Source organism: Sebastes fasciatus, chromosome 15 (assembly GCF_043250625.1).
Source record: "Sebastes fasciatus isolate fSebFas1 chromosome 15, fSebFas1.pri, whole genome shotgun sequence".
NCBI lineage: Eukaryota > Metazoa > Chordata > Actinopteri > Perciformes > Sebastidae > Sebastes > Sebastes fasciatus.
This window is the reverse complement of record NC_133809.1, coordinates 23,811,483-23,883,571: the sequence shown is the minus strand read 5'-3', so window position 1 is coordinate 23,883,571 and position 72,089 is coordinate 23,811,483. Positions and strand designations below refer to the sequence as shown.

General features: G+C 39.4%; 1 protein-coding gene across 1 annotated transcript; it reads left to right on the top strand.

Moving 5' to 3' along the window:
* Positions 1 to 39,454: 39,454 nt before the first annotated feature.
* Positions 39,455 to 71,691, top strand: LOC141783113 (serine palmitoyltransferase 2-like). The gene is made up of 12 exons (XM_074660128.1): positions 39,455 to 39,872; positions 44,581 to 44,775; positions 46,856 to 47,010; positions 48,105 to 48,253; positions 49,697 to 49,821; positions 50,543 to 50,636; positions 52,665 to 52,770; positions 54,778 to 54,997; positions 56,628 to 56,754; positions 59,040 to 59,175; positions 60,937 to 61,066; positions 66,128 to 71,691. The coding sequence occupies exons 1-12, from the start codon at positions 39,705 to 39,707 to the stop codon at positions 66,245 to 66,247; spliced, it is 1,725 nt and encodes a 574-aa protein (XP_074516229.1). The 5' UTR covers positions 39,455 to 39,704; the 3' UTR covers positions 66,248 to 71,691.
* Positions 71,692 to 72,089: the final 398 nt, after the last annotated feature.

The following is a 72,089-nucleotide window of genomic DNA, read 5'->3' as shown; positions in this document are numbered from 1 at the left end:
GATCTGTAGGCTTGAGCTTCGATCTTTGTCTTTTGACATCCTGATATATCCTCCAAAACGCATATTGTACATCTTTCTGTCTGCTTCTTTCTGAAATCACTTTTTCATTTTTCCAAATATTCGCTATATAGTTGTTAAGGGTGTGCAGTTAGTGACCGTGTGGCTCTATGGTAGCTCTGACAGCTTGACGGAGTAGCAGCAGGGGGCAGGGTTTAGCAAAGGGTCAATCAAGACTTCGTTCTCTGTGCATCAAGGACAAAAGATCAAAATTTCATGTCAATCCATCCAAAAGCGGTCGAGATATTTCAGTCTTGCATCATAGACCAACATAGACCAACACTGACATCCCTAAAGCCATGCATATACTAGCATGCTAGTATGGATAAAAAACAACCAAGAGTAAACGTCTAGAGGTATATGCTTGTGGCTCTATAGGTTCTACTTAGTATGTTAACATGCTCAGAATGGCAACACTAGCATACAAATGTTTACCATCTCAGCATGTTTGCATGCTAAGATTTTAAAATTAGCAATTAAAACACAGAGCACCATTAAGGATGATGGAAATGTCATCAGTTATGCAGGTATCAGATCATCCAATAGTTGATATTTCAGTCTGGACCAAAGTGGTCAACAGACCAACTGATGAAAAGACTGACACTGCCATAGCTGCTTGCATTGGTTCAAAAATGCATATTAGTCACTTTGAGTTTCTTTGCACATTCCCAAAGCTAAAGTGTGTTCTCCATGACTGAAAGCCCCAGGCAAGTTTACAAATTACTGGAGCTAAAACAATTAATTGATGAATCAATTAAGAGAATAGTAATCAACAATTTTGATAATTAAAACTGCTAAAGGATTCAAGCTTGTTAAATGTCAAGGCTACTTTCTTTATCTTAGATGATTCAAACTGAATATATCTGAGTTTTGTACTGTTGATTGGACTAAACATGCAAATTGAAGACGTCACTTTGGGCGTTTGAAATGCTAATTATCAAACAAGTAATTTTAGCCATTAAGTTATCAAAACTTTTAGATTGAACAAGGCGAGAAGTTGCAACCACATCAAGTTGGCAAAAATGACAACCCTGGCAGGACTTCCCTCCCTCATCTCAGCCTCACACCATCTCCCTCCCTCTGCAGTATCTTGCCGTCTCTTTCTAAAGTCTTGTTAATTTCAGAGACATGAAAGGTTCTCGGCAGAACAAAGTCACTCTTTTGTTTCCTGACATCAAAGGTTCAAAATCTCCTTTTAAGTTGTCTGATGACCGACTTTTAAAAAGCGAGAGAAAGGTGGGCTCAGCTGAAGAACAAGAGCGGAGAGTTGACACGGGGAATAGATCAGAAACAACGCTCCCTCTACTCGCCGCCTCTTTTCCCCTTTTCCTTTCCACTTCCCATCATAAAGAATGTAATGTCAACTTTAAATTAACAGAAGAAGTTAGAAAGAGAGAAAGAGATCTAAAGGGAGACAGATGGAGGGGAAGATATACCCTAGAGGAACTGTTCATGCCAATGTCATGTACATAAAACATGCAGTATTATCATGTTAGCTCTACCAAGTCTACGATGTGGTTCCGCACGGAGCCAGTTTACTTCTGGAGCTTTGCTTATAACCATCTGGAGTTTTGCTATCTTTTGATTGTGTGATATTTTTAAGAACAAATGCTTTCTTTACCTACGTAATTACCTAGTGTGTTTGCTCAGTGATGCAGTTTATAGCTATAAGGATGATTATCGAGAATCGGTTCCCGTATAAACAAACATATAGAGTACACACCATTTTTAATGCACACTCAACACACGCACACTGCAATTAATGTAAATAAGCCGGTCCAATTATGAATGTTTTTCCATGTTGCCAACAAATTGGTCGGCTTTCTAATTACAGATTGCACATTGATTACACACACACACACACATTCTCAGATAAAGACACTCCAGGTGGTAGAATTAAAAAGTTCCACTGTGGAAAGTTTCATCCTCTGGACCTCTCTCTCTCTCTCTCTCTCTCTCTCTCTCTCTCTCTCTCTCTCTCTCTCTCTCTCTCTCTCTCTCTCTCTCTGTCTCTGTCTCTGTCTCTCTCTCTCTCTCTCTCTCTCTCTCTCTCTCTCTCAGATTAGAGTTGACTGAAATGAGATTCCCCTGGAAATCCAATCCAGCCGCCCTCATCCCATTCCAACAAATTTCGACTGTCCATTAATGTTCACCTGTGTGGCTGACCGGGATGTGTGTGTGTGTGTGAGAGAGAAATCAAGTGAGTCGGTCACAGAGAGACCATCACCCCTAATTCCAACTGGTTTAAGCCGAAACCTCTTGAAGCACGATGTGCTTGATTGGTACATTTATTTCTGTTCCAATTTGTTTGTAAAATAATTATTGAGTTTCTCAACCACAAAAACACTATACCTGTTGTGCTGAATAGGCCAGAGCTTTCAGGAGTTCTTTGATTGTGTACAACATAGAAGAGGAGATGGCGAACCTCTGTAACATCAACCCGGTCTCACGGGAAGGTTTATAAATACTACGACATTACACGGACTTTACACATGTCACGATTGCACATTTTAGCGCTTTCGTGTGTCATTTGTATGCCATTTTTCATGTGGCATTTGTGCGCCACGCAAACGTCTGCAGTTTTAGGTGTGTTAGGTTTGGGCAAGAAAACCACTAACTTAGATTCAGGCAAGAAAACCATTTAGTTAGGGTAAGGGAGATTATCATGGTTGGGCTTAAAATAAGTAATTAAACAAAGTCAAACGCGTACGAAAACAACTACGGAAAACACGTCACAAACATCAACAAAAAACGTGACAATCGCTACGTGACAAACGTCACTATCGTAACTTACAAAATAAAACACCGGTCAACAACAGTCTCAAACACGATCCACCTCCCTACCCGCCCACCATAAGTGGTCTTTCTTGCTTTTTATACTACGCCACTATCTCTTGCCGTAGCATTTATACGCGGATGCGTTTACATTGCAGTCTGTACAGGATACATGGCGTACAAAAGACACGCTGAAATCAAGAAAGCCTTGTGCATTATCGTGGCATTTTTATACGCCTTATCACACGAATGAGCTGGTAACATAGAAGGCTTTATTTAGTGATATGTGTTCTTTGGTTAAAAGGAAGTGAGGAGCAGGTTTTATTATATATATTGTATATAAGATTGCATTTTCCTTGATCTCAACAACTCATAACTTTAACTTCTTTCACTAAATGCCGACCTTAAACTCAAATTAACCTTTGCGTCTAGCCGTCATGTCCTCTGCTCCGGGGGAACATAGTGAGCATACAGCGCTCAGATGTTATGTGATTGCTCAAATGAAAGGAAATCGAAAAGGAGAATGAAATCCAATTGAATACAGTAGATGGATAGAAAACCTGAGAGGTTATATTGGAGGTTGCATTTAACCAAAACGGACACATATGCATGTACATGAGAGTGCTATATTATAAGGGTGGGTGAAGACATAAGAATCGGGATTCTTATACGATTCTAAATCAAAAAATCTATTTTGGTGATAACAGAATAACAGTGCACCTAGAGGGCACAGTGCAGCACCTGGTTGTTCAAGCATTTGGGAACATTTTGGATTTAATTACACACTAAAAGGTGCTGGGTTGAGAACAACCATACAGCTCGGTAAATATAGGACAGAAGAACATTCGCTAAATGAATCTAACCCAACAAGATGGGTTGATCATTCAACCCAAACATTGGTTTATATTGACTACAATGTTTGGTTAATGTTACTTCATATTTTCATGTTTCCTTACAGCAAAATCTGTAAAACATTTTATTTAAATAGAGTACAAATAAAATAACTTGGATATGTAGGCCTAATCCAAAATGTATTTGGTAAAGCAAATCATAAATACTTTGTTTTATAAGTATTTTCTTTTTCAGAACTTTCAAACTTTTAGCCTTTTAGCCTGAGGCCAATTTTAGGGATTAGTTAATGGAAAGTTAATGGCCCCCTCATCTAAAATTAGGAGACTCTTCTGATGAGCTGATGCACTTCATTAAAGGAACATTTCAGGGGATCTATTGGCAGAAATGGAATAAAATATTCATAACTATGTTTTTATTAGTGTATAATCACCTGAAACTAAAGATTGTTGTGTTTTCGTTTATTTTCGTTTAGAATGAGCCCTTCATATATCTACATAGGGAGCGGGTCCTCTTCATGGAGTGCACCATGTTGCTCCGCCATGTTTCTACAATAGCCCAGAGCAGACAAACCAAACACTGGCTCTAGAGAGAGAGACTTTGTCTTTTTACGTAATCTGAAGGCCACCGTAGTTCCCCGGCACGCTGCCGTCTGATCCTAAAGTAGTCCTTATTATGGTAAGGATGGCCTCTCAGCGAGGTGAATGGCGTTACCACGGTTTTGCGCTCGGCGGCTCACCTTAGCGCAGTCTTGGAAAGGGAGGAGTGAGCTGAGTGGTACTCAGTTGGTTGCAATCTGGAACCACACCATTGCATGCCGCCAAATCCTACACACTGTCCCTTTAAGGTTAGCTTTAAAAATAAATCATATACATTTATGTCTTTCGTTGACTAAACAAAGCTTTTAGCCGCAGATAATACAGCAGCTGCGAGTTGAAGTGACCCAGCTGCTGGGTAGGCACCAGGGGCTACATGGTGGTAGTGGAAGAGAAGAGGATGACGGTTTTATCTGCATTGTTTCAACTGAGAATGACCCAGCCTCAAACCCAATGCCTGGGCTGCACAAAAACTACCCAGCATCGTGGAAATAACCCAACAAAATGACCCAGCAGGCTCAGCCCAGCATTTGGGTAGATAAAATTACCCATTAACTCTCAGTGTGGACTTCATAATTTGCTTTCCAAAGACTGCCAACGATTCCCACCTCCACAATATTATTACCAAGCTTGAAGAGAGAGAAGGTGAATGATGACAAAAAAAAGGTGGAAACCATGAAAGAAAGAAGAGAGTTGTGGAAGTGATTCCTAAGCCTTTCTGTCTCAGAGGATTCAAAATATCGCCCTTGGTTTGCCAGTGAAAGTAAACGAAAAGTATTAGAATTGCTTCTATTTTTTGCTTGTTAAATCCTTTTTGCTCCCAGTATAGCGGTCAATCCATTTCCATTCTCTCCTTATTTTGTCATTTCATTAAGTTTCACTCTGGTCACATTCCTTTAAAAACAGCTGTGTACTGTAGAAGTGATATGGGGTAAATGTCTAAAGGCAATTAAGGATGTTTGACACATTGTGCAAGGGAAATTGCTGACGTGGAAAACAGAGCAACATTAAAACATTTCTTCATCTCTGACTATCAACATTTCGGCACCGAATTCACCCACATTTTGCACATTTGAACACATTTGAATTACCGCTCTCCAGTTTATTGAGGCAAGTATGCAAATGCAATCTTTTGACGACTGGTGAGGAATAAAGACAGACTGTAACAACCCCCAAAATACACAATGATGCATTTTAAATTTCAGACAAAATAATATGTACAGACAAGCTGAAAATGAGTGACCTGTCTGTCTAATTGAAGTGATAATTAAATTATTTTCTTACAGAAACTGTAGTCTGTTTTAAATGCATTTTGAGTTTAACAAACAAACACATTACTGTCAGTTACCAGAGGATTATAGATTAAAGAATATAACCTTAAGATTGGATGAGAAGGTCGTATTCATTGGTGTGACGCATTCTTCATTTGCAGTGTCTAAAACATGTGAACACTGATGTCCTTCCACACTGATGCAAGTGGAAGAAAGCTGGTGACACACACATGTTCAATGGGATCATTCTCTCGTGCACATCGACTATGACGAAGACTGTGTAACTAAAACGGCCACCTCTTCAATAATACAAAAGGATTCGTCCCACTTTGAAACAGAACATTTGAAGTGCACCATTTATGTTGTGTGTGTGTGTGTGTGTGTGTGTGTGTGTGTGTGTGTGTGTGTGTGTGTGTGTGTGTGTCTATGTTAAGCCATTGAATCAAAGAGATTCAAAAGAATTTGATCACATGTGGTACTCTGTATGCCAACAACGTGTAAAAGAATATGTCAGTGGATCAGTGAGTTTCTTTTCACGTGTGTGTGTGTGTGTGTGTGTGTGCACACATGCAACTGTGTGTGTGTGTGTGTGTGTGTGTGTGTGTGTACATGTTCATCTATTTTTGTGAGGGCCAATTTGAGTTTTAGACCTTCAGTGTGAACATTTTTGGAAAGTGAGGACATTTCGGTCGGTCCTCACTTCTTCAAAGGCCTGTTTGAGGGTTCAGAGTTGGTTCAGGTCAGAATTCGGTTGGAGTATTTAGGCATTTAGTTGTGATGGTTAAGGTTACAAACATAAGGGGCTAGGGAATGCATTATGTCAATGTTTTTTGTGTCATGGTTATACTGGGCAATCATGTTCCAAACACAGGTTAGTCAGTGTCACCTATAACAGAATGGTGATGTTTCTGCTTTATGCAAATATAGTTCCAAATTAAACTATTGTGAAAATCAGTTATCTATGTAGATGGTAGGGCTGGGAGGATACGCGTATCTTCCGACTCGATACTGTCACGATACTTGGGTGCCAATTCTAAATGTATTGCGATTTTTTAAGTATTGCGATTCGATATTATGATTTATTGCTCACTAATTTTTGTTCACTTTTTTTTACACTGGACCATGGGAAAAGTTGAATCACACACTTCTAGGGACTTTTACCTCGGAAAACATCTAAATCAATACGGTAAAAAGTTAGATTTTCAGCATGTATGTAGTCAGAGATGTTTTGAAGTCAAGTATATCAGTCATTGTCAGACATTATTTATAAAAAAAATTCCAGCAACCGAAAAATCAAAGAATAAAGACATTTCCTAAGACGTACATGTATACTTCCGCTAACTTCGCCAAGTCCGTCTATAGCTCTCCCATCAGCTCCGTTTTCTTTATACATCCATGGTCAGCTCCATCAGGAACTACATTTAGTTCCTACTAGGGCTGACCCGAATGCTTCGAAGCTACAAAGCTTCGATCGTTGCCATGGTAATCGACCTCTAAATCAGTATTCGAATGCTTTGTTTTTTGTTTTGTTTTTATATATATATATAAGTATGTAATAATAATGTATAAATCCAAAAATAGCCCATGAAATAAGGAATAATCCCACAACATTATTCATTATTAATATTCAATATTACTTATTAGTTATTCTCAGACATATATCACTGTGTGTACAGTAGTGTGGCAGTGGCACTGTCCCGAAGCTTCGAATACCTTCGAATATCTCTCACCAACGCTTCGATGCCTAAAAAATTATATTCGGGACAGTCCTACTTCCTACTTCCTCTAAAAACTAGGTAAGGTAAAGTTTCTCAAAAGATGTGATGGAAAAACCCTAAAAGTGTCCATGAGCGAGTCATGATCACTTTGCTCAAAGGTTGAAAGTTTGTCATTGTAATTGTACTACTACATCTTACATACAAACTTCTGAAACATGTTTTAGTGTTTGTTCAGTCTTAGTTTGAGGTCAATTTATCAGCCAACAAACACAAAACGCTGCACGTCCCTTTATTCTGTTGCCGACTTTGGATTTTTATCAGCTTATGTCCAGAGAGATAAGTGTTGTTCTAACAGCTTTATTTAAAACGTTGTAAAGTTGTGCCTTTGTGTTTTTCCAGGCAGCACGACATCAAAACACCCCCTACCAGAGGAACACAAACTAAAGCCAACGAGCAAAGAGATGAAAATGCTGCTTTATTGCCAAATACAACCCCTTGATTTGTGCTGATTGGATTTGAGGAGCAAAGAAATAGAAATTTGGAGGTCGAGGGGGGAAAAGAGAGAAGTGGGGGGAAAAAAGTGAAGCACAAGAAAGCTCTCACATCTTTGTAGTTGTTGGATGAAAAAGGATTTAAAAAAAACAAAAGTACAGAGGAGGGAGTAGTACATGGAAAGAGTGAGAGAGAGAGAGAGAGAGAGAGGCAAGGAGGGAGAGTGGTTGAGCGATAGAAAGCTATAAAAGTCCCATTAAGCTCTCAGCCTTGATTGCTCGACAATTAAATGTCCATTTTCTTTGACTACATAGACAAGGTTGACAACTTCACTTCAGCAGTTGGTTTACTGTGTGCGTGTGTGTGCGTGTGTGTGTGTGTGTGTGTGTGTGTGTGTGTGTGTGTGTGTGTGTGTGTGTGTGTGTGTGTGTACGTGCCCGGGTGTAAAAGCCAACCATTAGTTGTTGTGGCTGAGTGGTGTTGCTAGACATTCACACTTACACATCAGGGAGCCAAAGTTCCAGTAGCCTGCCAAATTGATTTCAGGTCAAAATCAGTTAATTAAATAAAGACTCAAACAGCTCCAGAGTCCAAAGCCCAGTCTTTGTAATCATAGTGTGTTTAGCCAGGAAGTGTGTGAGAGAGAGAGAGCTGTTAAACAATCTTTTTTGTATGACGGGGTCAGAAATAAATCACCAGGAAAGCTTTCACACAGCACTATTAAGTAATGTACTGGAGTCCAAATATATGCTGTTTAGAGGAGTCTGTGTTTTCAATGTTCATGCCATATTCAAGAGTTCATGGCAGCGGTGAAGGCATCAAATCCTTTATGTCAGTAAAAGTACAGAGTTAGTACTCAATCTTAGATTTTGTTTGACTGTGTCTGTCCTATAGTCAAACTCAGGAGACGACTGGCTGGCTAGGTATAGGGTCATCATATGTAGCTCTTACGTCACAAGATTGTTCAAGGGATGGGAAAGACAAAAATGGTTTGTAGTGATGCACCGATACCGATACCGGATCGAATATTGGGACGATACTGACTCAAATAGCTGGATCAGATATCGGTGACATTGGGGCCGATCTATTCTATGTTAATATACTATATACATTAGGTTTTGACCAATTTGTTGCTGCATTAAAAAGGTTTACATCTGAATTGTAATTCCTGTTAATTTTAAAAAAAATTTTTGCCAAGTTGTTGGAGTATGATTCATTATTTTAATAATAAATAACAACTCGCTAAATTTAGATCTATGTATTTATTTATTTAAGTAAGGAAAGCGATGCTTATGTCAAGCCTGATGTTGCCTTACACATACAAAGAGATGATCCCAGTCATGTCCACACAGTGAGGCATACAGCTTATTAATTAAACACTGGTATCGGATCGGTACTCGGTGTCGGCCGATACCCAAAGCCCAGGTATCGCTAACGACATCGGGACTGAAAAATTGGATCAGTGCATCCCTAATGGTTTGCTACAACAAATTCTCTATGTGTATATTTTACTTGCTTGAGGAAATACTGGATAGTTTTACCATGTCTAGTCACAATTATGAAAACTAGTCAATGTAAGAAATTTAAGGGGAAAAATCATGAAACTGGTGAACTGCTCACAGCTCTACAGTATATAATATTTATTACATTATATTGTATTTCACACACACAGCTTTCATTGCTGATCTCCACACCCTACTATTTATTTTTGTTAAACTTGCAACTACCAGGAACTAGGGCTGTCAATCGATTAAAAGATTTAATCAATCAATCGCATGATTGTCCATAGTTAATCGTGATTAATCGCAAATGAATCACACATTTTTGTATCTTTTCAAAAAGTACCTTAAAGGGAGATTTGTCAAGTATTTAATACTGCCATCAACATGGGAGTGGGCAAATATGCTTGCTTTTATTGCTGATATTAGCATAATTTTTTCTGCTTTTATGGTAACAAGCAACACCAACTATCATCTAAAAATCCCTTTGTGCGCAGGCATCAGACTTGTCAAATTAATTAGTGAATGAATTAATAGTGATAAACAGTCACCATATAACTAAAATTTCAGAAAAACTTTAAAATGTCCCATATGATGCTCATTTTCAGGATCATACTTGTATTTTGTGTTTCTACTAGAACATGTTTACATGCTGTAATGTTAAAAAAAAACTTTATTTTCCTCATACTGTCTGCCTGAATATGCCTGTATTCACCCTCTGTCTTAAACGCTCCGTTTTAGCGCATTTTGACGGAATTGCGACGAAATTGCAACAGAATTGCGTTGCTAGGCAACAGCTTGGGTCCATGTGTACTTCCTGTCAGCTGATGACATCATCACATACACTGCAACCAGGAATAAACTGGGAAAGATTTAGAATGTTTATGTTTAAATCTGTGTATAGGGTCTAAATATTGTATATTGGTGGCATCACAAATGGACAGAAATCCTGACAGCTTGTTTCAAATGCAGAGTTTCTGAATACGGGTTGTGTGTATTTCCTTGTGGATTGAGTGTTTCGATACTTTCACAGTATTTATATAGGACTTAAACCTGCTTTATAATAAAACAAAAACATGAAAATCTCACTTTTTTATAATATGGGACCTTTAAAGTTTACAGTGTTGCATTCCCTCTTTGTTTTTGGAACAGTTGAAAATATGCATGTATGATGTATGATCAAGAGTATTCTGTTCAGTATCTCAATACACCCGTCTTATAGCATAGTACCAAAAATGCACATGCATAGGCACTATTAAACATTTTGTAGGCACTACTGCAAGTGGAATGCAGTATTTCCAAAGGAAAAAAAAAATGCCTTCAAAAGTCCTTTACGGTCTACTGAGAGCCTTTGTCTGTATAAGCCTTCATACTGCGGGAATCCCCGCCGCTCAATCCTGCATCTGTCTCAGCATGACACATTCACCGGGGAGAGAGAGAAGAACAAGTGCAGCAGCACAGACAAAAAGGGCAAATAATTCACGCAAGTTGTTTTGGGATCTACTCAGGTGGAGTGTGTGTCTCTCTTCTCCTCAAACAGGACACCTCTGACCCACGGCCCATCACTGCCAGTCTGGTTCTGTACATCTAAAGCCCGGGCCACACAGCGCGCATCATGCTCGCGTGACGGCAACGTCGCGTGTTGTTTTTTATTTCGGCGTCCATGTTAACAGGTTAGAGTGGACACACTGCCCGCATGAGACGCACGTCAGACGCGCGTCAGACGCACGTCAGACGTGCGTCTATTTTATAGAATAGAAGGCTCGCCTATTTTTCACGCTTGCCGCTTACCTCTCGGCTGCGTCTCCCAGCAGCAACAGACAGTGAAGGTGATCTATTGACAGTATATGAGCAAGATTACTACAGTTTCCATGTCTAGACATCTGTAGAATATGTCACTGACCATCAATATTTTACACTTCCTATCTAGATTTCAAAATAAAAGTCCTCTAGCGTTTTTAGTGCACAGAATCATTCATTCATTAACACAATGCTTTTATTCTGAAATACTCTAAATAAAGCAGTTGTCTACTTGCAGGTTTCCATCAAGTTAAAATAGTACAGGCTTTTAATTATGTAAACACTGTAGTAGTCATAGCAGAAACCCTACATATGCTATACATATAATAGACTGGGTTAATAGGTTATAAGAACATCAGGTGATAGTTGGCAGTATTTTTCCGATGCTCTCTCTCTCTCTCTCTCTCTCTCTCTCTCTCTCTCTCTCTCTCTCTCTCTCTCTCTCTCTCAACAAACACCACGTAACTTTATTGTTCTTTCTTTTAGAGGTGTTATTTAATTTTTTTAAAGATATTTAATAATAATTTTCGTTTTCTAAAGGTTAACAAATAACGAAACTGTTTATTTTGCTTTGTTTTATAATAATAAAAAAAAAAACACTTTACTTATATTTATCATTCTGAAATACTTCAGGTGTTTTTCTCCATCAAGGCGCAGTTCAGCAACACGGTGGTGAAAAGCTCCAAGTTGCCTGAGATGTCGGAACATCAGCATTTATAATGTAAATTGCTGTCCCGCCCCAGATGTAAATTAAGTCGTTTTCGATAAAAGCCGCAACCTGGAATGCTGTAGAACAGGAACCCGAAACCCCCTGGAAATGTTGTTTAAAACTGTGCCAGTCAAAGTGAAGAGGGATTGCTGTAGGCTCTCTCTTACTACTAATGTATTTATTTATTTTTTTGTATTAATATATAGCCCACAGAAATCCCTCTTCACTGTCAATGAAGAGGGATTTATATATATATATATATATATATATATAGCCCATAGAAATCCCTCCTCATTGTCAGTGAAGAGGGATTTATATATATATAAATCCCTCTTCACTGACAGAAAAGAGGGATTTATATGGGCTATATATTAATATTTATGTATGAATTTATTTGCTTGTTTTTAATAATATTTACAAATTACCACACAGTTCTTACCCTTTTTTGTCTTAAATAAATATAAATCACATTTATTATGAAGTTAAATGGCCATTAAAAGGCAAACTCTATGTAGAAAGAAAGGGCTGTCAGCAACAGCAAAAACACAGCTGACAGGTAGCTCCGGGACGCTCCCGAGACGTGGGTAACTCGCGTCTAGTGTGAACACCCTAGGTGGGCATGACGCGGCCACGACGTGACGCTGCCGTCACGCGAGCATGATGCGCGCTGTGTGGCCCCGGCGTAAGAAGACTGATATCTGCCAGTTGTCTCAGTTTTCCCCTCATCTTGTCCGACAGGTACCCTGCGGAAAAAAAGTGAGTACACCTCTCTACTACTTCGGAGTGCACCAAACACAAACCCCCACCAACATTTGTCTGCCGCAGTGAAGCCATGCTACAAATGTTTGGCTTGTTAAATTAGCTTGTTAAATGAGCTTGTTGGCAAAAGCTTGTAAATGGCTTTAGCTTGTAATGAAGTTCAAGTCGATATTTTGTGCCAAAAGACTGATGTTTTTGGTAAGTAACTGTGTAATAAGTAGGATGATGTACAGGCTGCTGCTCAGGGTGATGAGGTCCACTTTGCATCAATTGATTCGCCCAGTTGGGCTCAATTTTGGGATAATGACCGTCTAGCTCGCTGCACAATATTGCTCAGCCGCTAAAATTAAACATTTATTCTTCTTTTCCTTGTATTGTTATTTGGCCTACATTCTCTTTGTATAATATATATATATATATATATATATATATATATATATATATATATATTCCTTATACATGCTTGTTGTGCAAATATATTATATTTTAATCCAGGTCATATGTTTTACTTTATGACCATATCCAATTTGCTATACTCGTATTTATATTTTATAGATTTCCTTTGTTGTAGCCCTTTTTATTTTACTGTTGTAATAACTCAATCACCCCATGGGGAACATTAAAACTGCATTTGTTCTTATGTCATTTATTTATGCTAACTATTCACATAGTTGTGCAGCAGCAATTAAAGCTACAGGAAAGCCAAACACTTGTGTGGGTGTTTGTTGTGCTGATTGTTTCTTCTCTGTTTTACTTCTTTTTATTCTTGTGTCATGTTTGTAGAGCTAAAGGATTATCATGGGAAGTCAGTTATATATATCATAATATGGTAATATTTCCAAATGTAGACTAGTGCCGGATAGGGGATGGGTATCATTAGGATTTTAATGATACTACTACTCTTTTCAATACTACTTATTGTTTTTGTTTTTTAATTACTAAATAATTGCTTTTTTAATATATTATTTAAAAAAAGAATAAATTCAGAACAAGACTAGAATTAATTTATATTTTAAATATAACTAAATGTTTCGAGAGCAGCATCGGTAATGTTTACAATAGCAAATCATTATATAAACTAAATTACATTTCACTGGAAACTAATCTAAAATGTTGATCAAATAAATAATATTCCTGAGTGAAGTTTATAAAGACTGAAGAACACAGACATCAGTCAGTATCAGTCCTTCCTCCTGTCCTCTGTCCTCCTCCCTCTGATGATGTGATTCACTGCTGCAGGTACCGCTGGTAGAGAAAGGAGGGGCTGATTTGTCTCAACCAACAGATAAATTAGTTTACAAGAATTTTAAGATACATGGCAAACTAAGCTAAACAGTTAGACTACATACAGGCTGCTTTTTATTTTTAGCTTGTTTGCAACAATTCACTACCAGTCGAGCTAGCGCGCTGTGCTTGTGTAAAACATAGCGGCGGTGGATGAGAGACTGCAGACAGAGCAGATGGAAATATCGCTAAGGATTTAGAGTGTAGTTGCCCTAGCTATCTTCACTTCACTTGGCTTACTTCACTGTCTCAACCGCCGCCTCTCTGCTCTATTCGCTCAGCCCCGACACAGAAAGCAGAGGAGATGTGCGTTGCGGTGTAATAATAAATTGCCCCAAAACGTTAAAATAAAGTACTGATATAAGAACCGATAACGTCGGAGCTTTTCAATTCTCCGGTTTTTAATAATCTTGCACCGGTCCCCATTTAATACCGGGTCCCGGTACCCATCCCTACCATTTACAGACTGACAGGCTTATTCAATACAGTGAGCTAGATTTGAGAGAGAACGGTACTTGCGTCAGAGTATTGAATGGTACTATAGGTTTTGTTTTATTCGATGCCGGGGCTGAATCCTCTCACAACAACATTTCCAGCAGCCTTTAATCAAAACTTATAAAGATTCAAGCTTGTTAAGAAAACAAAATGTTTATTTAATGTGTATGCAACACATTGCTTTGCTAGGAAACCACAGAGAACCACATCACACACACAAGATAATTAAGGGAAGCAGTCCCATCATTGGCATTCTGGCAAAATAAGCAGCAAATGATGAGTGACCTGGCACACATACTCAACAACATAGTGTTATGAAGTTATTATGAGTAAGAAAAGATGTGAAATGTTATTGAGAAAAAATAAACCAGAACCATTCCACAAAGCTGCTAGGTAGTAATGTATTTAGTGCCAGATACAGTAACAGTAGCTGGGTTTCACACTGTATAAAGTAACAGGACTTGTTCACTCGCAAACTTTGTGAGCAGCCCGCTTTAGTGAAGTTGAGGCTCCTTTTTTCTGTTTGCCTAATGAAACCTGACAGCAGCACTAATGTGAGCTCGACATTTACTGCAGTCACATTCAAGCAGAACTCTTTAAGGTATTCTTAAATGTTTGCGAGCGTGAGGTAAAATCCAATATAACTATTTATTTCACCGCGTGCGCCTCAGTTTGAGCCTGTCTCAATATGTTAATTTGCTGAACGACTCAGGCACAATCAGTATTGACACTGACAGCTTCTGGAACACTGCATACCTTATTAAACAAGGTATTTCTGTTCTCCCAGGCATAAAGTCTTTGTAGAAAGTATAGCAAATATGATCAACATGTGTTTTTTTTTACAGTAATTTTTTTTCCCATGGTTACGGCATGGATTTAAGGCTAATATACAGTATATCAAGTGAGAAGTAGGCTCATTTTCTCATAGACTTCTATACAATCAGACTTCTGTTTGCAACCAGAGGAGTCGCCCCCCTGCACACAGATTTTGAGAACAATCTCAAACTTTTTCATGTCAAGGACCTCCAAAATCGATGTCCAATAGACCACGGATGTACAGTATAAGAGGTTGTGTCCTGTGATTTTGCCCTGCTTGTTAGTAAATAGCCTACATCTACATTTAATTCTGTTTATGTCATGCTGCTAGCACTACTAGCTACTGGCCGATAGCCTGTTGTTTGGGAACAGAGACGTTAATACATCCACCACGGTATAAGCTTACAGCATACAGCCCGTGGGTGGATTATAGGTAAGGCGGTCATAATTCTCCAAATCCACAATTCAATTTGACTTTTGATTTTAAGGTCACGATCCGATTTGATTTTCGATCTAAACATGCCATTGTTAGATTATGGAGTCTTGATTCATAAAGATCAACAAATCATTGAGGCTATCAAGTGTGATATTTTTTTTGGAATGTACCAAACTGAGGCCATATGGTCAAATTTAAATAATTTATTTAATATGTAATAACGATAACTTATTTCACCAGTTGAAACTATTGGTCAATTGGGAAACAAGCTGTTAAACAACAAAAAGAAGATCCACAAGATGGCGGATAGGAGGGTACAACAGCTAAAGTTTCCCAGTGTTTACGAGGCATACCTGAATGTACCATGACATCCCTGTCGGCGTCTACATGCTTCAATGTTTACACTGCAGCGAGCATAAACCCCGCTTTACTGTACAAAGCGATGTAGACACACATCGATTTTAAGTGGAGATAGCGAGACTGCGGCTGAAATCATGAAACAGTTCGCTGAGCGCTGTTTTCTTTGTTTTCTGCAGTCTCCACATCTTCTGCAGCCTACAAACTGTAGTTTTTTTGCCAACATGTGGTTGTGCACATAACTCACCAGGAAGGCAAAATGTCATATGAACGTGCAGAGCGGTGCAGTCCCGTGGTTCTGACGCACGTTCATTATGCCGAGGAATTTAGCTATTAGTGGGCAATGGATTCATTGGCGTTTTCATTCCAAAATGGCAAAACCGCTACCGCAGCGCCATCTGGCGGCTATTGTCAAAAAAGCACCGGAGTTTTGCCTCTTTGCTTCTATACTCTTTGCTACAACAACAAACTAGTGGAAAACAACTCAGTTAAGAAACAACTTCCCTTGCCTTGCTGTATCATATATGTTTTTTTACAGTGCTAGAGACAGGCAGGCTCACCATTGTGCCCATAATCACATTAAAAGACTACAGCGTTATGGCCGTAGTAACCATATGTTGTTGTCGGATGATTTAAATCTCCCGTCATCCCCTTTTCCCCTACCTCTCTATCTCCTCCCCTCTCTTTGCTTCTCTCTATCTTTCAGCCTCATGAATACTGAGTAGCGCATCAAATATTCATAGCACACGCACACAACACACACTCACCCATGCACAGTGATATAGTACACACAAACTTGCATACGGACTCTAACAAACGAATTGCGCGCACATGCGCTCGCCCTCACCCCCTCTCTGTCTTATGCACTTGAACGCACCCATACACACACATATACGTACGACGCTGCAATCATTCACATGCTGCAAGAGAAAGAACCAGCTCAAACCAAGCGTCCATGAAAGTTTAATACACCGGGTGTCCAACGGATTCACAAACAGACACACACACTCAGAGCGACGAGTGTGCGCAGACACAGACACACCACGTCTCTCAGTCTTTCACTCGCAGCCATTAAAGTTTAATCTACAGGATGTCAAGTGGATTCATTGTGTTGAGCCGTTTGTAGCACCTGTATTTTTACACTCTTTAAATATTTAAAACATATTCATACTCCAGGATACAGCCGACATCATCATCATCATCACCATCATAAGCTCACTGTAAGTTTGGGTTAGCCGTCAGGACTGTTGCATAGACTCATATTTATCAACAGGAGAAAAAAAAGTAATATATTTATCATGGTAGTGGTATCGTGGTGTCATGCTTTACTTCTTCAGAGGCCTGTAATTGGCCAGTATATTCACTATTAGGGCTGGGACGATACACCTATCTCCCAATTCGATGCTGTCACGATACTTGGGTGCCGATTCGATATGTATTGCGATTCCTAAGTATTGCGATTCTACAATAATAATAATCGCAAATTAATCACACATTTTTTTTTATCTGTTGAAAATGTACCTTTAAGGGAGATTTGTCAAGTATTTAATACTCTTATCAGCATAGGAGTGGGCAAATATGCTTGCTTTATGCAAATGTATGTATATATTTATTATGGAAATCAATTAACAACACAAAACAATGACAAATGTTGTCCAAAAAACCTCTCACTACATTTAGCATAAAAACGTATGCTCAAATCATGACATGGCAAACTCAACAACAGCTGTCAGTGGTCCTGTTCAGACCTGGTATTAACATGCGTCCTCAGTGACTGGATCACAAGTGGACAGCTCTAAGTACAGGTGTGAACGCACTCAAGATGCATTGAGGACGCATTGAGATTGGATCTTTCAGACCACATTCAGAGGTGGTCTGGGCCACATATGACCACATTCTTTTAGCAGTGTGTACGCGAATGTGTCCCGGGCCACATTAAGGACCTCTTACTCATCCGATGTCCCGCTGGGATCCCGCGAGCGCTCGTCTGCCTCGCAGCATGGAAACGACCTCTTTGCTTTACTGTATTCTTTTTTTTTTTTAAAGTTATTTTTTTGGGGGCATTTTCCATTTTTTTTATGACAGGACAGTGGATAGAGTCGTGAAAGGGGGGAGAGAGAGAGTGGATGCGGAAAGGGCCACAGGCCGGATTCGAACCCGGGCCGCCGCGGTCAGGACTAAGCCTTAATACATGGACGCCCGCTCTACCAACTGAGCTAACCCAGGCGCCCTGCTTTACTGTATTCTGTCGGTACATCTGTATTTTATTAAAATATACCTTACCTATAGGCTACATAGTCTACAGACTATCAGACTGGGAACAGGAAGTGTATTATTATAATACTGTCGGAGATGTGTCTGTGTTTTTGAGTTCCGCTGCTTTGTGCGGAGCTGACACCCGCCCGCCAAACCGCCTGCTCGCTCTCTCTCCTTCCCGCTCTCTGAAGCTCTGTACTCCGCTGTAGTCTGGCAAAGGCAGCGGTGCCAGTGGCTCGGAGGTCCCCTAGGACCGCCGGTCCAATAACCTTATATGTTGATGTTATAAAAATGTTCATAAAATGTATCCGAATTCAAGATACTACTACTGACATTCCTGTAGTATTACGTCACAACGTCTGCTGTATTAGCCGTGTGTTTACTGAGTGTTTATTTGCATATAGAGCGGGGAAGTGAGATCGGATCACAAGTGGCCGCTCAAGATGCATGTGGAGACGCATTCTAATACCAGGTGTGAACAGACGTGCTTAATGCTGTCCACTTGTGATCCGATCACTGAGGACGCATGTTAATACCAGGTCTGAACAGGGCTAGTGTGTCAGTGTGCTGACTTGACTATGACCTGCCCCAAAACTGCATGTGATTATCATAAAGTGGGCATGTCTGTAAAGGGGAGACTCCTGGGTACCCACAGAACCCATTTTCATTCACATATCTTGAGGTCAGAGATCAAGGGACCTCCTTTGAAAATGGCCATGCCAGTTTTTGCCAGCCAAAGTTTGGAGCGTAATTACTCAGGTTTTTCATATGATGCCAGTATCTTCACTCTAGCATATAATATGAATCATTATCATATGATGTCATCATTGAGTGTTGCGTAGCTGTAATCTATCAAAGAAAAGCAATGCATTGTGGGGTGTTTAGTAAGAAAGAACTGTACATGACATGGGGTTTGGGGGCACTACATAGTGAATATATTCCACACTGATATTTCGGACACTCAAATAAAATGGCAGACAGTAAATATATACTAGGTAGCAAATGGGAGTGATCCAGGACATAGCCCAACTCTATATTGCAAGAAATCTGCCTGGAACAAGTACACATGCAATTTCTAGGAGATAACCTGCAGTTACAGCATTGTCAACATTGTCTAATGCCGGGTACACACTACAAGAGAATCAAGACGATTTTGGGCCCGATTCCCCCCTCCCAACAATCGTCAGCAAAGCCCCGATTTTTGGATGGTTCTAAAGAATATCTTGCCAGATATTCCTGTGGTGTGAGGAATGTTGAGAGTGTTTTTTACATCCCTCGATCGGCTCAGAAGTCCATCCTGGCTGCACCGATTTCAAATTGTAAATATTAAACGGTTCAATATTTACGATCGGACATCCTGTACTGTGTGGGAAACCCCAAGGACAGTCGATGACGCAGTTATGTGGGAACCAACGATAGCCAATAGAGAACCAAGCTGACTGAAGCAGAAAGACAACCACCGCCGTCATGGCAGCCCCAGCTAATGCATGAGCTAATGCAAAACGCAAAGCATAAAGTAGTAGTAAGATGGACCACAGAAATGGAGGACCAACTTGTTAATTTGTGGCAACAACGCAAGTGTTTATTTAACGTGTCTCCATGACTTCATCCATCCAAAACTAACATTGCTAATTCTTCCACCATGTTTGTTAAACTCACGTTTGATCGCAAGATATTTTGCCAGATTTCCGGGCCTCTTGTTGTTCATGAATGGAATGTGGGGGGTGCGGCGTTTTTGGCCAAATCAATGCTCTCCACACACTATAGGTACAAAACTGTTAAATTTAACACAACATGTCGTTATGTGTTGGGTCTCTCACATTTTCAACATCTGTTAAGGTTTGAAAAATCTTTTAGTGTGGGCCGGCCTTAAGCTTATATTATAAAGTTGCCATTTATTGGCAAGCATTAGTCTCATCTGTGGACTTTGGTATAGATTTTTAACTAATACAAGAATATTGATTGGTCTCAGTTTGTCATTCTGTCTGTGAAGACAAGTGGTCTCCAGCTATGCACATAGCGGCTTGCAGACAGCAACATGCAGATGTGGCAGCAGAAGAGACAGATTTCTTAAAACTTGGGGAATTAAAACCCAAACTATCTGCATGGTTATATATCTTAAAAGCTATATCTTTTTTTTGTAATTTGGGTGAGACAAACTCACATGACAACTTTTGAGGAAGAGTTTTTCACTTGTAGAAATGCAGCGTGGATTGTGTTGTATAATGGCCAAGGAGATATCATCCTTCAATTCCCAAGTTCAACCGCTAAAATGCAACCACTTATTTCCCCATGTTCAAGAGCCCTCGACAAAAACACAGAGTCCCTACCGTTTCTTGGGGAGCTGTTTGATGCAACTGTTGACCTTTCGAACTCCCGTTGGAGGGAGGTGAGCGCACGTTTTGCTTTGGGGAATTAAAGGTATCACTTAAAACGAGGCAGGTTTCAGAGAGCTGCTGGTTTTAAGTGGAAGAACAGAACTGCAAATGCAAGATCAAAGTCTTGGAGGATGTCTGTTTGAAAGAGAAAGAAAGTGGGACAGTGGGAGGGCAATGCAATCAAGGCGAGAGAGGGGGAAGGACGAGGCAAAGAAAGGAAAAATGAAATTAAGTGGACGCAAAGTGAGATTGTAACATTCAGTACATCCGTAGCTATAATTAGCGTACCGCTTTTGAAGTTCAAGAGTGTCTTCATAAATAAGTACAATATGGCCAAAAGTGTGTGGACATTTCAATATGCAGGGATTTTCTCCCATTCAGACACAAGAGAATTAGTGAGTGAGTCAGCCACTGATGTTGGGTGAGAAGGCCTGGGGGTGTTCTGGTTAATCCCAAAGGTGTTGGAAGAGGTAAAAGTCAAGTTATTCCATGCAAAACAGGCAAAATCATTTCTTAATCGACTTTGCTTCGTGCACAGGGGCATTGTTATATTGAAAGAGCAAAGAGCCTTCCCCAAACTGTTGTTACACAGTTGGAAGCACACTTTTGTCTAATAAAATATCATCATAGCAATAAGATTTCCCTTAACTGGAATTAAGGGCCCTAACCCAAACTATAAAAACCAGCATATGGAAAGGGCTGTCTGCATACTTTAGGTCATATAGTGTAGAAATGAACTCTAAAGAATGACATGTACATTCTTGAAAATGTTACTGTAAACCAAAAAAGGACAAAGTATAGAAATATGGAAATTAGGGCTGTCAAAGTTAACACAATAATAACGCGTTAACGCAAATTCATTTTAACGCCACTAATTTATTTAACGTTTACAGTTTACAGTTTTAAAGATAGAGTGAAGATACTGATATCATATGAAACTAGAAGCTAATGAATCCATTGGTACCAACCATGTCATACTCGCTTGTTGCGAAGGAAGTTAAATTACTCTAAATTTTGGCGAGAAAAAACTGGCATGGCCATTTTCAAAGGGGTCCCTTGACCTCTGACCTCAAGATATGTGAATGAAAATGGGTTCCATGGGTACCCACGAGTCTCCCCTTTACAAACATGCACACTTTATGATAATCACATGCAGTTTGGTGCAAGTCATAGTCAAGTCAGCACACTGACACACTGACAGCTGTTGTTGCTTGTTGGGCTTGAGTTTGCCATGTTATGATTTGAGCATATTTGTTATGCTAAATGCAGTACCTGTGAGGGTTTCTGGACAATATTTGTCATTGTTTTGTGTCTTTAATTGATTTCAAATAATAAATGTATACACACATTTGCATAAAGCAAGTATATTTGCCCACTCCCATGTTGATAAGAGTATTAAATACTTGACACATTTCCCTTTAAGGTACATTTTGAATGGATAAAAAAATTTGCAATTAATTTGCGATTAATCACGATTAACTTTGGACAATCATCGCGATTAAATGTTTTAATCGATTAACAGCCCTAATGGAAATACCTCAACCTTGCACAAAACTTGTTTTGTGGTGATGTTCTGTGTAATGCTTTATATCATGTACTAATTGTATAGTTAGTGTCAGGCCTGCAGTGAACTCAAATGAACCATGCAGGTGCTTTCTCAGCATACGGTGTTCAGTCTGGATTACTCCCAGTTTGTGCTTCAGTAAGGATATATAGGTCTCTTTAGGCGGGTTCTGTGTACACATTTATGTCAATTTCACCCCCACTGTCCAGATAGAGCAGTACTCTGCAACTCATCACCTTTGTGTTTTTACTCTACATTGTCTGTGCTCAGTGGAAGCACCAAGCTAAAAAGTTCTGATTTTTAACTATATGTACGTATATCTTAGCTGCTGGCCCTTTACAGCAATCTCCCCTCCACTTCCTTCACATATAAATTGACTACAGCTGGAAACACTGATAAGCCCATGGTGCCTTATTCTGTCTTGTTTCAAGATACTGACACTCAGGCCTTGTGCAGCTGTTGCCATGTTCTTCACAGATCCCTCAAAAATGAATCCAGAAAGTCACTGATTGCTTGTTCTTCCATTCTCTCCCTTTCAAATTTTTGTTTTCTGCATCTTTGTGCTGATTCCCACCACAGATCCTTTGGCCGTTGATTCTGCTTAGACCAGCTGAATCCCCACTCACATACAGCTGAAGAGACCAGGGTGCACATTTTGCTGTCCCCTATTTTATAAATGTTAAAAAGAGGTTGCCACTGATGGCACGAAAGGCCAAAAATCAGTTGCCAATTTCTCAAAAGTGGTTGCCAATGGCAAACTGGTAACCTATACTGTCGAGCCCTGTCAGTAAGAACACACAATTTGGCAAATCTCCCAATAGGAAACGACTCTCCAACCAGGAGTACAGAGAGGGGAACTGTATAGCCACACTTACCAGTGTATTTGATGATTAAACAGGCTCAGGATCTCCCACTACCACCATGTAATGGTGCAAACATGGATGTATTAAGAGAACTGGATACAGCTACATTTTTCAAGTCTAAACAATATTTGTATGTCCATATGTATACTGAAAAGAGTTATTGGTTGCTGCAAATAGCTGGGTTTCCACCAAAAGTTCCCAAGACTTTTAGTTCCTGGAACTACTTTACAAGAAACTAAAAGGGTTCCTTCAGCACACTGTTGTGTTTCCACCACGGTCTAAAGACCTGTGAAGATTAGGCATATTAGTCCGCTGACGTATGAAAAAGCAACATGACGTGGGACGTTTTATCTAAAAACATGCAAAAAAAAACAAAAAACATTAGGTTTTGTATCACTATGATATTTACTGCTGCATAGTATTTACTGCTGCACGTTGGATGTAATGAATGAAATGCAGCGGAGGTAAATGAAACTGAAGAGCGTCTGTCTCCACAGTAAATCATCTGTTGAGTGTTTGATGGTTATTTATTTGCGCTTTAGAACATTAGCGGCGTGAAGCAATCAGAAAATAACTTTTCTTTCTTTCATTCACAGCACCGCCGTGCTACATCTCCCTCTCTCTCTCTCTCTCTCTCTTCTACTGCTCGCACGATCACTCTTTCCTTTTCTCTCTGTCTTTTTTTGAATGAGCCGGAAAGCTGACGGCAGAGCCTAACTTTACTTTTAAAATGGTCCTAAATCAATACTAGGCTTCCTTGTTTTACGAATGAAGCGGTACAGCTGAAGCAGCAGTGCTGTGTGTGTGTGTTTGAACAATCAGCAAAGGTCATCCCTGCAAACTCCATCCCAAAGTTACAGTACTTTTAACCCCCCAACCAGGGCCTTTTTGAGGGTAAAAAGGCCCCGTAAAATGTAAAACTTTATTTAGACCCTGGTCCATGCAGCCAAAATGCAATGAGTTCCTCAAACGGCTCTTATAGTTCCGGGGGGAAAGTTCCTGTCGTGGAAACAGGGCTACTTATTTCTCTCCAAAAAACACATGTGTATCAATATTTAATTTATTTGTCTTCAATTAAATAAACAATTATCAAACGTTACTGTGCAATTCTGCTATTTAATGTACCCACAAACAGGATATTAAAGATAGCCTACCCTGAATATCTCATCCAGAATGTGAAAGCAGTGATGAGAGTTTTCAAACATTGTGGGAAAACAATCTGGGCTCACTGCTGTGTTGAATCATTTCAGGCTGTCTGTGGTCATCCCATTTTAAAAACTATTTTCTATTTATCAGCTGGCTTGAATGAGCCACACAGATGGACACAGATGGACACACAGTTGCCATGGGGAAGAGGTAGACAGGTAGACAGTGTTTGATAGCCTGCCCGTCCTTTTTCTCACATTTCTCCTTCTAGGTTTCATATCCCCCCCTCTGCCTCTCTGTCTGCCCTTCTCTCTCCCTTTTTTCTCCCCATTACTGTCACTGCCTCTTTCTTCCCCTGTCTCACATTTCCTGTCCTCCACTTAGCAAAGTGAAGAGCGACAACTCCACTACCTTGACATTCCCTCAGGGGCCCTGTTGAAAAATAGGAATTGATGTTGGCCTGATGTTGGCCAAGTGTAAGAAAGTTTCCTCTCCAAATACAAATCAGTTAGCACAGGTTACCAATTGTAGCCATGATATAAAAACTCCATGGCTTCTGAGAATGTAACACTAGGGCTGTCAATGGGTTAAAATATTTAATCGTGATTAGTCGCATGACTGGCCATAGTTAATCGCGATTAATCACAAATGAATTGCACATTTGTTATCTGTTCAAAATGTACCTTAAAGGGAGATTTGTCAAGTATTTAATATTCTTATCAACATGGGAGTGGGCAAATATGCTGCTTTATGCAAATGTATGTATATATGTATTATTGGAAATCCATTAACAACACAAAACCATAACAAATATTGTCCAGAAACCCTCACAGGTACTGCATTTAGCATAAAAAAATATGCTCAAATCATAACATGGAAAACTGCAGCCCAACAGGCAACAACAGCTGTCAGTGTGTCAGTGTGCTGACTTGACTATGACTTGCCCTGAACTGCATGTGATTATCATAAAGTGGGCATGTCTGTAAAGGGGAGACTCGTGTGTACGCATAGAACCCATTTTCATTCACATATCTTGAGGTCAGAGGTCAAGGGACCCCTTTGAAAATGGCCATGACAGTTTTTCCTCACCAGAATTTAGCCGAAGTTTGGAGCGTTATTTAACCTCCTTCACGACAAGCTAGTATGACATGTTTGGTACCAATGGATTCCTTAGGTTTTTTTCTAGTTTCATATGATGTCAGCAAACTGAGTACAAAACAACCTCCGAATGATCAAATAGCGGCCAGACCCGACGGCGGCCCGTCGGATTTTTAAGAGGTTAATAAAAAAATCACAAGTTGCGTTAATGCGTTAAAGAAATGAAAGCCGTTAAAACGAATTTGCATTAACGCGTTATTATAGCGTTAACTTTGACAGCCCTTTACGCTTATAAAAATATGATCCTTTCCTGTTCTGTTAATGTTGTTGTTGAGTTTAAAAAGTTGAAACCGGTAATCAGAGTAGTTTCTTTCTTCTCTTCTTCTATTTGGCCTGAAAATCACTAGCTAAGGCAGAAAAAAAACATGCTGCTGTATTCCTACAAAGTGAACCGTTTGATTGCCCCTGTGACATTATCGAGTTTCTGACCTTGCCTGTCTGGTACACACTTTGTAAAATTCCATAATAGTCCAGAAAGTCAATGAGAAGCTGGTGCCCTGTTATTACTGCCATAAAAAGGCTGCCATTGGACATGCCTGTATTTAATTAATGTGCTATCCTGAGGGGTCTTTGGAAGCAACCGGGCGCCTTAGCACAGGGCCGTTTAGGTCACACCTGAATAAGACTGGTGGACTCTCAACCACATCTCTGACATGATCGTAAAAAGCGTGGCCTTGGATATGCCTGATTAGAATTAGTTTAACAACCCAGGGCCCCGCAGAAGCAAACAAAAGCTGCCCTTGGGACTTGCCTGACCGTTATTAGTGACCATAACATTAATAGATGCAGGGGTCATGCAGAGGCTGTCCTACAACATGCCTGGATAAATCTGATGTAAACCTCCAAAGGGGTCATTCTGAGGGGGCTGAGGTCTGCACCGTTCAGGGACACGCCTGCATATATTTGGGGTAGTGCCCTCAGGGGGGGTCATTCTGGGTTTTTTTACTGTGCAAACGCTGACCTGAGCTGCCTATGGGATCTCACCAGGTTATAATTAATGTAACACTCCTTATATATAGGCCCCACTGAGGAGTTAGAAGAGAACTAGGCATGGAAAAGCTCTTCTCTACATCTCCATTTCTCTCCCTATGTCTCTTAAATAGCTAAAGGTCTGCTCTCAGTGGTGCTATATAGGTGCAGAGATCAGCTTTTTAATATCGGTAAAGTTCGGACTATTCAAATTGAATAAAGTTATCACTGTAATCTATCATTGATAGAGGATGGACATTATGGGCCTGCCCTCATTAGCAAGTTAAGGGGATTCAGAAGGACAGAGCAAGAAAAGAGAGGAGGAAGAGGAGGGAAACGAGAAAGAGTAAGAGAGAAAGCAGAAAGAAAGTAATGAAATGAACACAAACAGATGAGAGTGTGAATCTGCTGCAAGGGAGATTATTTTTGCATAATTGACTTGATAAAAGTGTTTCTGTACGTTCATGTGTGTTTTTGTGTACGTGTGTGTGTGGATGTGTTGGCAGAGGCATGATTAAATAAATCTGTTAAATTATACATAATGCAAACATGGAAACATTAATATGTGAAGAACACATATCTCAACTGCAGGCTGAAAACTGTTTTTCTGCAGACACACACAACATGAAATCACTGTCATCCAAACTGGCATATTTGCTAAGCTTTAGTGGATGTGCCATGCTGAGCTGCTTTGGGTTAAGAGTACCAGGACTCTAAAGTGCTATCTGTTAAAAACTGCATTTCTGCGGGGGGTGAAGAGTGAGCAGCAAACGCTCCTGTCATAATAACTACATGGATACTTTGAGAGACATGACAAAAACACCATAGCAAGTGCTATACAGTCTTTGCAGGAACCCGGGAATCACAAACGCGCTGTAGGACATGCAGGACTCTAAAGAGTCTTTAGAAAATGTCACTAACATATAGAAATACATGGACATTTTATTACAAGTAAGTTACCTACAAAACTCATTTTCTGGAGGAAAACCAATGAAAAAAGTGCTACGTACTATATAGCGGCTTTTATCAGGACAGTCTGTTCTACATGCTCGCCTCGTGTTCACTTGCTGGGTTCAAGAGTTGTTGTCATCGTTGTTGGGTTATGACAGGGGTCGGCAACCTTTACTATCAAAAAAGCCATTTTAGGCAAAAAAAAATAATAAAGCTGTCTGGAGCCGCAAAACATTTGCGGTGAGGTATGGGTCCACGTTGAGGGGGAAAAAAATCTGAGATTTCGAGAATAAAGTCACAACTTTACGAGAAAAAAGACATAATATTACCAGAATAAAGTCATAACTTTATGAGAAAAAAAGAAAATTACACGTAAAACTACTACTACTATACATATATATACTTATATTATGACTTTATTCTCATAATACTATGACTTTTTTCTCTTAAACTTCTGACTTTATTCTCATAATATTAAGACTTTTTTTCTAGTAATATTACGACTTCGTTCTCGAAATCTCCGATTTATTCTTTTTCTTCAATTTGGCCCTAATACTCCGTTGTACCGTCGTACCATAGACCTACAACAATGATAAATTAAAATGAAAATGTAAACAAAAAAACAGTTATTCATCTCCAAAAATGTTTTAAAAAATCCACAGGAAGCAACTAGAGAGGGGCTAAAGAGCCGCATGTGTCTCTGAAGCCGCAGGTTGCTGACCCCCGGGTTATGAGAAGTAAAATTGCTGTGATTTGTGTGCTGTTGTACTGTAGCCCTTTTTATGTTTTTACAGGAAACATTCAAAAATATATACATGCCAATTAGCGAGACAATGTTGCTATACTTTGGCCATTAATGAAATATAATGAACACATTTAATGGCAAGATGAGGTATCATTCCCTTTTTCATTACAGAGGCACCATAATGTCATCCTCATCAACAAACGTGGTGGGTGACATAACGCTGCAGCACTATTTTAACAGGTTGCATGGGGGGCCCTTTCTGCAGTGTCTCCCTCCCTTTACTCTTTAGCTTCAATCCCATTGTCACCCTTAAGGCCTTAAGCTCCTGAATCCTCAGGGACTTGACTAGAGTGACACATCATGTTACCTTGACGATGCCAATTGTTGGTTTTTATGTTATGTTTTTTACTGCCTATATTTGAATGTCTTCCAGGCTCTTGCCTTACAAGACAAGAGGTAACTGTCAAAAAAATCTATTGACTTGTTTTTGTCAAACTTCATTCGTCAAAATGAAAAGAAATGGTTGATGAATAAACCAGGTGTGTAATAATATAATCTAATGCTTGCATTCCTCTGATTTCATGTGTTTTTTATGTACCATCTTAAATCCTAAATGTTTATGTTTCTGTGTAAATTTAAATATGCCTGGCTGAATACCCATGTGCCGTCCTCTCTTTTTGCTTTTTTTTTTTTGTTTACGCCTATGGGCTTCCCCTGGTAACCTTGGTAACCCTGTGTTTAACGTCACAACGCTATGAATTGTGGGTAATTCCCTCAGGCAAAGTCTGTAAAAATGCAGACTTACGGAAAGTATCCATAAAGGGCTCAAAGTGTCAACGAGGGAGCCCTCAAGGACTTGATGATTTGACAGTGGGACAGATCTAAACACTCACAGACTTTGCGGGAACGTGCCTCAAAGTCTGTGAGTCTTCTCTTAAGGGTTTTTCCTGTTCTTGTCATTCCTCTGCTGCCCACTGGTTGCCTCCACTGAGTTCTCCCTTCGGTGTAGATCACCTGATTTGGATAGCTGCCTACCCAGCTGCTTCTGATCATCAATTAGTCTGTGTGTTTGTAGAGGGGAGTTCAAGCAAGGTAACCTGTGGCTGAATTCCATTTAGCTGCTTCAGTTTCAGGGTGCTGGCTCGAACAGATCAGAGCCATTGTTAGTGTTATTAGTAACACCTGCGCTTTTCTTTCTGTGACGGATCAAAATGTCTTCTGCTGTTCTCATCTTAGAAAAAACAGATTGAAAAAACTTCCATTTGAAGAAGAGTTTTTCAGATTTCACTGCAATAAGCCCATCTTTTTGACATTATATGTTTACAAGGAAATGAGAGGTGTAGTTTTTTATTTAGTTAATGAGTATGCAGCTTCTCCATTACAATTATGGACAAACAGTTTTATCAACTATTCAACCCATTACATGTCAAAGTTTTTAATTTCTAAATTGTGAAAAAAAAGAGGTTATTACTGATAATCTGAGAAAAGTTGGCGATTTTCTTACCTTTGTAATAACACAGACTTGCCCTCATCCTCCTCATCCTCATCTGCAACCGCTTATCCCGTTAGGGGTCGCGGGGGGGCTGGAGCCGATCCCAGCCGACATTGGGCGAAGGCGGGGTACACCCTGGACAGGTCGCCAGTCCATCACAGGGCTGACACATAGAGACAGACAACCATTCACACTCACATTCACACCTACGGGCAATTTAGAGTCAACAATTAACCTAACCTGCATGTCTTTGGACTGTGGGAGGAAACCGGAGTACCCGGAGAAAACCCACGCTAACACGGGGAGAACATGCAAACTCCACACAGAAGGGCCCCAAGCCAGATTTGAACCTGCAATCTAGCTGTGAGGCGCCAGTGCTAACCACTGCACCACCGTGCAGCCACACAGACTTGCTGTAAATATAAATGTTGTAGCCTATACATGATGGTGTCATTCTGTTTATATTTTTTTGTTTTCCAGACACTGATTGTGATTTGGAGAGTATTTCAGAAATGTAATAAAGTTTGGAGCGCTTTGGTAGCGGAGTAGTTACACGCCATATAACCGCAACGTCACGGGTTTGATTCTGGCCTTGAGACCCCTCTCTCGTTCTCCCCTATTTCTACACTTTCCTCTGTCAAATAATGGCGAAAATCCTCCTCCAAAAAAAAAAAATGTTTGTACAATCATACTGACTGATCAGTATTTTGTATATCAATTGGTAATTGTAAAACTATTACCACAGCACAAAAAAGTTATCCAAATTAATTGTCCCTCTTCTTACTTGAAACGGAAAAACTCAGATAAGCATTGGAGTCTTTCATAAATAATATGATACAGTCACAAGTCTGCTTGATAGATGATACAGTACAATTCTTTTTGAAAATTATTGAGCAGATTTCAAAGTTTGTCCAGATTACATATTTCTTTTCCACAGCCTCAGGTTTCCAGTTTGCCTTTCGCTGTTAATTATTAGTTATACATGACTGCCACCTTGTGGCAGTAAGATATATTGGCCTTAAAAATGATAGCAATACATGTGTGCATGTTACAAAGAATTGTAGATCAACTGGAATCCCTGCTCATTGCTTATCTCTGTCTAACAAGGTTAAAAAATATTAGTCAAAACTCACCGAGTAAAGTAACACTGCTGATAAATTATGCAGACTGTGGTCTAAAAGGTGTTGACTTTGACAATATAAATGAAACCTGAAAGGTCAGTTAGTTTGATGAATTTGGCAACATCATATGAAGGCGTATACAGCTCCCCCCCCCCACTCTCATCTGCTTTCGCTAATGACTGATGGTTGTACATAATTTATATCTGATCAATACTACACTGGTTTGTTCACTCCTAATATTTTGGTGTAGGTATCTGCCTTCAAAGCCTGTATTGATTAAATCCTGCTTCCCAGCCTCTGGGCCAAAACACCAGCATAACAGACTCTGGGGCACAGAACTGGATCAAACTGGATAGTACGTACATGCCCGAGGTAATATGTGAGTGTCTGCAGGTCCAGTGAGTGAGTAGACTGTCAATTCACCAAAAAAAATGTCTAATTGTCAACAATTTGGTGTCCTTAGTTTCCTTTTCTACATTCTAAAAAAAGTCCGTAAAGAATACGGGCCAATGTACCGCGTTATATATATGAAGGAAACTTTCTGTATCCTTTTTTTCACAGGAGTTTTTCCCGTATTTTTAAATACGCATTGCATTGTGGGAACAAGAACCTCTGCTAGCGCGAAAGTTGGAAGAGGCAGAGACCATCACACACGGCAAAGTTTAGTTAAAATTTCAGATATGGAGAAATCTTTCTCACACTTATGTGGTAAAAAATCAACAATTAACGTCTAACCAAAATTATTTATGTTAAGGACTTAACGTTAGCTCAATAATGTTTTAGTTGGAAAGTTGTTTTATTGTTCAGTTCAGCTGTTGTCGACCGTTAACGTTACCAGATACGCCAGGAATATTTTGATGACTCATTTTGAGACTAACGCAAGTTTGATATTGTAGTTTACATTTTACCAAAGCTTATATTTTAGACTTCAGTGGACGTCAGGTAGAGTTAGCCCCAGTTTTAGCCTCAGGCGGTCCGCAGAGACCGACAGGTAACGTACAGGTAAAACGTTTCCGTTTTAGGATTAACAGAAGAGTCCGTGAATGGTACGAGGACATGCTGTAAATCAACAGAAGTTTCCATTTTAGGGGTTGAAGAAAATTTCCGTAAACTTAACGGTAAATGGCCTGGTAATTTTCTGCCAGGATATTATCTGTTTTTCTACGGATTTTTTTCTTAGAGTGTAGTTGCCTCTCTTTTCGAGATTTCAATGTGTTTGTATCCCCTTCTAATTAATCCGTTATCACAATGCTCTCCTCTCTCTTCTCTAACTTTGACGTGTCTGTTGACTTTCCAAGAAATGTTCCCAAAGGAAAGAAAAGCTATTCCAGTCACACCCCTGCCTCAGAGACGGGGGAGAGAAAGACAACAAGAAAGGCACAGGGAAAAAAGAGAGAAAGGAAAAGGACTGAGAGAGAGTGAGACGAGAACGAGAAAGACACAGGGGAGGAGAGTAAAGAGAGAGACAGAAAAGGGAGAACCAGCAGACAGTAAGAGAGCAGATTCATCCACCTGAGAACTAATTAGAACATTACCACAGAGCTCAATTCAAGGCCACTTTAAAAAAAAAATAATGTTGCACTTTCTCTGCAACTGCTGACAAAACACACGCAGCTTCTCCACATACATCCCATGGATGATTGCCTGGATTGTAAAGGCTCGTACAAGTGACTATGGTTATTCCTATGTGTATGCAATATTTCAGCTGTATATTTCTGTGTTGTGGAATGTTGCACAATGCCTGTATTCTAAGCAAAGTGGGTATCAATATCAATATACAATGACTCCTCTGTGCCGGGAGAGGAAACTTATTTTCTGAGTGGCAATGCACAGGGCATATTGTACTTCAATTTGCACAGCAGAGATATATCTTTAATTCTATTTTATTGTATTTTTTTATATATATCTAGTACCCTCTGAGACCGACTTTACTGTCTTTCAGAGGTTGTAGCAGGTTCAGAGCTAAAGTGAAGCAACTGATATCATGTGAAACTAGAAAAACCTAAGGAATCCATTGGTACCAACCATATCATACTAGCTTGTCGGCAAGGAGGCAAAATAACGCTCCAAAGTTAGGCTAAATTCTGGCGAGGAAAAACTGGCATGGCAATTTTCAAAGGGGTCCCTTGACCTCTGACCTCAAGATATGTGAATGAAAATGGGTTCTCTGGGTACCCACGAGTCTCCCCTTTACAGACACGCCCCCTTTCTGATAATCACATGCAGTTTGGGGCAAGAACCATGCAGCTTTTTTAATGCAGTATAAATGTCTTATTTTTGCAAATTAAAGACCTAGGGCATTCAGAGGATGGATGGCTTTCCTAGGTAGATTGACAATAGGGGGGTTTCTGAGCAGTTTCCATAACAGAGGTGCTCACCATCCAATCCCTGAAATGTGCAATTCTTGCAGAAATCTCCAAATGATAAAGGTTTTGATACCAGATCACAGCATGTCTTTTTCTATGGTGTTTCTCAAGGTCTTGGTGTCTTAATGTGGTATTTTAGAGGAATCATTGATCATTTTGATCAATTCTCAAGTGGTAAAAAAAATGGTTAAATTTAGCACCGAATCTGTGTAACAAATGGTATCAACCCCAAAATTGCTGCAACAACTTATGAGACATAATAGTTCTTGGGAATGGCCATTATATACTTTTATCTTAATGTTCGAAACCCTTATACACTTCGACAATTTATTTGTATTAATTTATTAATTTATTAATTTATTAATTATTAAATTCATGTTTATTTCTGATTTATGACTAGAACAATTTGACACACAATGATGGGCTTTCAGATGATGTACACCACTTCTACGTGACATCTACTGTTGACCTTCTATCTCCTCTTAAAGACCTCCTGTACCCCCCTAAAAAAGACAAAAACAGGGTCTATTATGGGTCTCAGAGGGTTAGTTGGTATGTACATTTATATAGAGATTTGTAAATACAATGTTTTTCGTACCTACCTTGTGTCTTTTTGTGTGAGTGATGCATGTTTTTTGTGATCTATGTAAATTGCTGCAATTTCCCTTTGGGGATCAATAAAGTCAATCAATCAATGAATCAACCAATCAGACTATGTATCTATCTATTTGTCTATCTATCTACTAAAGTGGTGGTCAAATTTGAACAATAACTACAGGTCCCATAATTCTTAGCTGCAAGCACATTACCAAGACCTCACTGTAGCTCTATAGTTATTGAACAGAGGGTCCAACTGGAGAAAATGTAGCCATCCATCCTGACTGGAAATGTGCTGTAGTTTCCACTTGCCTTTTATAGTTCATTGCAAGAATCCACAGGTGAGCTATGATGCTACAGCAGACATAGTGTATTTGTAGATTTAAACAAATTCCCTGTCTTAATTTTTTTAGAATTTTTGACATGGCTTTAAGGATAAAGATTTGAAGATGTGGTCACCCCTGTCTTTGTGTGTGACCATGTGGGTTACATGTTGTACAATGGCTGACATTCCTCGCCTGTCCACTAAGTGTCCTCAGTGTGCTTCTAATGCTCCACACACCTGTTGCTGATTGCCTCATCAGCCCCTCTGGCCTCCCCAGCTGTTTCCGATCGTCCCTAATTATGTTCTTGACCTGGGCTTCATTATAAGTCCTGAATTCTTACATTTCTGACAACATCTGACCTATATTTAAGACTTTAGGTTCGAGCCAATTTAAACCACAGGGGCCAGAGTGGGGCCAGTTGTTCTATTAGAAGGGCCAGGTAAAGGAACTCTGAAACTAAGTGCTAATTTAAACAGTGGAGTGGTTCAAATGCCAAGTAAGACAGGTCATCTAACTTCTCTCATCTGATCATCTCCTTTTTATAAACTTCAAGAACAGAGAATATTTCCTTTATATGGAATGGAAACTAGGGATGCACCTATCCTACTTTTTCAGTACCGATACCGATAGTAATACCTGGGCTTTGGGTATCGTCCGATACCGACTACCGATACGATACCAGTGTTTGATTTATAAGCTGTATGCTTCACTGTGTGGAAGTGAATGGGATCATTGTAAGGCAACATCAGGCCTGACTTTAACATTACTTTCCTAATAAATAAATACATAGAAATAAATGTAATGAATTGTTCTTTATTATTAAAATAATAAATCGTGCACCAGCAACTTGGTAAAAAAAAATCTTCAAAATAATCTTTAGTACTATTCCATTGTATTCCATAACAGTTAATTGTTAAACTTCAGTATGATGTTTCGAAAATATAAATGAACAAAGCACATATCATGAATACATGACTTAAACGCTCTCTAAAGATGGATTTTAAATGTTTGTCACTGGTAGGCCAATCACATGAACAAAATTCCCGTCATGTGATAACAGCTAAACCATGGTCGTGTCTAGAAGGTACCCCGCAAATTGCAAAAACGTGGAAAAACTCTTGTGAGACTCGCTGCCCGACAACCAATCCTAACCAAACCGTAACTATTCAAGGTCAATGCCTAACCTTAACCATTCGAGGTCAATGCCAGAATTAACCATTTGAGGTCAATGCCTAACGTTAACTATTAGAAGTCAAAGCCTAACGTTAACTCTTAGAGGTCAAGCCTAACGTTAACTATTAGAAGTCAATGCCTAACCTTAGCTATTCAAGGTCAATGCCTAACCTTAACCATTCGAGGTCAATGCTTAACCTTAACTATTAGAGGTCAATGCCTAACCTTAACCATTCAAGGTCAATGCCTAATGTTAACTGTTAGAAGGCAATGCCTAACCTTAATTATTAGAGGTCTCTGCCTAAAGTTAACTATTAGAGGTCAATGCCTAACCTTAACTATTAGAGGTCAATGCCTAACGTTAACTATTAGAAGTCAATGCCTAACCTTAACTATTAGAGGTCAATGCCTAACGTTAACTATTAGAAGTCAATGCCTAACCTTAACTATTAGAGGTCAATGCCCAACCTTAACCATTTGAGGTCAATGCTTAGCCTTAACTATTAGAGGTCAATGCCTAACCTTAACTATTAGAGGTCAATGGCTAACCTTAACTATTAGAGGTCAATGGCTAACCTTAACTATTAGAGGTCAATGGCTAACCTTAACCATCTCGAGAGAGTTTCCCAAATTGTGGGTTACCTTCTAGACACGACCCTAAACCATATATGACAACTGAGCAACTCCATCCTCTAAGGATGGCCATGAGATGTGGTTGAAAGCTTAGGAAACAACAGGTTGTTTTGTTTTTTGTCTAGTTGACTTACAATCATTTTAGTATCTTCTAAGCATACACCATTGTACAGCAACAGTCAATACAAATCCTAGGATACTGTGCGGATTCTACTTTTGTCATAAAAAAGTACATAAAGCGTATAGGCTATACCCTGATACAGGTACAGATCAGTTTTGAATACTGAAAAGACTGACCACTACAACTACTCAGAGGTTTAAAGGTCTATGTTCACATCAAAGTACCAATGCATGTATTAAAAATATTTACTCATTCTAAGACCAACAACACAGCAAGGAGTTAACTAAACACACAGCCAACAGGGAATAAACCAGCTAACAAAGAGACAGACAGATACAGACATGGGGTTATCTTACTCACTATTTTGATGATGAAGACCATTCTTCTTCCCTTCTTCGTGAAGATGACCTGCTCCATATCCATGTCATAAAATGTCCAAATGCTTGTTGCCAAAAGTCCTCATCTCCTCTCTCCATCTTTGATAGCAAACTGCTCTTGCTAATTAGCCTGCACTCCTCTTACAATAGCATGGGAGCTAATATCATTAGAAAACTATTTAAAATCACGTTGTTAACTTTCTATTGTTCTTTGTGAGGCTTGAGTATGACTGGCTGCACAATTCGTCTCCGTTTCTTTTCCAGAGTCCTATCCATTTACGTGTCCAATGCCATGACAGTTATGACATATAGATAACTGTTTACTAATTTGTAATCATATGAACCAACTACACCCGAAATTACTACATATTTTTATTGAATAGATAATGATAGCTATGTGGTATATGAGCTATTAGCCATGGTCTGCCTTGGCTCCTGGAAAAACACCCCTAAAATGTAGGTGGGCCATAGGCCTAAGGGATTCCAGGCTTGTTTACTTGTCAGGCTGGATAAGCACAGGTGTAATTAATAAAACTAATAACCAGTGGTGGAAAAGTACTCATGTCCTTTACTTAAGTAAGAGTAACAATACGACACTGTAAAAATACTCATTACAATTAAAGTCCTGCATTCAAAATTCTACTTGAGTAAGAGTAGCCTACTACAGTATTACCGGCAAAATGTACTTAAAGGTCCCATACTATAAAAAAAGTGAGATTCAGTTGTTTATCATCAAAAAGTTGTGTCAAATTGAGGTACTCAATTTCTGTTATGACTTGTTAAACAAATAAATTAATTTTACAACGTTTTGTGTGTTGTTCTTGCATAGATTTAATTATATATATTTGTTTCAAATTACATAAAGCAAACAATGACCACCTTGAGTAACTTGCCATCACATTATAATGCATTATAACAGTGATTATAATGCATTCTAATGTTAAATAATAAATAAAATTGAATTTGTCTTATTTGCATCAGTAGAGGTTGCAAAAGTAGTAAAAGTAGAATTGATCAAAACTCTAGTAAACTGATTATATTACTATTATTACTTGAGAAACATTGCAGGCTGCATTACAGGTATCTTAAAATTGTGGGTATTGTATAATACTCATATACAGTTATTAATCCCAGAGTTGGTCCCTTCCTGTGAAGTTTTTATTTCAAGAAAATGTGCACATGTATGTGCCTGTATAACCTCCAACCACTAGAGGGAGCAGCTACACTGATTTCTACAATAAATGAAGACCTCTGACTGCAATGTAAAGTCAAAATCATGACAAGGACGCCATTATAAATATGTATTGAACCTCAACTTAGCATTCATTACCACAATGACGTTTATTCACTGTAAATGTGTCTTGTCTGGCAGTGCAAACAGGTCTGCAATGTGTGATTCTGAGAGACAAATACTACAATTTCCACATAAATTAGATGATCCTGTTGGACTTTTGAGCCCCTTCATGCTTACTATTTCACACTAATGACAAAAAAAAATTGACTTTTTACAATTTGTTAATATTGTATATAATTGAAATCTTCATATACGCTCAATTAAGGACCTCCTCACTTACATAAGTAATTATATCATTATAGGACCCATGTTACCTCTTCTTTAAAGAGTGTGTGAGTTTTAGTGTGGATTGCTTTAAATTCCTCCGTCACCCCCAATGGGGAACTTTCCTCGTTTAGCTGTATGGTGTAACCTGAAAACCCACCTTTAAAAAAAAAAAAAAAGTTTTCAATATTACTTTAAAAATCTAGCTGTTTGTCTAAGGTCCAGTAAAGTTTTGGCATTTGGATATGAGAGGTTTTTGATTTGACCTTGATATTAGTCAAAATATCATAATACTTCATGTAAGTTTGTATTGCCTGGTTTAATGGTGTGTAAAAGGAGAAAAAATGTGTTTAATTTTAAGAATTTTAACAAGAACATAATTTTTTTGTCATAATATGAAAATGTGGACTATTCTGAAATAGAGAATTTTAAAGGTCCCATATTATAAAAAAAAGTGAGATTTTCATGTTTTTTTTATTATAAAGCAGGCTAAAGTCCTATATAAATACTGTGAAAGTATTGAAACACTCAATCCACAGGGAAATACACACAGCCCGTAATCAGAAACTCTGCATTTGAAACAAGCTGTCAGGATTTCTGCCCATTCGTGATGTCACGAATATACAATATTTAGACCCTTGACACAATTTTAAACGTAAACATTCTAAATGTGTCCCAGTTTATTACCTGGTTGCAGTGTATGTGAATGTCATCAGCTGACAGGCAGTACACATGGACCCAAGCTGTTGCCTAGCAACGCAATTCTGTTGCAATTCCGTCAAAATGCGCTAAAACCAAGCCCCCAGGAATAGCGCCGGTCGAGGATCCGGACTTTCGTAGTGGCCAAACTTCTGTGTCAGTCACGTGATGCCGTTTAGCCCAAAAATACTTTTCCCCATGGACTTACATTGGGAAAGAGACGTCTGTAACTCAGCAGATAATTTTTTTTAGGTGAATCAACTTCCCAGTACGAACACTCTAATAGTCCTTATTTAAAAAATAAAGTTTTTAAAGTTGTAAAATGCACAAATAGCTGAATCCAGAGTTATTTCCCTTCCTCCGTTCATGTGAGTGAGACCCAGACCGAGGCCGGAGCGCAAAGCCGTGACGACGGCGTGACGTCGTGACGTCGGGACCCCGTGACGAGTCATGTGACCGAGCAGATGCTACTGCGCATGTCCCAGTTGCCCAAGAGACGACAAGATACGGGTACTTTTCAAGACGGAAGTCGAGCCATTTAGGCTTCATGTGCCAATGAGCAGCTCTCATAGGAATGACCGGGGCCCCGCCTCCAACGCTGTATCCAGTTCTTTTAATACATCCATGGCTAAAACGGAGCGTTTCAGACAAAGGGGTACATACAGGCATATTCAGGCTGACGGTATGAGGAAAATAAAGTTTTATTTGAACATTACAGCATGTAAACATGTTCTAGTAGAAACACAAAATAAAAGTTTGAACCTGAAAATGAGCATAATATGGGACCTTTAAGAATTGTTTTACTGTAGCCTTTTGGATGTAATTTAATTGTCAATTATCTTGATTCTTGAGGAGCTTTTTTTTTTTTACTATTTTTACTTTTTACTATAAACGCTACTCTTATTGGAGCACTGCCTGTCTATTAATTCCCGCTTAAAAAAGTGCCATAAACATAATAAAAAGCCTCAAGTTCATGAACAAGCCCCGCCCCTCTGTACATGTGAAACACATGGCCCCGCCCCCCTCCTGCATGCTACCATATTATGATGATGGGCGTTGATTTCCGGTATTTACCGTCTGGATATTCAGGTTCAACAGAGTGAGTGTTTTATGTGTGTGCGTGTGTGTGTGTGTGTGTTGTATGAATGTTGAATGTGTGTGGGAGTGTTTTGTAGTGTAGGTTGTAAACGTTCACCAGCTCCGGATCCTGTCACCGCCTTGCACCGCAGCAGGCAGGGCTCCGTGTGTGTTTCCTACATGCAAGTTACCGTCTGCGGCTCCACCATCGTTGGCCAGCAATGACCGAAAGCCCCGCGACCAAGCCAGCCAACGGTGACGTGTGTCAGCAGCGGGTGAAGAACGGACTGAAGCCGGACAGGAACGGCTTCTCGTTGGTGAGGAGCCTCCACCGCTGCTGCCATGAGCGGCTGCCCAAGCACTGCCACTGCCAGCCCGAGGAGGAGGAGGTGAGGCCCGGGGATGGGACGGCGGGAGGAGAGGCTGGGGAAGCTGTCATTGATGTCATTTTCATTATTATTATTATTATTATATGACACGATAACAGCTTCCATATATTGCCCAAGTCCTGATTGTCTGACAGTTTTCGTCATCAAGCTTGGATTCTCTCGAAGTACAAACGCCAAACTCCATATACAATACTCGAGATTAAAGAGTTTTTGCTCATTCTCAATGTGATATACTGCCCCAAAACACGAATCAAAAACTTTCTGTGAATCTTAACGAGGCGCTGTTTAATTCGGCGCAGTCATATTTGCACCAAGCGACATCTGAATATATTAAAATTTCAACTTTATGAATGGACACCACACTGCGCTCCACCGCCCACCCTCAGTTGTTTGTATGCTACTGTATGGGAGGGGAGGTTGTTTAAAAAACAAAAAACAAGGCGGGTGTGACAACTTCGAAAGTTGACATTGCACTGGATTCTAATACTGTTCAGGACATAATGTGTATGCCGAATTGAAGAAGAGGAATAGCTTTATAGCCCCACTTTGTGAATTTTGATTATACAAACTGTGGATGATATAATAACCCCACCCTAACAATTTCTAAACTCTACTATAATTGTGATGCATATGCCTATCAGAGCCAGTCAAACAACTTGTGAAAGTTCTCTGCCTGGATGATAGCAATACAGTTTGCAGGATGCATTCCTATCTCAGTAGTTGAGAGGGAGTGGAGTGTGTATACTTCTTGTAGTAATTTATTGGCTACTCCTTTCAGTCTCAAATTGAGCTGTAAAATGTTCTTACTTTTTTTTAAGGCTAATTTCTGGGTGTGTATTGGCTGCAGTCTTCTGAGTAGCAAATATTTGCCTGTAAACTTTGGAAAAATTCCATTTTCTTGAAGTGGATAACTCCCTTTTTATAAATAAAAGAGAAACTATGATGTGTTAGTGATTAGGGAGACAGTGAACCAGTGCACCTGTTCAGTTCAGAGCTGTTCATTGAGATTGCAAATGCATGCTGTGGAAGAGCTTTTTTCCGAAGAGAGCTTATGAAATTTCCACCCTTGGGTGCACCCTCTGTGACTGTTCCCAATTACCGGTCCCCTCAGACATTGTGATTAGATGCTGTCGCACAAGAGCATTGAGACTCATGGATATGTTGCGATACAGAGTTTTTTTTTAATCAATTTGTTTCTGAATTTTGCACTGCTTATCAAAATGAAAAGCAGGGCTGCCCCCTCTCAGTCGATCAGTCAACTAATCGGTTATTTCCACCTTAGTCAGCTAAGATTTCTTTAGTCGATTGGTCGTTTTTTATGCTTTTTTCGTGCTGAATGACTTATTTCCATGACACTTATGAGCACATCTCTGAGATATAAAGTGGTGTTTTTCACAGATTTGTCTTAAATCTATGGATCAATCAGTCGACAAAATCATATGAGAGTTTGTCGACTAAGAATTTCTGGTAACACTTCATTTTACAGGTCCGCAAATTTCATAGTAATTAGGTGATAATTAAGCAAGTAACCTATTTGAAATTTTTTGGGAATTACTGCCAAATTACCCCAATATTTACCTCAAAATTTATCAAAAATCACTTTATTATAAACATTATTTAATAATTATATGCCACTATTTCCACAATAGCTGGTAATTTATTTAATACATTTCCAGGAAAAGAATAAAAAGTTAATTGATGAGCTTTATTGCCATGTCTGCTGATAAATAGATAATAATTAGCAAATAACTTCTTTGAAATTTCTTTAAAAAAAACTCCCTGAATCATTACATCAGCTACCAGGTTACATTAGTGTAGACCAGGGGTGCACACACTTTTTCAGCATGGGAGCTACTTATAAAATGACCAAGTCAAAATGATCTACCTACTATAAAAATGCAAAACATATATTTATTTATAAATATATTGAGTATTCTTTATATGTACAATATATGTTGGTGTACCTTGCATAACTGCATGAACCCATATTGTACAATATAACTCTGTACATTTTTTGTCATTACCTTACTCTGATGACTTGCACTGAATGGAATCAGCCAGGGATGCATAGTCCGGACAGTAGCTGCTGATAGCCAGCCTCAAGCACACTTCCAAATGATCATCAGTCAAGGTGGAACGGTATTTGGACTTAATAATCTTCATGTGGGAAAAGGCTGACTCGCATAAATAAGTGGAGCCGAATAATGCAGTCAAGGAGGTAGCACATTTCCTCATGTTGGGGTACTTTTCCTCTGTGAGTAAGTTCCAGAACTGTCCATGAGCCCTGGACTGAATGTCAGCTTGTAGTGTCAAAATCTCATCCTCCATTCCAGATGAGTTCAGGTGAAACAGTGTTGCAATTTGTTGGCTGACGTCTATTTTAAAAAAAAAATAGTTTTTTTTTTTTTTTTTTAAATGCCATGCGATCTACCCACACTACCGTCGCGATCGACCGGTAGATCGCGATCGACGTATTGGGCACCCCTGGTGTAGACAATAAGTCACACAATGGGGAGATTTGTGCTGATCAGAAGTGTCTTCTATTAGTTTTCCACCTCCGATGAGGAGCAGCGCACAGCCGCTTCTCAAGCCTAAGGGCCCTATTTTAATGATTATATGCTATTTTAGCATATCATTATTAACTAATGTTTAAAGTAATTAGTGATACATTTTGAGGTAAATATGAGGGTAATTTGGCTGTAATTTCCAAAAAATTTAAATGGGTTACTTGCTAATTATCACATAATTACCAGGAAATTTGCGAAGCAGTAAAATGAAGTGTTACTGAATTTCTTTGGTCGAGGACAGCCCTAATGAAAATAAAAAAAGGGACACTTTTTAAATTCTCTCCTGACCGCCGTGTGCATGTAAAATGTATAACTTTTTGAATAGAATTTGGTTGCACATCACCATGACTAAAGAAAGACATTTTCAGTATCTGACAGTCATAGTAAGATAATAATAACTGGCATCTTACTCGGTGGGTTAACTGTTGGCGAAAGTAAATTCTTCAAAATCGATTCCAGTTTGAGATTTCGAAGGAAAATAAAGGTAGAGACACACCGTTGTTGACAGCTTATTCTCATCACCAGACATTGTGGTGCTGATTTCAGTAAACTGGGGCTGGTTGTGCAGAGAAACTGAGCGCCTGGTGACTGAACCTCAGCTGATTACGGTTCGTGCAGATGTCAGCGTTGCTACTCTCGAAGGTATTTGAGAGAAAGGCATGACCGGTCACATGTAGTGCCTAATAGCCATGAGCACAGAGACGCGCATGATGAGAAGGCGAATTGCATAACGTCTGCGAGTAGTGACTTTCTGTCCACCAAGACAGGGGAAATAGTGAAAGTTGACTTTTCTTTACGAAAGATAATAACACATGTAAAGTGCATTGTAGGTCACTCAACTCCAAGTGCACACATTGACATAAACACAACCAGTTCTTCCCTTATTTGGCAGTCAAATCGTCCCTCCCTCCCTGGCATTTGTCACACTATGTTTTCTTTCCTGTATAGTTGGTTTACAGTACAGCTGCACCAAAGCTAATACTTTCTTATCTTTCCCCTACTTACAATTTGACTGCACAGAAGTCACCTTTAAGTGAAACCTCAGCCAACTATAACAAACTGTGTTGTTTTTTCTCATTAGGACAAAAGGAGAGGAAGTCAGACTGTACATTTATGTAAAGTTTATTCCAAACGTGAAACTTCCAGCTAAGTCACAAGGCGCTGTGTTTGCATAGGAAGATAACTTTTTACAGGCTAGACTTCTATTCATAGAGAGTGTTAACTTGCTGTTCCTGCTATGTTTAACAATGGCTCTGTATTTTTTGCTCCTTTTAACTAGGTCGGCATGAAACTGCCCTTGCGCCGTTTACAGAACCCGACAGCAAACAGATTATATTTAAATTAATATTATAAATAATATTTTAGATTATAAATTAACAATCTTTATATGTAATATTTTTTTATTAAAAGACGTAGATTCTGTCAGTTTTTTTAAGCTCTTCAACCAAAGACGTAGTTCGGCATTTTGGCCGTCGCCATCTTGTTTTTTTTGCAACCAGAATTGACACGAGAGGGTGGAGCAAAGTACAACCGAATGCTGAATAAGGTGTTCAGAATGTCAGTTAACTTTCATGACAATGCCGTGTTAAAGCCGTGGTAGCGACCTGTCAATCACAAGGTAGCTATGCCCTAAAGCATCCCCTGCTTTATGGTCTATTTTACTCTAAATGGGACCATAATTTACTAAATGAACATCATGCTGTATTGAAGAAGACTTGAAACTAGCGATTGAGACCATAAACTCATGTTTACAATGTTTACTGAGGTAATAAATCAAGTGAGAAGAAGGCTCATTTTCTCATAGTCTTCTATACAATCAGACTTCTTTTTGCAACCAGAGGAGTCGCCCCCTGCTGGCTATTAGAGAGAATGCAAGATCTGCATTGGCTTCACTTTTCAGACCCGGAGGTAGCCCACTGGTTTCAGCTCCAAAATCTGCATATTCCTGCCAGAACATTCGTGTATTTTACATTTCACATGTTTCAACATATAAAGTATATTGTTAAAGCCCAAATATAAAGAAATAAGTAGTATGCACTGAAAGACACTATTACTTTTGAGAAAACTTGATGAAAAACTGGTCATGCCTATGTGCCAGAGTTTTTCATTTAATTAGAATTTCTTGTTTCCGTGTTGCTCAGATCCATGTGGCATCGCATCATGGCGGCCTATACGGCCGGCCCTTCATTGAGTCCTTCGAGGAGACGCCCATGCTGGTGGCAGTGCTCACCTACATGGGCTACGGCATCCTGACCGTCTTCGGCTACCTCCGCGACTTCCTCCGTCACTGGAAGATCGAAAGATGCCACATCGCCAGAGAGAAGGAGGAGCTGAAGGTGAGAGGAGCCACAGACACAACCTGACTGTGACCCTGGTAGTGTTTTTTTACACCCTGTATTCTTGGAAACAGTTTCCCTATAACAGTAGAGCCACATGTTATGATTTCAGACTGCAGTGAGCACGCTTTGCCTACACTGTAATGACCGGAATCCTCTGATTTGTTTTGGTTGCACTTCGACAATGTCGTGAGCGAAATTGCTGTCGAGGAAAAGAAGGCCAGATGCGTTTCAGGCTGTTGAATGGAACTGATTTGGTAGACTGAGCACACGTTGCCTGGCGACTGGGCGTTTGCCTCGTTCCTGTAGAAACAGCAGTGATAACGAATGGAAAAATAGACCTCAGACGTTTTGTTTTGTTAACCAGATTGAACCAAAGTGATATTTTCACCCCACAAACAGTAGAAACTATGGGCTCTTATATTTCACACATTTTAAGCAGTATTGCTTCAAGCTTGGTGTTTGGACAGGAAGCATACATTTGGAAACAGATTGTTTGATGCAATCTTGTCAAATGTAATGATATCCCAAACAGGATATAGATTGCTACAATGGTGTTTGACAGAATTTAATGTGCCTTGTTTATCAAATGCAAACTCGCTGAGTCTAACATTTCAAATATCCCCCTTAAAGCAGCACTAGGTAGAATTGGAGCAAATATAATTAAAAAAGTTAATTTTATAAAATGGTCACCTATTCTGTAGGGGTTGGGGAAAAAAATGATTCACCCATGTATCGCCGACGCTACAACTGTAGAGCACCTATATACTGACATTTATGTTAAATGCAGTCAAACGGCCCCGATGGAGCTGACCATGGAGCTAGAGACGGACTTGGCGAAGTTAGCGGAAGTATAGACGTGCGTCTACGTCCGGTTTTCAAAACAAGGTGTTAACAAAAGGAACTGTATAAACAAAATGATATATGGAAATAAGATAAATTGGATTATATTCACCAGTAATTTAAAACAATCCGGTGCTCCTAATGGCATCTGCAAGATTTCCCAGACTGGAAGAAAACAACCAATCAGAGCCGTGCTGGAGCCTTGCCGTCTCTGAGCAGCTGTCAATCACTCGCAAACTCCGATCAAACGATCAAACTAGGCGGCGCAGATCAAATATGAATCAATATTCTATTACTGTAATGCCTATTTCTCACATAAAATGTTTTCAGAAACATCTTTTAAAATGAGAAAGTTTGTGACCCGGCAGCCATGTTGAGATCAGTTGAGGAAATACTAAGCACCGCCCACCAAGCAGAGCAAACTTTCTCATTTTAAAGCTAAACAGTACACAACAAGATGTATCTGAAAACATTTGAGGCGAGAAATAGGCATTACAGTAACAGAATATTGATTCATATTTGATCAGCGCTGCCTAGTTTGACTGTTTGATTGGAGTTTGCCAGTGATTGACAGCTGGCTCCGTTGATTGAACAGCCAATAGGAATGCTCTCTCTCTGAAATGACCTGTGATTGGCCAAAAGTCCACCGTTACGTGCTACATTTTTTAAAGCCTGAAAACTGAGCCATGAAGAGGGGCAGGAGACTAGTTATGGCTCAGAACACTTGAATTACAATATGTTGAAAGGTTATTATGGAATATTTGCCCAACGATGCCAAAAACATTCTGCCTACTGTTGCTTTAAATTTCTCTGGTTTTCTTCACAATCGAGTGGAATGTGCACTTAAGATTGCATTTTTGTCACTGCACAGCTAATAGCAGAGTTATCAGCACATTGGGAACATGCCCTTGACAACAGAGATTGTTTTCAACCCGTTATGTAACTTTTGATAATGAAGCCCATTGTTTTTAAGTATTTGGATATGTTGAGGAAAGGAAGCTAGTGGGATAGACGCGGGGAAGTCATTAAGTCACCCCAAGGATTTCCCACGGATGTTTCCTCCAAGAACCGAGGAAAATTAACTCCCCGTGTCACGTGTTTAAATGTTAAAGATTATATTTCTAGAGGTTGAATTCCTTCCAGCTAAGCTTTCCAAAAGTATGAATGGCATGTAGTTCTCTGAAGTTACTAGTAGTTTTTATAGCCTTCCTTCTCTCTTTTCTTCATCCACGTGTAGGGCTTTGTGCCCCTCTACCAGGACTTTGAGAACTTCTACACCAGAAACCTCTACATGCGTATAAGAGACAACTGGAACAGGCCCCTATGCAGCGTCCCGGGGGCCAAAATGGACCTGATGGAACGAGCCTCCCACGACTACAACTGGACTTTTGAGTGAGAAACACGTGCCATTTACTGTATTCAAGACCTTAAACACTGTAAAAGTCAATGTCAAGACACAAGAGGCAGAGCAGGAGGTGTTGATGGGACAATAGCAAAGGAAAGTATGCTGTAAGGTTAATACCTCAGTCAAGGATTAGTACAGAGTGTGCTAACACTCCTCTCTCCGACAAATACCAAGACAAGTGACACATTTCACTTTCGAAAAAAAAGACTGGGGAACATTACTTGTCTACGATAACACTGAAAGTTACAATTTCATGTTGTTAAGACCAGCCAATATTTACATTAATATATATACGTACATACGATAATAATGCGTTAAGGCAAATTCGTTTTAACGCCACTAATTTCTTTAACACATTAAATTGTGATTTTTAGGCTGTAGTGGGCTCAGTTTAAAGTCAGTTTAAAGCTAGAGAGAAGATACTGACATCATATGAAACTAGAAAAACCAATGGAATCCATTGGTACCAGCCATGTCATACTAACTTGTCGCAAAGGAGGCTAAATAACGTTCCAAACTTATGCTAAATTTTGTTGAGGAAAAACTTGTATGGCCATTTTCAAAGGGGTCCCGTGACTTCTGACCTCAAGATATGTGAATGAAAATGGGTTCTATGTGTACCCACGAGTCTCTCCTTTACAGACATGCCCACTTTATGATAATCACATGCATTTTGGGACAAGTCATAGTCAAGTCAGCACACTGACACACTGACAGCTGTTGTTGCCTGTTGGGCTGCAGTTTGCCATGTTATAATATGAGCATATTTTTGTATGCTAAATGCAGTACCTGTGAGGCTTTCTGGACAATATTTGTCATTGTTTTGTGTTGTTAATTGATTTCCAATAACAAATATATACATACATTTGCATAAAACAAGCATTGCACACTCCCATGTTGATAAGAGTGTTAAATACTTGACAAATCTCCCTTTTAAGGTACATTTTGAACAGATAAACAAATGTGTGAATAATTGTGATTAACTGGGGACAATCATGCGATTAATCAGCGAATAAATATCGATTGACAGCCCTAATTTTATCATTTCCTCCGTCTGATCATCTTCTCTCATCCCTTCCAGATACACAGGTCGGGTAATGCAGGATGTGATCAACCTGGGCTCGTATAATTACCTCGGCTTCGCTGAGAACACGGGTCCGTGTGCTGACTCCGCTGCCGAGGTTACCATGAAGTACGGCGTCGGAGTTGCGAGCACCAGGCAGGAGATTGGTACGAACACACACGCCAAAAACACAGACACACCTTCGACTTTTTTGCTATCACTGTCGGGAACTGATCAGCAGGAATGTGGAGGGATGAATTCACCACAGTAAAAGAAAGCACAATAGACCTGTTTGTTTTACGGTGCAGTGGAAACTACCACGATAGATTCCATCTAACCACGTAGTGTTTGAGTTGCAATGTGAGTATCCCAAAGCTTTATTTAATATCTCGGCTTTACTTCTTCTTAATAGATACATGACAAAGCATTGGGGTTTCTCAGAGATGCGTGTGGATAATTCTGTTACCCTGACAGAGCCCGGCTAGCTGATTCCCCCCCAAACTATTCCTTTATCTTTTATTTGGGGGCATAGTAGCCCTCTTTTTCAAGTAAAGACAAAAGGTCGGATTAAAAACAAAACGGAGAATAAAACAATGAAAATAGCCGAAATCTGCTCTTTTGATAAACAAAAAAAAGTTCAGTTCAGTTGTAATTCAATTCCAGCACAATGGAGAATATCTGAAGTCAGTGAGTCAGTGTGTACTTTAGAGATATGCGGCTTAAGTCGGTCTGCAGAGCGAGTCTGATAAGATCCAGATCACCCTGGAGGAAGTCAAACCGGGTCATATGGTGAGCAGATTTTTTACTGATAGAGTAGAAGCAATGATGACGCTTCTCTCCTTGGGAGAAGGCCAGCCCACATTTTCATAAAGAATGCTGTCATGTGTGCTCCATAACAGAAGTGTGTTTTAAAGGGGAACACCAACCCAAATTCCAATATGTTATTTCCATGGCCTAGGAAAGTTCAATCAATAATTGTGAACTTGAGCTCCTCTCTCTCAAAGACAGAAACCAGAGAAGTAAGTCCTGAGATGTCATAGGGTATAAAGTCTGAAGCTGCTTCATAGACAATGAATGGGAGACTGATTTTATGGATCTGCAGGATGTTTTTTTTTTTTATACCTGAATGAGCTTTATTCTATTATAGTGTTCTCAGTTGTGAAACAGAAAAATGTACCAATATATTCAAAACATTCCCCTGGCTGCTCTCAGTGTCATCTAGAACATCTTTCAAAATTAATTGTCAATGGAGCAGTTCTACACGTTTTACCCTATGACATCACAAATTTGATTTTTAGCACTCTAGTTTTTGGATTTGGGAGAGCGTTCATGTTTACTAATGTTTTTGGGACTGTCTGACCATAGGAATAACATGTATGAATTTTGAAAATGGGAGAAGTTCCCCTTTTAAATTGAATAAGTTGACGCATGCATATACTGTAGTTCTACAGTTGATGACACAACTTCCCTGGTTGGCCTACAAAAATTACGTCAGCACTCTATTGTGGAATTACTGTGTGAAAGAGGTTGTGTAAGGATCAGCATATATCTTTGAGGTTTTTTGATTGGTATGTGTTTATGGTGATCCTCCTTTTAAATCTGCATCTCAGGTAACCTAGATAGACACGAGGAGATGGAGAAACTTGCGGCTAAGTTCCTGGGCGTGGAGTCAGCCATGGCGTTTGGGATGGGCTTTGCAACCAACTCCATGAACATACCAGCACTGGCTGGCAAGGTAAGACCACAGATGTTTTCCATTTCTCATCTCCAGTCTTTGGCTTGCTGTTTTTTTTTTCTTTATGTTCTCTCAGCACTTTCTATCCTCTTTTTTTCCTCTCTCAATGTCACTCACAATACATCATATGAATGTTAACTTCGTATTAGTGTATGCTCTCATGTATGTTTGCCATTGATATACATTTTCTACAAGGCACTTTTGTTTGCAGAGTACATTTAGCTTTAAACAAAACCATTCCATAAACATCACACTATCACAGATCACCAGTAGTGCCAAGTTCACAGACACAAAGCCACCCTCTGGCCTCAGATCAGGAGGAAATACTTCCTGTTGGCAATCGGTGGCTTGACTGCATGTCAGAGTGAAAAAATAACAAAGAGTTCAGACCAGTCTGTTTTGTCATGTTGCTACGGATGTCGTTTGGCAGGTATATACCTCACCCCGTAGTTTGGTTTCCACTGGTGAGAGGGAAACCAACGGTCGAAATTCTTTAGTAGTTGCTCAAACATTGGAATCAATAAAAGCAGCATTGACAATTATCTCAGCTCAGATCATTTGTATAAACATAAAATGACACTCCGCCCACTCACCAGATAAATATGTACTAAAGTGACGTGTTAATAGGTCTGTAACACTTATCTGCTACCTCAGATGGATCAAAACAAGTCGGACGTATGAATCATTTCTACTTATTAAAATTTTGTCTGGTGTCCTGCAGGGCTGTCTGATTCTGAGCGATGAGTTGAACCATGCCTCTCTGGTTCTGGGTGCCAGACTCTCCGGGTCCACCATCAGAGTCTTCAAACACAACAGTGAGTCTGTGATCACAAATATTTCCTTCTGTATTTATAGGTCCATTTATTTTTCTTTATATTTCTGTTAGTCAGTCCCCCAGTTTATCTTCATTCGTTGCTTCCTTCCCCCAGAAGTCTGCGGCTTTTATTACTTTTATCACCACGCACATCATTGATGTACTTAATGACTCTACTTAATAATCATTTTCTTAGTTGTCCTTCCATATGCTGTGTGTCGCCGCTTTGTGTAAATTTGGTTTCATCGCTTTCATTCATACAGCGGTAGACATACTGTTCATTACAATGCACACACTCTACTAGAGATTTAGCTCTGCATTATACAGTATGTCTCGGTTTAAGTCTTGTATCATAATTTGAGTCTTTTGAAATGCCTGACCAAGCCAGATGTTTGTGTTTCATTTTAGAAGACGGACAAAATGGTTGGTACTTAAAGGGTTAATCCTTAAAGCTTCAGTAGGCAGAATGTTTTTGGCGTCATTGGGCAAAAAATTCTATAATAACCTTTAAGCATATTGTAATTCAAGTGCTCTGAGAGAAAACTAGACTTCTGCACCTCCTCATGACTCTGTTTTCAGGCTTTAAAAAATCTAGCCCGTGACGGGAGACTTTGGCCAATCACAGGTCATTTCAGAGAGAGAGAGCGTTCCTATTGGCTGTGGTCCGGCCGGTTGGCGGTGCTTGGTATTTCCTCAACTAATCTCAACATGGCTGCCAGGTCACAAACTTTCTCATTTAACAAGCTAAACGGTACACTAGAAGATGTTTCTGGAAAATTACAGAATAATAACAGAATATTGATTAATATTTGATCAGCGCTGCCTAGTTTGACCGTTTGATCAGAGTTTGCGAGTGATTGACAGCTGCTCAGAGACTGCAAAGCTCCAGCTCGGCTCTGATTGGTTGTTTTCCTCCGGTCTGTGAAATCTTGCAGATGCCATTAGGAGCACCGGAGGACACAGGAACATGATTTTTATTTTTTTCAAATTACCCGTTTGTGCTACTGTCAGGATATAGTGAACGTTTTATAAAAAATAACTTTTTTAAATCATATTTGCTCTAATTCTACCTACTGCTGCTTTAAGATAAAAAAAAATATACCATCTGTTTTTTGCTTTTTGAAGTAATAGACCTTTTTCATGGAAGACATTTTGACATGTCACAATAAGAAAAGCACAGGGGGTAAATAATAAAATGAACGATGGGCTCCTCCGGTTTCAAGGTCCTGGTATTGTTCACGCTGTCTCACTGTTACACTGTCACGGCTCACTGAGACATTTGAATAGAACACAAGAATAGCATTTGTTAATGCTGTAAGTAACACCTGTGCTTTTCCTAATACAAGTCAAAAAGTCATATTGGCATTCAGTATACTGTATCGTCTTTCTCTTCTAAACACAAACATCATTATATTCACACAAAAACAATTATCTGTGTTTGTATGTCAAATGCAGAGAAGAAGAGCTAGCTAGTTAGCTAGCTGCTAATGGTGGCTCACATAATAAAACAAGTATATTGAGTATATCTTGTAGCTGGGTCATCTTCTGTAATACAATAATGATAACGTTGATGAAAAAAAAAAGCTTGCTACTTAATGCTAATTACTTATGTCTGTGTAATTATCAGCTAACTTGCCAAAACTCCTCAGCTTGTCTAGTTCTACTGGTATGTCTGTTCAGTAACTTGTCAGCTATAGCCACAAACAAACCAAGTTAATTGGCAAGTACATATTGTTTTTTGAATGGTGGATAATAAACAAGTGACTGGTTGTCATTTTTTTGCTAAAATACGGGGTTGAACAGTTGAGCTATGGCTAATGTGCTAAAATCAAGAACAACTTTATTGAAGAATCTGACTCCATTCGATGATTATGTTTTAATGAAACACTTAATATTCAGTATTGTTGTCCACACTTTGTTCGGGGGTGTATTGAAACAGCGTAGGCGAGTGTTTCTAATGAATTTCCAGCTGTTGATACCACAACTTTAATTCTGAATGTACTGTAAGACTCTTAATTTCCCTGTCAAGATATGCAGAGCCTTGAGAAACTGCTGAGAGAGGCCATAGTTCACGGGCAGCCCAGGACACACAGACCATGGAAGAAGATCCTCATTGTGGTAGAGGGCATTTACAGGTATAGCTTACACATTTTCTTTTTTAAGATAGATGTTTAATAAAACCTTCCAGGCATTTTTAAGTTTTGTTGTAGAGTTATATCTCTATTATTTTGCTTGGTTTCTGACCTTTCTGAGGTTTGTGTTTCAAGGTGATTCAAATGGTAACAAGTTGGTGCAGAACACAATAAAAAAGGCGTTATCAGTGCTGTGTGAGTCATCAATGTTGACAGCAATTTAACAGTTAACTAGGCCAAAAGTGTCATTGGCTAAAAGCAGTTGAACAACAGGAGTTACCAGCTTTAAAACCGCATGATTTCCTTCCTGGTTTCAACATCAACACTGCCTGACTTAATTGCACAAGCAGTAGTTTCATCAGATTGCTAGCAAGTGAGTAATATAATGCAGGAAATGCAAAGGCACAATGACAGAGGAAAAAGATGAGGCTGTTGGGAATATCAACATTTTCCTCAGACATATTATATAATTACAAAAAATGACAATATATACGACTAAAATTACAATATATTCACTTATTATGTACCAAAAAATGAACTTCTATGGCTTCCACCAATTCTAACAACATCAGCAAACACGTCACAACTCGTAAACTCTTGAGCTTTCAGGAACTTTCCACTTACGAGGTCGTGAATACCACAAGACGGGGGGGCGTTCATATGGACTCTTCTCGTAAACACGACCCCATTTGAAGGCACCAATAGACTGTATAAGAGGTGGACGTAGCCACCTTGACGTCACCCGTTGGTTTGTGGACTACTGTTTTGAAGCCTTGAGTTTGGCATCTTAGCCGTCACCATCTTGTATTTTTTTTGGAGCCAGAATTGAAAATATTTAGATAGGTGTGGTGGAGCTGGTAAGGGATATGCATTACTACTGCCTCTGTCCTTATTGACAGATTCGCCATGGTAGGGACTTATCAATCACAAGGTAGCCACGTCCTAAAGCATCTGCTGCTTTATGGTCTATTTGACTCTAAATGGGACCATAATTTACTAAATGAACATCATGCTGTATTGAAGAAGACTTGAAACTAGCGATTGAGACCATAAACTCATGTTTACAATGTTTACTGAGGTAATAAATCATGTGAGAAGTAGGGTCATTTTCTCATAAACTTCTATACAATCTGACTTCTTTTTTGCAACCAGAGGAGTTGCCCCCTGCTGGATATTACAAAGAATGCAAATTTAAGGCTCTTTCACATTGGCTTCACTTTTCAGACCCGGAGATTGCCCAGTGTATATGCCTAAACTATATGCACCAAGTGGCTTGCTACACTCTCAAACAATAGGGGTTTAAAAAAGTTGTTATAGTGGTAAGAGTAGCCACATTTAAAGTTCACTCTACACCTTCCAATATAACTGTCTAGAAAATGCATCTATGTAGATACTGTTGAAGCCCAATCAAAAGTGCTTAAGATTATCAGAAAACAAGCTATCAAACCTAAATATCATTAAGGCTGTCAGTAAAAAAACACTAATGGGAACTAACACATATATATGGTTTAAATGACAGGTTTAATGTACTTAGCTACATCTCTGTATTAGCTTAAAAATCAGGCAAAGCATGTATATGTCAGTAGGAGTCTTACACAAACACATGCAAAAAAAACAAGCTTCCAGAAGCAGCTCTTATCTTCTATTGATGGTTCATGTGGTTCCATTAGATTCAGCAGTATCAACACTCCTGGGACTACGTTGCTGGTTTACAGCTGCACTATATAGCAATCTGCTGCTACAAGATGCTTTCCTGTGACATTGTTACATTATTTTCACAAGTTAGCATATGTTAACATAATATTTTTCAGACATGCAGTTGTCATTCAGATAAAGTCTGTTCGACAGTTGACAGGTCCCAGCAGTTGCAGACTCAGACCTTGAGTGGGGAACAGCTAGTACTCCCCTGAGCTCAGATTTCCTGGGTTGTCAGGAAAGAAATGAACACATCAGGACAGTTGCTTGACACCGGCTATAACGCCTTCTACTTTGCTCTTTTCCTCCCCGCAGCATGGAGGGCAGTGTAGTGCGCCTGCCAGAAGTGATCGCCCTGAAGAAGCGCTACCGGGCCTACCTTTACCTAGACGAGGCCCACAGCATAGGGGCCATGGGGCCGAGGGGGAGGGGTGTGGTCGATTACTTTGGCCTGGACCCCTGTGATGTGGACGTCATGATGGGCACATTTACCAAGAGCTTCGGCGCTGCAGGGGGATACATCGCAGGGAAAAGGGTGAGGATAGAGGGTTTGTGGGTTTATTGTAGAGCTGCGGTGATTGATTGATTAGTTGTCAACCATTAAATTAATCGGCAACTATTTTGATAATCGGTTTGAATCAATTTTTTAAAGAAAAAAAGTCAAAATGATCAAATTCCAGCTTCTTAAATGTGAATATTTTCTGGTTTCTCTACTCCTGTATGACAGTAAGGTGAATATCTTTGAGTTGTGGACAAAACAATACATTTTGAGGACGTCATCTTGGGCTTTGGGGAAACCATTTTCTGAGATTTTATAGACCAAACAACTAATTTGATTATCGAGAAAATAATCAACAGATTAATCGACAATGAAAATAATCATTAGTTGTTGCCCTAGTTTATTGTATTGCCATTTCATTTGCTTTTGTAAGAGTTCTAAAGAAAGATGTACACATAAGAGATAAGAGTGTCAGCGTGTAAACTCAAGCTTTTGTAGTCACAAGACATGGATAGTTTTCCTGTTTGATAACCCAGTGTGCTTACTGGGTTACTAAAATCTTAACGGCAATCTTACTAAGAATGCTTTAGTTGCAAACAATCTGTCAAGATCAGGTATGTAATGATGTCAAGTCACAAAGTATTCATTAAGTGTGGTAAAAAGGACACCTGTCATCTCAGTAATGTAGATTTACAGTCTTGCAGTGCATGGACTCCGCATTCCTAACATATTAGCCCAGTTCCTTGACATCAACCTATCAAAACAAATGGCTAGGTTCGTAACTAAACAACTTTAGTGTCGCCGTTAATGACTTCTTGTCATCTACACCCATCACTTTCACTGCATTCTCTGTGACTTTTTTTCATTTATAAAGAAAGGCGGCATTGTGGCATGTGGTGTGTCAAGTTAAAGGATGTAGCTTACAATAAATTGTTAAAGGTATAATATGCAACCGTTGTCAGTTCCTGTTTGGAAACTCACCGCGTTCAAAGTTGGCCACACCCCCACACAGCCTAGAGGGAGAGAGAGAGCAGGGATGGTCGAGCAAGCTATAGAGTGACTGAAGAGAGGGAGCGGCATTGGTGAGAACAAAGCAGCAAATCGGAGAAATAAAACGTTATTTTCTGATGTTTCCCAGCAGTTACATTCTAAAACACACAACTAACCACATGAATGGGCTGCACACCCCTGCACGTTGTTATTGGCTGGGGGTTACACCCCCACGTGGGGCGTGTAAATAGTTTTTTAGTTAATTCTTGCATATTATACCTTTTATTAACCGGCATGTAACAAAATGGTAAAGATGGATGCTAGTTTAAAGTGTATTACATGTGTCTATCAGAAACTACAATACATTTTCCTCAAATTTACTGCATAAAATGCAATTTGCATTGTATGCCAGAGCCTATTATATTCTTACAATTTATGCAAAACTGTATATTTGTCCATGATCTTTTGAAATTGTAATCATTATAACCAACTGTTCATATTTTTTTTATGCAAATACATACAGTTACTAAGGGCCATGCTCTTATTCCCACAGTAAATCTAAAGTAAGCTATGCCAAGTTTCAGTTACAGAGAGTCCTGAGCTCTCCCTGGTTGTAGAGTAATTAAAGCTTCCCATGCACATCTACTTACATCTCCTGTGTATCTGCTGGGTTTAGGAGCTTATTGAGTACCTGCGCTCCCATTCCCACAGTGCGGTCTACGCCACCTCCATGTCTCCTCCTGTGGTGGAGCAAATCATCACTTCTATGAAGTGCATTATGGGAGAGGATGGCACAACAATAGGTGAGTGGTACAACGATATTAAAAAAGGTACCCTGTGGAGTTTTTGACCTAGTAGTGCTATTGATGCAGTTTTTTAATGAGCGGGGCCCCCCGTTTTGTTTGTCACACGGGTAATGCAATGCACAGTCCAACGGTTTCACACTATTATCGCCACTGATCTACAGCAATGTCCCAATGAAGGCAGGGAAGCAGAAGACTGCTGGCGAGTAAACATGGATCTCAATAATGCAGGTTTCAAAATGTTCAAGAATGTGGCTTTGCAAATGTTTTATAAGGAAGGAAATACATTTGACACGTTTGTTCCTCAAAGATGCACACAATGCATTTTAGAGAATAACACTGAGGGTGAACCCAGCTTTTATTTGTTTACAAGAAAACTCCACAGGGCACCTTTAAATTTGATGCTTTGAAAGATCCCTGACTGATATTTAGATATCTACCCACTGCATTTTCTCATAATGGGAGTGAGTTTGTCTTTAAAATAGTATTACCTGGGCCCCAATGCCCTGTAACCTTTTTTTTTTTTTTACATTAACGTTACAGGTCCAAATAGATTGATAGGGCATACCTTTGTGTGTTTGTGTCTTTAAATATTAACCGTGACAAAATGAGACACCTGTTGGAGTCCTTATATCCCAACCACAAAATAAAAAGCCCTTTGACGTCCTCAGAAAGAAAACTATTGTGCTTAGAAGAGTTATTTTATTTTGGCATCAAATGCTTCAATAGCATCAAATGCTCAAGGCGCTTGCTTCAAAAGTAGCCTACAGTTCTAACACAAAAAACACAAAATTTGACCAACAAACACATAGATATAAATTTATAATAAATAAATAATAAATCGTACACCAGCAACTTGGTAAAAAATCTTCAAAATTAACAGGAATTTACAATTCCAGTGTAAACATTTATAATGCAGCAATAAACTGGTCAAAAAATGTAAATTACAGCTTATAATGCATATAGTATATAAACATAAAATGTAATTGAACAGACCGGCTCCATTGCCGATATCTGATTCAGCTATTTGAGTTAGTAGTATTGGCTCGATATACCATCGGTGCATCCCTACTTGAAACTAGCGATTGAGACCATAAAACTCATGTTTACAATGTTTATGAGGTAATAAATCAAGTGAAAAGTAGGGTCGTTTTCTCATAGACTTCTATACAATCAGACTTCTTTTTTGCAACCAGAGCAGTCGCCCCCTGCTGGCTATTAGAAAGAATGCAAGTTTAAGCATTGGCCTCACTTTTCAAACCCAGAAGTTGCCCACTGCTCCAACAGTACCATTGCAAGGTTCATTTATTAATGTTTATTTTGTTTTGTGATATGTCAAAAGATAGAAGGACCAACAAAGATTACTTTCATGGTGGTGCTGCTGCCATCTGATGTGTATGTGTTGAGTGAATCTGGTCTCAGCTGCTGTAATTGTCATCAGTTGCCACCGGGTGTCAGTGCACACCAATGAAATCTTCAGACAGACTCAACGTCACAGTCGGCTTATCTAAAACCAGTTATTCCTCAAGGAGAGATAATTTTTAGATTTATTCTACTCCTCCATTATTGCAAGGTTAGTCCAGATAAATCGTACTTGGGTAAGATTTAGCCTTCGTGCTATTTACTATTTCTTTCAACCCAAAAACATACTTTTTGTTGCTGGCATAGGCTGTGATCATTTGTATGATTAGAGAAACACACTATGGACTTGTATGTTTTTGCAACACTCTGCGTGGGATAGTTATTTTGTGACTAGTTGTGAACAAACTAACGGTGTTGTTTGTAGTCTTGCAAACCTAGCTTTTCAAAGAGCTCCATGCAGTGAATCTCCTGTGGCAGGAGGAAAACATTACAGAGAAACTAAAAACTTGATCTCCCCATGGTGCCGGGATGCCGTAACACTCAGATGTTTTTCTCACACGCATCTCATGAATGCGATTGCTTTCAGCTGCTTGTAAACCTTTTTTTTTTTTTTTTACTTTTCAAAACATCAAACTAGCTATAAATAATTTCCTTTTTTTCCTCCCCCACAACAAATCTGGTTAAGAATAAACATGTTTGTAAAGGAGAGTATAGTCTTTGTTTAACTGAACTTTTCTTTAACTTCCAGTAGTAAATTGCACTGAATAGAGATGAAGGACATTCACTACAGATACATAAAGTAACAAGTGTTCGGCACGCTGTAAATAAACTAAAGATCATTAACTCTGATAGACATGTGGTTACTTTTCACTGCATTTCCTGTCAACACTAATGATTCAATATCTCTTCTCATCACCCCTAAGGCTGTGAACGTGTGCGACAGCTGGCAGAGAACACAGTCTATTTCCGCAAGAGGCTTCGAGAAATGGGCTTCATCATCTACGGCAACGAGGACTCGCCTGTTGTGCCCATGATGCTCTACATGCCCGCCAAGATAGGGTGAGCCTCCAGCTTTTGACCAGCTGCTGTTAAAACACTAACTACCCCCTGGATCAATAGGATGATGAATAATGTGATTGGATGTCAGATATTTTTATGATTCTGACAATATCAAAGTTGATTTATTTGTCTGAAACCTCAGTTTGAATACAGAGATAGAACATTCTTTGATTATTCTGTTTTTCTTGTTGAATTTTCCATCGTGAAATGTTGCCAAATGGCTTTTTACCTCGCTCTGACTACCATTTCACTCTCCACTAGCACCGCACTGTTGTTGTTTGCTATCATCACGTGACAAACTACCTTCAATCAGTTCTTCTTCACTGCTCTAAAACAGTAGTTGCCAGTGGCAGCCATGATACATCCAAGGCGATAGCACAGTGAAGGTGACTGTTTTGGAGCGGCGAATGGAGAATTGATTTGCGGTTTAAAAAAGTAGTTTTTTTGGGCAGTATCGGAAGCATTTCTGATACTGGTATCGGTATCGGAACACCTCTACAGATTTCAGCCTGAGTGATCCGGAAGAAGCCTGAGAACCAGTTCCCCAACCACATAATAGAGAAATATTTTCTAGGAGGAACAAATCTCATAAGTGTTTTCACAATGAAAATCGGCCTCCTTAAAGATAATGAAAAAATGCCTCTTCAATAACAAAGAAATGTGTATAAGCAACGAAGAACAAAGTAAAGCCTGCTGGCATTAGGCGAGAAACAAACTCTTGCAGGAATAGCACTAGGATCTGCCCCGATGCAGGTAAAACTATTGGAAAGGTGCTCTTTGATTTTTAACCAGCTAGGTTCCACAATGCTTAAAATCAACCCCCATTCAGAAAAGTTAAGATATCAAAGAAGTCTCAAAAGGGCCGAAAGACCAGGCTAAATCCACAATAATGAGGTCTGCATTTAATCTAGAAGGGATCAGAAGTTGAAAGGTGTGCAATTCCCCACCTCTCTTAAGCCCTAAAAGAAAGTGTGTCGTCACACCCTGATTGGCGGAGAAAGAGGGGAAATGCACCAAGCTGCTCTCAATTCTTAATTAGGAGCCAGTCCCCACCCCCTCCCACAACAGGTGATCTGAATAACCCTCCAATCAACTCCGAGGAATTGTGACATTCTGCTGAAACTAATTGGGGAAAAGGGAAATGACAGCTAATACCAAAGAATGAGGGACTGCTACATATGTATTGTTGCTCAGTTCCTATCTTTTTAAGTATTTATTATGATTGATTCAATCAAAAAAAAAAACTCAACTCAAGGCCCACTACTAGCTTTTTCCACCTTTCAACTACCCGTATTCATCCAATCAGATGAGTGTACACTCGGTCAACAATGACATTTTATTTTAAGGTCAATATTGAGCTGACATGCCAGGTTTATGTCTTTTATGGAATCATAAAAATCACACAGCCCTTATTGACACTGCCATCACATGCAAAGCACCCACCATAGCACACAACCCCAGCTGCCCCCCTGAACTCATGCTTCACTCTACTGCCATTCATCTGCAGATACAGATCTCTGATCAGTAAAAAAAAACATGCTAAAGTAAGAGCTCCCATAACTGCCCTCAACAAACTGTAGCAATAACACTCAATGAACTCTTGTGTTCCTTGTATAGCTATTGTTTTGTGATTGATATTCATTAACTGTTCTTACGTGTGTACAGGCTGTGGAAACCACTTTCCTCTCACGGAAGGAAAATAAATCATCTATCTTTATTGTGTCATTTAGTGCTGTTGTCTCCTCACGTTTGTCCCACCAGAGCGTTTGGCAGGGAGATGTTGAAGAGGAACATCGGTGTGGTGGTCGTGGGCTTCCCCGCTACGCCCATCATCGAGTCCCGGGCACGCTTCTGCATCTCAGCCGCCCACACAAAAGACGTGCTCGACAGGGTAACTAATTGCTTTTTATTACCGAGCAACATACGTTTAGACAGACGGGAAACAAGATTTATCACTTAAAATGGCAAATGAAATTATATCTTCATTTGAGAACGTTATTAAAGAGGACTTATCAGGCTCATTTTCAGGTCCATACTTGTATTTTGGGTTTCTACCAGAGCATTTAATGTTCAAAAAACACTTTTCTTTCCTCATACCGCCTGTGCAGCAGCCCTTTCACCACTCTGTTTGAGCTCCTGACCCCCCTGCCCCGAAAAAAAAAGCCCAGTCTGCTCTGATTGGTCACCTGACCCACTGTTGTGATTGGTCAACCAAACCAAACTCTGCTCCAGCTCCGCTCTAACTAGCTTTGTGTTAGGGCGAGTCAAACTAGCCGCTTGGCAGGTATTATGCAAATGTGTTACCTGGTGACATCACCACATTACAGAAGAAAAGGCGGGACTTCAAGTAAGGCATTTCAAGGTAGTTCAGGAGCAGTGTTTCTGTGGGGGAGAGTAACTCCGTTTTGCCTGGTCTTTGGGCTTTATAACTTTGCAGACCTTTTACATGCACAACAGAATATTTAAAACACACTAAAGGAAAAGGAAAAGCACAAAAGCATAATAGGTCCTCTTTAAAACAAAGAAATAGTTAAATGACTAAACAAGCACTCAAAACATTTTTTAAAAGAGAAGAGGTGAAAACTTTTTTCCTAACCCTATCAACAGTAAATCCCATATCAACAGGAAAATTTGTAGTTTGCTTTAGAGAAAAAGGAAAAAGCTCTTACACACTACTCTACATTATTAAAACCTGTGAAATCATGGCCACTGAAAATACTCAACTCCAATTGGTTGGCCGGTGATCATTCATCACGGACGCCTCAAACATGGCTAGGTAACTCTCATTGATGAAACTTGTGTTTTTCAGTGTTTTTTTTCCACCGTTGATCTTCCCCAGCACCACCTTGTATTCAGTGTGCGAAACTTGCTTATTTTTTCTTTTCAAAAAAGTATTTCTTTTTTTTTTTCTTTTTTTTTATATTACAGCTCTCCTGTTCCAAGCTGGTGTGATACCTAACCTTCAGTTTGTTTGAAACTAAGCCAAGAGGTTATGATGATATTAGAGGGAAGAAGGGCGGTCTAATGGGCGGGAAAACTGTCTGTAGTTTGAAGGACACAGATGTGATCTGTTATGACCCCAAATGTCTGCTTCTGGGGATGTCTTTGAGTCACTTCGGACACACTGAATCCCTCCCAGCACTGTGTCTGTGTCAGCTGGATCGCCCTGCAGGTTAATGTACAGGGTATTCACAGTATATTCCCTGTGTTTAGAGTTCAGACCTCCACTCTAACCATCCTATTTCCTCATTGTGTTGCTTTACATCAGCGCAGACTGTTAAGGTTTGATTGCTTTTGGCAACACATTAAAAAGCTGCCCCCTACTCTCAACTAGGGCTCCACCTCTACTATACTGAGCTCACTGCTGACCTGCCTGCTCGTCCCCCTACAGGGTTTCTAGAAGGTAACACCCAAATTGCGAATTTCAAGATGGTTAAGGTTAGGCATTGACCTTGAATGTTTGGGGTTAGGCATTGACTTAGAATATTTGGGGTTAGGCATTGACCTTGAATTTTTGGGGTTAGGCATTGACTTCGAATGTTTGGGGTTAGGCATTGACCTCAAATGGTTAAGGTTAGGCATTGACCTTAAATGTTGGGGTTAGGCATTGACTTCAAATGTTTTGGGATGGCATTGACCTTGAATGTTTGGGGTTAGGCATTGACCTCAAATGGTTAAGGTTAGGCATTGACCTTAAATGTTTGGGGTTAGGCATTGACTTCAAATGTTTGGGGATGGCATTGACCTCGAATGCTTGGGGTTAGGCATTGACCTCGAATGGTTAAGGTTAGGCATTGACCTTGAATGTTTGGGGTTAGGCATTGACCTTGAATGGTTAAGGTTAGGCATTGACCTTGAATATTTTGGGTTAGGCATTGACCTCAAATGGTCAAGGTTAGGCATTGACCTTGAATGGTTAAGGTTGGGCATTGACCTCGAATGGTTAAGGTTAGGCCTTGACCTTGAATGGTTAAGGTTAGGATAGGTTGTCGGCAGTGGGCTGACTCCGGGTCTGAAAAGTGAAGCCAATGCGAAAGTGCCTTAAACTTGCATTCTTTCTAATAGCCAGCAGGGGGCGACTCCTCTGGTTGCAAAAAAAAAGTCTGATCGTATAGAAGTCCATGAGAAAAATGAGCCTACCTCTCACTTGATTTATTACCTCAGTAAACATTGTAAACATGAGTTTATGGTCTCAATCGCTATAATTTCAAGTCTTTTTCGATACAGCATGATTTTCATTTAATAAATGATGGTCTCATTTAGACTAGAATAGACGATAAAGCAGGGTATGTTTTAGAGCGTGGCTACCTTGTAATTGGCAGGTCACTACAGGTTGTCAGGTCTGGGAGTTTTCTGCATTTTCGGCGTAGAACTTTAACCCTCTCACAATGTGTTTCCAGTTCCTTGAAAGTTAATTATGACCTTTTTTGTCGCCTATTCAGCGTTGAGTTGTACTTAGCTCCACCCTCTCATGTCATCTCTAGCTGCAAAAAAACAACATGACGACAGCCAAAATGCCGAACTCGAGGCTTCAGAACGGCAGTGCACAAACCAATGCGTGATGTCACGGAGACAACATCCATTTCTTGTATACAGTCTATGGTCGTCGGGCAGCGAGTTTCGCGAGAGCTTTTTGCATGTTTTCGCCTTTTGGTGGTTACCTTCTAGACACGACCCTCTTCCTGTCACCGTCTTGAACTTCGGTCTGTTTCTCATTTTAACCACAAATAAATATTGTTTCACAGTGACTGAACCTTCTGCTCTCTAACTGGAGTGTCCTTGTGGCTCAGTTGGCTCAGATACATACCATGTCTCCAGGAAGTTGCTGTTATCCGTTCCTATTCCTCTTCTTGCTCTTCAAAAAAAAAAGATTATGAAACGAAATAAAGTGAAGACAGGGAGTGGGAGTATTGTAGTGCTGTAGTGCTTTTATCTGTCATGATGTTAAAGTCTCTCTTTGTTAGCCTTCCTCTCTGTATCATTCTCTCGCAGTTTGATGTGCCATGTCGAGTTTTGTGTCTCTTTTATCTGCTGAGGAGCTTTCCCGGTTTTGACTTCCCGTTCAAACACACCCACGCGTGTACACATAAACCTAAATTCTTTTACTTTTGTCCTCCTGAAGACCTTTCATTTCACTGACCCAATAATATCCTAATCCTGAAACAAAAGACTAGTCTACACTGACTTCTTGAAGAAGTGAAAACAGACCAAGTTGACTTTATTCAGGGCATACATGTCAAGTCAATGGAAAGACTACAACAGAGATGAATAGATGGAGATTTACTGAAGTGCCACAAACTGATGCTGCACTAATCAATATTTTTACATTAGCAATGGATAATAATAATAATGGATAAAAATAATAATGAACCCACAGAGAATGATCACCTGACTCTGCAGTTCCCCTCAGCTCTCTGGGCCTTTTAGCATTTCTCAGCTTATTGTTTTGGTTCAGTCTCACAGCTCTCATTAACCTTGTTTTCAGACACAGCAGGCGTTCAGCAATATAAGCTCTGAAATCCAACTGTATGCTACCTGCCCGGCACCAAACAGCAGCTAGACACAGTTAGCGACAAGTGGCCAGTGAGCATAGTGAAACATTTCAGGCTGTTTATCGTACACCGTGCTTAGCTATACCTACGACAAGTAATGCACTGTAATTTCCCATGAAATCAATTTATATGTAATCCACATAAAAGTGTAAAGAGCAACAAACGCCGCATATGGAGGAGGTCGGGGTGGATTGGTGGGTCAAAAACACCGGACTTTCGCCCAGGAGACCGCTGTTCGTGTTCCGTGTAAAACCAGAAGTCAACGTTGGTTTATTTGTCATGCAACTTCCGTACTTAAGTAATGCCACTACCGGAGTTATTTTAACCCAATCCACAATCTTTTCCTAAACCTAACCAAGTTGTTTTCTTTTGAAGACGAAAGTTTATTTTGAAAAGACTGTATGCATGTTAAGTGCGGATATTGACACATGTTGTTGGACATTCATCCGGTGTTGCTGGACATTCGTAGGAAAACACACAAAGATGTAAGATATAATATGAACCGTTGTATAAGGATACGTTGAGCATGTAGCCGCTAAAGAGAGTGAATATTGAACTAACATCTGTGAGGTGACCACAAGCACAACTCCAAATGAATAATAATGTTGCGCCATCTCAGCAGGTCACCTAAATAAGCAACGTTTTTATTAACACGTTCACTTTATTGACTTTAAATGTTGTGTTCACAGCTTGTTGCACGGGCCAAAATATCAATTAATGCAGCTTAAATTAGTTATTCATAATATTTCAGAAAGAAATGCCGCATGACATAAAATAAGTCAAATTTCTAGTTGCCAGAAACATCAACTTGCATAAAAAACATAAAATACTGAATACTCTAAGCATGAGCTGTTCTACACTAATGCACGCTCAACACACACAACTGTCAGTGTCTTATCTGAAAACACCATAATCAAGCCAGTGGACTTTGTCTTCAGTTATATAAAAAACTGTATAACTTAGTCATCCCCAGGTCATGTTGTTATTGTTGATCTTATGACTGCTTGATATTCAGAAACTTTCAATTACATTACTCAGAAATAAGGCACTTCTCAGACTGAATATCTTTTTTTTGGGGGTGAAGAGTTTCAGCCAGAATGAACACTCGCTGCTGTTTCGATGACTTATCTGTATGAACTCGTTGCCTCTCTAAGATGTCCACATGGTGACTTCACCTCACACACCCAAGTAATAGGAATGAAAAATGGTAACGATTGGGTCCATCTGCAGCATTAAAGTCAGTGGCGTTTTCTGTTTCAGCCCGAGTTTATGATTTAATCTTTCAAGACAGGTGTGTTTTTTTTTCCATAAAAATAGTGCTTGGTGCAGCTTTAAATTTCCATGAGCCACATATTGCCCTTCACATTGACAGCTTTTTTATTGTATAAATGTCTCCACAGGCGCTGAGTGTCATCAGTGAGGTAGGAGACCTCCTTCAGCTCAAGTATTCCCGACACAAAATACAGCCGTCTATGACGCGGCCCTTTGACGATAACGTGTACGAGGACATCGACGACTGATGAGCCACTCCTCACCCTCAAAGTGGCATGAACCAGAACAACCCCAGAAAAAATACAGAACGGCTCAAGACGGATCACAAGTCTTCCCCAGGGGCCCTGAGACGTGCACAGGTGCCCCTCGTCACTAGCTTGCCGTAATGTAACCCCCAACAAACGGAAAACACTATCGTCTAATTCTACTTTGCCTTACATAAACATGCAGAACTTGGTGGTGCACACATTGGAAAAAGAGCACTTCTGCTTTTTCACTGTGTACTTTTTATTGCTTTTTATCATTTTGTGTCTAAGGATTTTAGTTGTGTGTGTGTGTGTGTGTGTGTGTGTGTGTGTGTGTGTGTGTCTGCGGTGCTTGTAGCATTCGTCATGTTAAGCCTTGTGGTTATGTGTTTGTGAAGTGGACAAATGCCAACTTTCCAATTGTCTCTGAAATTGTAAGCCGCTGGGATTTTTTTTTTTTTTTCTTCATATTATGGATCTAAAGTGAACTTTAACGGGGTAAAGTTAGATTACTTTTTTAAACAAAAGGCTTGTTCTTTCATCCAGTACCGTTCAGATCAGTGATCATTGCCATATGCAGAAAGCACTGCATGTTGCAATGTTTGCACAGGACCCATGTGAGCGATCGGATTTCATCCCTGTCGGTCTGTTTCTTTGCAAGATATCATAACCAAGTGAAATGGATTTTAAGGATTATGTATTTAATGATCCAGATCTGGATCTTTCTGCCATTGGACGATTGTAACATTATACTGTATTCATGTGCTGATGGGAGAACCCCCAACAGCCACCTGGCATTTTATTTTGAGACTTGTTACTGGTGGCAGTGCACACTCTACTGGGGAGCTTCTAGTTTTTGGTGGAAGTGGTTTTGCATATTAAAACAGGTAGAACGTTTCCCCCATTTTTTTAGGCCGACTTTACATATTTTTGAACCAACCAACATTTTCATTACATTACATTGTCGTCATTCCATCCTTGGTTCATCTAGACAGTATAAAAAAATATAGAACCTCAGAGTTAAGCGTGGCATTTCCATCAATGGTGGTGTTGATGGAGCACTACAAAATAAAGTTGCCAAATTATCAGAATACATTGAACAGCAGAAAGCTACCCTGATCAATGCAATGACTTATTGTAAAGAAATCATTTGACATTTTTGGAAATAAGCTTGTTTGTTTTCTCTCTTTCTAGAGGTTGATGAGGAGATCAATTCCACTTGGCTTAGCGTAGCCCAACCAGAAATGGTTCCTGCCCGTTACTTCCCAAAAAAAAAAAAAAAATTGTTATTTTTACATTTTGGTTTTTGTGCCAATTAAACTTTATGCTAAGTTATGCTAATAACCTGCTGGCTCTATCTTCATATTTATTGCACAGACACAAGAGTGGTATCGATCTACTCATTGAACTTTAAACAAAGCAAATAGGTGTATTTACCAAAATGGCAAACCATTCCTTTTAAATTTGAATCAGTGGGCTGTCAGGTTAAATGTCTAATACTTGTAAGCTTATTTACTTAGCATTATGAGCATTCTTGGAAAATCTCATAAAAACTCTCTTGAACTACAGCTTGAAAACTTCATTTGCCTCAACATACACCAGCTCTGGGTCAGTGCAACAGTGCCAAAATGGAAAGTACTAGTGAGCATGCCATAACCCGTGTTATCGTAGTGTAAGAGAGTAAATTGCCCACACACATGAAAAACCCCAATGCTGCACAGCTCCAACAATCAGAGGTGGATATCTTCTTAAACCGACTGTACATGGCATTAGCAAAATCAGCAAACATATGTATCCATTCCAAATGCAAGAAGAAAAACACTTGTAGTCTAACACTTTGTTGCATCTCCATTGACACTCCAAGGGCCACTGACCAAGAGTCGGTATTTGACAAGTTGGGAGTGAGAACGGGTTGGTAAATCAGAGTAATCACTGCTATTGAAAAAGAATGCAAATGTCTATTGAAACTTGAATGGGGAGTTTAATCCCTAATCGTCTGTTACACATGGATTTGGCTAGCGTCTCGTTCCCACAGCTGTGTTACATGTCACCATCACTGGCATCCCTGTGTGATTCTATGTTTCTTACTCGACCAACTTGGTGTGTATTTATACAGTTTAATCAAAAGACTGTCAAATTAGTCTTACTTTTTTCATTCAAAGGCCAATATCTGTCCAATATACAGTCCAGTTTATTGGCATCTATGCCCATTTTCAAAATTCATACATGTTATTCCTATGGTCTAAGACAGTCCAAAAATATTAGTAAACATGAACAACTCTCTCCCAAATCCAAAAACGACAGTGCTAAAACTCAAACTTGTGATGTCATAGGGTATAAAGTCTGGAACTGCTCCATAGACAATGTATTGGGAGAGATATTACAGATGACCCTGAGAGCACCCATGGGAATGTTCTGAATATGGGTACTTCATAGACTATATATATATAGATGTCGACACGTCTTCACTTCCTCCCACTGTACAGAAGTGAAGCTGAAATATCTCAGATAAGGGAGTTGCCATCTTGAGATTTTGAAGTCATTTGGAGCCAGAGTCTGCACAGTAGTGATAGGGGTATCGAGGTCACCTGCCCAAACCAATCGCGATACGAGCACGGCCGGCGCTTGCATCGAGAGAGTTTCAACCCCTTTTTATAGCATCAACTAACTAATTAAAACCAAACTTAGCAGATAAATTAACACTTGAACATACATCAGCGTGATAAGAACTACCTAAAATGACAAAAAAACATCTTTGGGAAAAATGTGTTGTACTTTGACTTTTTAGTTTGGCCCATGTCCCATCCGCTAACATGAAAGGGGCGGGCTTTATGGCCTTAACTTAAACCAGCCACCAGGGGGCGATCAAGATGTTTTTGCTTCACTTTTGGGGAGCTGTCATCTCGTCCATCTTTATATACAGTCTATGGTACATTTTCTGTTTAATAATTGAGAGCACTACAATACAATAAAGCTCATTTGAAAACAAACATCCTGTGGGTCTACAAATTCAGCCTCAAATTCATTGTCTATGGAGCAGCTCCAGACTTTATACCCTATGACATCACAAGTTGGACTTTTAGCACTCTACTTTTTGGATTTGGGAGAGAGTTGTTCATGTTTACTAATATTTTTTGGACTGTCTTAGACCATAGAAATAAAATGTTTGAAAATGGGTGTAGTTCCCCTTTAAAGCTAGATGAGTTTAATCCCTCCAGGAAGTGCAAAACATTGAAATTATATTTAGATACTTACACGAGGTAAGACAGTAGAAAATCTAATTATCTACGACTGGTGTGGATTTGATTCAGCGCTGGTTGTAATATCCATTATTCCTACCCTATCTCTTGGGTGCTTATTAGTAATAATCGCATTGCTCTATGTCTGATAATGTTTAATGCCTTGTAAAACAAAGCGCTTTCTTTGTGCTGTGACTTAAAAGGCATTCATATTTTCAATCAGTGTGTGACTAAGGATGGGTGTGTGTGCTTGTTTGCATGGTTTCGGGTATTAATGTGTGTTTTACTCCACCTTTACCTTGCTTTCCTTTCACGTACTGTACACACCTGTCTTTTGAACTCTTGGTTTACCTTTACATTGTGCTACTGAGCTTTGGGTCAACAACACTCCTTAAACAAAGGCAGCTGTACAAAGAAAACCAACATGAATACGTTCACACTTGCATGTATGCACACTGACAAGTATTGTGTAACCACTCGTTCCTCATACTAATGCATGTACAGTAAGAAATAGTCATTGAAGCTGCTCTGCATCACAGCCAGTGGTGCTCAATGGTATACACTGTTCTGCTAGATGTGACCTTTTTTTTTTTAATGTTGTCATAAAAATTCACTTCATTCCAGAGAAAGTTAACAATGTCTGTCTGGGCTCTCAGAAGGTTATTTTTCTTTTCTTCCATATCTGTGTTTATCCACCCGATTCAACTGTTAACAGGCCATTAAATAGGCGTTATCAGTCGCTATAAGCACCATAGAGGTGGGTCATTAGGTGCCTACTATGCCTACTGCGTTGTAAAAGTGAAAGTGAAACTTAAAAGCAACATGTTCTAACACGTAAAACTAAATGAAACGTCAAATTTTGAACACAAACAAAAAGGCATCTTTAGGTTTAGACGACAAAACTAGAACTTCTTTAGGTTTAGGCAAAACATAGGTTTAGACAATAAAACTACAACTTTTTTAAGTTTAGACAACAAAACTACAACTTCTTTAGGTTTAGGCAAAGAAAAACAGTTAAGTTTAGGGCAAAACATCATGTTTTGGGTTAAATTAACTACAGACACAAACACAACTACACATTGTTGGTTTCACACAGAATGCGAACTCCGGTCTCCTTGGTAAAAACCCTGTGATTTGTGTCCCATCCATCATCCCCGACCTCCACCCCTTATGGAGTTTAACACTGTCTATACTACAGTGCCTGACTTCCGCTTCTGCTCCTGTCATAAAGGCCGCTGTCGTGTTCTTTTATACCTTCTTTCAGCAATTTACCATGTGAATAGATGATAAAACCTACTAATGGGTTTAGTAGGCCCCTACTGACCCACATCTATGGGGCTTATTCCCATAGTTACAATGTTACTCGTATAGATACAGATTGTCTTTTTTATATATTTTTTAAGTTTGCGCACAAAGTCATCAAATGATACTAAAAGCAGGCATTTAGAGAATATTTTAATATGAAAATAAAATTATGTAAAACCCAAAGACTGTAAGGCCTGATGTCTTAATGATGCTATTCTTAATATAACTTAAATCTCTACAGTACCTTAAGAATGATTGGTACTTGATAAACAAGAACCAGATGTAATCCATTTGGTCCTACAGTATGTTCCCTTAACAATCTGAACCATTAAACCACTTTGGTCTTGAAAACCATACTGTATGCACAAAGGCAGGAAAACCTGTGAGATTTATTGGTATAAGATGATCCCAATATTTTGTACAAAGTGTTTATTGTTTCGCTGAAAAGGAGCTATTCATAATATTTTGTTTACTATAGAGTTACCTAGGAACGATGCTTATCACTGTTACTGGCAGCCTTTGTTGAAAGCGCTCGAGTGTGCCATTAATGGAGGCAATCATTTCAATGGTTGAGTGCAAGTTCCCACACATCAGATAATTATTTTCTGATACAGTGCCTTTTGAAGCAAATGATTTTCTAAGAATTCTGATTATCGTTAAGTGTCATAACTTGGATTGTTCATCTCTTACAGTCTCGTTTGACTTCTTTTACTACCTTGTCTTCAACAGTACTTTTAATTAGCACTGGATGTGTTCTCTGTGTTGACTAATTGCCATGCATTTGATCATAGAAAATGCACTATTTGCAACATATCAGCAAATTATTAATATGTAAAATGTCACCCATGTTGATGATATCAGTAGATCATTAAAACAATAAAGTCAAAGTGGTTTTGAATTGCCTTCAGCGTTGTTAAGACTCATCTTTAACCCACCCTAGATAAACTGATAATTCCATCAGACATCCTATATTGTCTTCTCTCTTCTTTTCTCTCTGCCCACCATTCAGATTGGTGTACCTAATAAACTGGTATCGGAGTACTGTATGGGCAGTTTAGCATATAAATAACAATGTTGTTTTACATGTGATGATGAGGGTGTGTGGTTAAAAGAATTTAGGTTCTGGCAGTTCATGAGCTTCTACAAACTTCAATAAAATTGTAGATTGTGCATGATACAGTATATTGGGACATCATTTTTTAAAAAGCCCTTTTTAAATTGATATCAACAGATCAATTACAAACATTTCTGACAACATATTTAACTTTTGAACTACTAAATTACTTTATACAAATCTATAT

Coding starts and splice junctions, on each gene's coding strand:
- LOC141783113 (XM_074660128.1), top strand. CDS start 39,705: ATGACCGAAAGCCCCGCGACCAAGCCAGCCAACGGTGACGTGTGTCAG. Junction 52,771..54,777: donor GTGGTAGAGGGCATTTACAG/GTATAGCTTACA, acceptor TCCTCCCCGCAG/CATGGAGGGCAGTGTAGTGC. Junction 59,176..60,936: donor TACATGCCCGCCAAGATAGG/GTGAGCCTCCAG, acceptor TTGTCCCACCAG/AGCGTTTGGCAGGGAGATGT.